General features: G+C 39.2%; 3 protein-coding genes across 4 annotated transcripts; 2 read left to right on the top strand and 1 right to left on the bottom strand.

Annotated features, from left to right (window-relative positions):
• Positions 1–18,488: 18,488 nt before the first annotated feature.
• LOC105034082 (metal tolerance protein 1) lies at positions 18,489–22,529 on the top strand. Its single transcript, XM_010909105.4, has 2 exons — positions 18,489–18,684; positions 21,184–22,529. The coding sequence occupies exon 2, from the start codon at positions 21,184–21,186 to the stop codon at positions 22,381–22,383; it is 1,200 nt and encodes a 399-aa protein (XP_010907407.1). The 5' UTR covers positions 18,489–18,684; the 3' UTR covers positions 22,384–22,529.
• Positions 22,530–25,462: 2,933 nt separating this feature from the next.
• Positions 25,463–30,596, top strand: LOC105034083 (uncharacterized). Its single transcript, XM_010909106.4, has 3 exons — positions 25,463–26,438; positions 29,602–29,672; positions 30,206–30,596. Exons 1-3 carry the CDS (start codon positions 25,599–25,601, stop codon positions 30,321–30,323), a joined length of 1,029 nt encoding a protein of 342 aa, XP_010907408.1. The 5' UTR covers positions 25,463–25,598; the 3' UTR covers positions 30,324–30,596.
• A 5,499-nt stretch (positions 30,597–36,095) lies between these two features.
• On the bottom strand, positions 36,096–42,993 carry LOC105034084 (asparagine synthetase [glutamine-hydrolyzing]-like). Of its 2 annotated transcripts, XR_002163566.3 has the most exons (15): positions 42,970–42,993; positions 42,748–42,861; positions 41,385–41,523; positions 39,579–39,674; positions 39,187–39,328; positions 38,869–39,059; positions 38,205–38,366; positions 38,034–38,114; positions 37,699–37,920; positions 37,380–37,514; positions 37,213–37,293; positions 36,920–37,006; positions 36,714–36,821; positions 36,272–36,610; positions 36,096–36,181 (listed from the first exon to the last, which is right to left on the bottom strand). XR_002163566.3 is itself a non-coding variant. In XM_010909107.4 (14 exons), exons 2-14 carry the CDS (start codon positions 42,825–42,827, stop codon positions 36,362–36,364), a joined length of 1,773 nt encoding a protein of 590 aa, XP_010907409.1. In that variant the 5' UTR covers positions 42,828–42,861; positions 42,970–42,992; the 3' UTR covers positions 36,096–36,361. The 2 variants fall into 2 exon arrangements, 1 of the variants encoding a protein (XP_010907409.1); XM_010909107.4 differs by having other exon boundaries at positions 36,096–36,610; positions 42,970–42,992.
• Positions 42,994–72,089: the final 29,096 nt, after the last annotated feature.

Genomic DNA, 72,089 nt, shown 5'->3' on the forward strand with positions numbered 1-72,089 from the left:
GAGGAGAGGCAGATCTTGGAGGAGTCGGCGAGGAAGGCGGAGGTCAAGGTCGCCCATTTGGTCGAGCAAACTCCGGCCCTGGTCTCGGAGGCCAGGGCCCTTACGGTGGAGGAATTCAAGGCCTCCGCGGAGATGAGGGACCTGAATGTCCAGTTCGGCCAGGAGGCGTTCACCAAGGGGTTCAAGCTCTGCCAAGAGAAGGTGGCCAGCAAATTCCCCGAGCTCAACCTCGGCTTCCTTGAGGAGTCTGAAGACGAGGCCGGTCCCTCGTCTGCCGCCACTGCGGTTGCACCCCCCGCGCCGAGTTCTCCACCTCCCGCCCCTGAGGTCTGAGACCTCTGATCTTGTGCCCTTATTTTGTCGCAATATTCCCTTTCTGTTTGTCTTCAAAATTATTCAATCAATAAAGTCGAATTTCTTGTTGTGGATGGCTTCTCCTTCCCCCTCCTTCTTTCTGCTTTTCTCCTTGCAATGAGTCGTTCCCTGATGCTTTTGCCTTCCGATGACAGTGCCCTGCAGAAGCACTCCCCTTGCCCCTGGGGGTCCCGCTGAAATCGACAATCCAGCGGTTGAAAAAGGAGGTCTTTCACCTGACGAAGAAGTTGAAGAAGACGGAAGGCGAGCTCCGCAAATCGAGAGAAGGCCATTCTGAAGCCGTCGCTGAGGCCGCCCACTTTCGGAGTCTCCATGTGAAGGCGATCATGGATTACAGCCGGAGGAAGGCGAACTTCGCAAAGGAACTCGAGGAGTGCAAGAAGAGCACCAGCGACCGTATTTGGGCTCAAGAAGCCAGGATCAGCGCCCTCAAGGTGGAACTGTCAGCTGCGAAGAGGAAGATCGGCCAGCTGGAAGGAAATTCATCCCGGCTCTTGGCCCGGGTCGATGATGAACAGAAGTGGTCGTAGAAGGTCTCTGACCTTCAGAAGCAGCTTCAAGACGCCGAGATGAGCCACGACGTGCAGCGGACTAGCTGGCGCCGGCAGGTGGAAGAGTATAAAGGGAGATTCCGGACGGCAGCCGACGAAGTCGTTCGTCTCCAGAGGCAGCTGGCTAACAGGACGCAGCTTACTTCCGCCCAAGATTCTGAAGAGCTCCAAGCCCTGAGAGGCACTGTTGAAGGGATTTCTGTCTCCCTCGGGGAGAAGACAGCCGAGCTGCAACAAGTGAAGATCCAACTGGCACTTGAGCGGTGAGCCATCGCAGACGCGGAGGCGGAGTCCGAAGTTTTGAGGAAGAGGCATCGAGAAGCGGAGGCTGAGAGCCAGCAACTTCGTCGGGCGCTCCAGGACGCGCTGCGGAAGAGGGAAGGGCTAGAAGGAGAAATAGAGAATCTGAGGCAATCCTGGTTGAGGGACGGAATAGATAACTCTAGGTCGGAGGGAGCAGGACCTCCTTAGAGCTCTTTTTGTCTTTCTGTCTTATCATGTAGTTACTTCCTTTTTGTCGTTTTGCCCTTCTTTCCTTGGCCTTCCTGGCTTTGTAGTGTGTATATCAGAAATGGAATAAAAAGAGCATTTTGCGATACCTCGTCCGCGCGCTGCACTAATATCGCTGTCTGCCGAACCTTTCTTGCCATCTGACTTGCCTGATGTTGACATCGTTGGGAGGGGGCTTTTTCCTTTCATCTGATCTTGTTAGCCGGCCAGGTTTCGCCACCATTAACCCTTGCTGCAGAAGTCGTGGATGGAGCCCGACTTGAAGGAACCAGGTCTAGGGTTTCAGAGTTAGATCTTGAAACTTTTTCAAGATCACACAGCGGAAGACTAAAATAAATCAAAATTTATTTTTTAAGATCAGAAAATCCCTAGATCTAAGATCCTATTACATGATTATTACATAGCATTAAATCAAAAATTAAAATATATATAAATATAGTATGAACTACATGTTGATCATATCAACATGTTTCTATACTAGCTACATCTAATGTATGTATTAAATAATAGATCAGATCTATTACCTTGCAAGTTAGACACTCTAACCTCGCTGATCCGGGCTTAAGGATGATGTTGCAAGCCGCACACGTGTCCGGCCTCTAGGAGTCATCCACACGAGCCCACGAATCTCGATCAGAAGTCCTGCTTCAGAAAATCAGCACAGTATGCTAGTATTGCGCTGATCCTTCTTTGATGGTTGATCAGGTGCCTTCTTCTTCTTGATTTAGACTCTTCCAAAGATGGAAAGTAGAAGGAGGAGTTTTAGATCTGAGACACTCTCAGGAAACTCAAGATGGAAGGAAGAAAGATATGAAAATAAAAACCCTAGAAGAAGACCCTCTTCTTCTTCACGTTTTTCTCTCTAGACACCCAAACTTGCATCTTTTATATCTCCACGACCTAAAAGTATTTCTCTCTGATTTTTGGATAGCAGAAAGGGCTCTCAAATATCTATCTCTACTTAAAATTTCACGAAGAAACTCGTCTTATATAGAGAGATATGATAGAGTCCTTGTCTAGGTCAAACACCTAGTCAAGGCTTATCCAAACATGGCAAGTTAAGGGACGCCCAACTCTTGAGCACCTCCTCCATATTTTCGTATATGGATCACCAAAAAAGGGTGTACAATGTAAACCCTAAAAGCCACAAAAATTCCAAAAAAAATTTGAATAAATTCGGTGCAAAATTGAAAGAGTTTTGGATTTCTAAAACTCTATCTCATAGAATTCGAAATCCAAACTTATTCCTTTTAGATTTGATCCAAATCACCTTCCATGTAAGAAAGAAGAGAGGAGACCTTTTGTGAACGTGGGAGAGATCTGGGAGAGAGCTTTTGTCGCACAAAATAAGTGGAGATTGGCGTTGAATAAGAGAGAGGGCGTGGAGAAGGTTTATGTGGCGCAAGGTGGAATCCTAGTCCTACTAGGATTCTGTCTCATAACTTGTTTTAATTTGGTTTCCCAAATCAAATCAAATCAAAATTAGATCAACCCAATTAAAATAGGTCTTAACCTAATTAAGAACCTAATTTAATCAGATTAAATTAGATTTAAATCTGATTTAATTTTCTAATCAAATTAGAAATTAGATTGATCCAAGTCCTAGTTGAACTAGGACTAGTCTTTCCTTGCACTTGGCTTATCCAATAAACCAATTGGACTTGATCCAATCAAGCCCAAACCAAATCTAATTAAATCATATTTAATTAGACTTAATCTCAGCCCATTGGCTTAATCAAATTAAACCAATTAGCAATCAAATTGCTAATCGATCCTCCTGCAACACTTGCACTGGGTTAAATGTCAATCGTATTGATTATTTAACCCTATAATGATTCTTAATCGTTGATCAACCATCCGATCGGATCATGAACTCTAATGTGTGTGACCTCATAGGTCCGAACCTAAGCCGGTAGCATAGAAATAAATTCCTATACCAATCGAAGTGACCATCTAGCAATGGTACCCGACGTCCGGATAGGTCGAATGTGTAGAACAACATCCTTAGAACCCATGCGGATATAGTTTTCATATAATTCATCCCCTTGACCAAAATGATCATAGGACACCCCAGAGCTCAACTGTCAACTCTGATCAGGTTGTCCACATTGTATTTCAAAATATCAAATCCATCTGATGGATTACCCTGGCCAAGGTTTTGTTAAATTGAAATACAGCGACTCATTCTTCTCCAACTCTTGGAGTGGTCAATCCCATCTTGATCACACTCTGACTTCGCAAGTACTTGACTGTGCCCAGAAGCCTTCCGTCCCTGAATTAGAAATTCAGTTAGTCCAGTACCAAAGCACAGTGAGTTGCTTGCAAGTCAATGAGGCGATCTCAAGTCTAAGGGACATTTATACCTATATCCCATCAGAGACATTCTCGACAGCAGAATGCTCTGGAGTTGGTCACGGTCAATGACGATGTACCCTTACATCTCACCTGTCCTAAAGCCACTCGGTTGCTCAACCGTCAACAGCTTGACGATTGGCTTTTTGGGACACATTTTCCAACAACACCCACTTGTCCTAAAGCCACTCGGCACAGTATCTAATACCCATCTTCGACTTGTGGTTGTCGAACTCCTTTATTGCCAGGGCTTTAGTGAAGGGGTCGGCTAGGTTCTCCTTTCCATCAATCTTCTGAAGGTCGACGTCACCTCGATCCACGATCTCCCAGACCAGGTGGAAGCGGCGCAAGATGTGCTTCGTCCGCTGATGTGCTTTGGGTTCCTTCGCCTGAGCTATGGCACCAGTGCTGTCGCAGTAGAGCAGGACCGGACCATCGAGGGAGGGTGCTACTCTGAGCTCGTTGATGAATTTTCTCAGTCACACAGCTTCCTTCGCGGCATCTGATGCTGCGATATACTCTGCTTCACAAACAGAGTCTGCCATAGTGTGCTGCTTGGAACTCTTCCAGCAGATGGCTCCACCATTCAGAGTAAAGATATAACCCGACACACTCCTGCTGTCATCATGGTCAGATTGGAAGCTAGAGTCTGTGAACCCCACAAGTTTCAGATCTGACTCGCCATAAATCAACCATTGGTCCTTAGTATTTCTCAAATACTTAAGGATGGCTTTAACCACTTTCCAGTGGTTTTCTCCAGGATCAGATTGGTATCTACTCACTACTCCTAGTGAGTATGCCACATCTGGTCTTGTACATGTCATGGCGTACATGATAGATCCCACGACTGAAGCATATGGGACTCTACTCATATGCTCTCTCTCTTCAGGAGTTGTCGGACAATCCTTCATAGAGAGAGAAATTCTTTGGCCTATCGGTAGATAGCCCTTCTTGGAATTCTCCATGCTGAACCTCTTCAGCACAGTATCTATATACATGGACTGGGATAACCCAAGCATCCTTTTAGATCTATCCCTATAGATCTTCATCCCTAGGATGTAGGATGCTTCACCCAAGTCCTTCATGGAGAACTGTGATGACAACCAAACTTTTATTCCCTGTAGTGTGGGGATGTCATTCCCGATTAAGAGAATGTCATCCACGTACAAGATAAGAAATACCACAACTGGACTATTTGCCCATTTATAGATGCAGGGCTCTTCTCCATTCTTAATGAAGCCATACGTTTTGATCACCTTATCAAAATGCATGTTTCAACTCCGAGAAGCTTGCTTCAATCCATAAATGGATCTCTGAAGCTTGCACACCTTGGACTCATCTGTGGATGTAAACCCCTCAGGTTGTATCATATACACCTCTTCGGTCAGCTCTCCATTCAGAAAAACTGTCTTTACATCCATCTGCCAGATCTCATAATCTAGATGGCCAGCTATTGCAAGCATTATACGAATAGATTTGAGCATTGCCACAGGAGAAAATGTCTCGTCATAGTCAATACCATAACGTTGACGATACTCCTTGACAACCAGACGGGCTTTATAGGTCTCCACCTTTTCGTCTGCGCCCCTCTTCCTTTTGAAGACCCATTTACACCCAATGGGTTTAACCCCTTTAGGTGGGTCAACCAATGTCCATACATCGTTGACCTTCATGGACTCCATTTCGGATTTCATGGCTTCAAGCCATTTCTCGAAATCAGGTCTCTGCATAGCATCCATATAGGTGATCGGATCCTCATTATTCTCATCAAGTTCGATGGGATCACCGTCCCGGACCAAGAAACCGTAGTATCTGTCCGACTGACGCGGTACTCTACCGGATCGCCTTAATGGTACAGGTATATTGGGCTCCGGATCTGATCTAATCATATCCGAATCAGGTTCAGCTATTGGTGTCGGTCCTTCTACCTGTTGAACTTCATCAAGTTCAACCTTAGAGGCAACGGTTCCTTCACCAAGGAACTCCTTTTCTAAAAAGATTGCCTTAAGGCTGACGAACACCTTTTGTTCATCAGCATGGTAGAAAAAATATCCTTTTGTCTCTTTGGGGTACCCTATGAATGAGCATTTGTCAGATCTAGGTCCAAGTTTGTCTGTGACTAATCGTTTGACATAGGCCGGGCACCCCCAGACCCTAAGGTGTGAAAGTGCTGGCTTACGTCCCGTCCATATCTCATATGGAGTCTTAATTACAGACTTACTTGGAACCCTATTTAATAGATAACAAGCCGATTCGAGTGCATATCCCCAGAAGGATATCGGCAAGCTAGCAAAACCCATCATGGATCGGACCATGTCTAACAGAGTCCGATTCCTCCTTTCAGACACACCATTATGCTGTGGTGTTCCTGGAGGAGTCCATTGGGAGAGAATCCCATTCTCTCCTAGATATGTGAGAAATTCACTAGAAAGGTATTCTCCTCTTCGATCAGATCGAAGAGTTTTAATACTCTTCCCAGTTTGTTTTTCTACTTCACTTCGGAATCGTTTGAACATTTCAAATGAATCCGACTTATGTTTTATCAGATAGACATATCCATATCGGGATAGGTCATCCGTGAAAGTTATGAAGTAGAAATATCCATCTCTAGCACTGGTGCTCATGGGTCCGCATACATCTGTATGTACTAGGCCAAGAGCTCAGTAGCTCTCTCACCTTTTCCAGTAAAAGGTGACTTGGTCATTTTACCAAGAAGACAGGACTCACAGGTTGGAAGTGATTCACAATCACTAACTTCGAGGATTCCCTCTTGAGTCAACCTGTTTATTCTGTTCTTGTTTATATGACCTAGCCTACAGTGCCATAAGTAGATATCTGACACACTATCTAATCTAAGGTGCTTGCCAGTTGAATAGACTACATTAACAGGTTGTGATAACATATACACACCATTGTTCAAATGTCCACAAAAAATAGTAACACCATTCTCAATGATATTACAAATTTATTTCTTTATTGAAATTTCATAATTATTTTTGGCCAGAAGGCCTACAGAAATGACATTTAAAAAGAAACTGGGACAGAAATGACAATCATTAAGAACAACGATATGGGATTCAAATACAAGTTTCAAGATTCCTAATGCTAGAACTGGAACTGGTCTTCCATCTCCAACGTTCAGGAACCTCTCGCCTTGCTCGAATCTCCTACTGACCTGCAACCCCTGCAACGAATTGCAAATATGGTAAGGGCTACCGGTATCCAATACCCAGTCAGTTATATCACAAATAGAGAAATTACAAGGAGTTATCATATAAATACCTTGCCCAGCAACAACTTGCTGCTTTCTCTGCCTGTTCGGGTCTAGGGAGGCAATGTACTGGGGACAGTTCCTCTTTCAGTACCCCTGCTTCTTGCAAAAGAAGCATTCAGCTTGACTCTTATCGGGTTTGATCTTTTTGGTCTGACACTGCACAGTTGTCCTAGCCTGAACTTGCACCTTCTTTACTTTCTTCTTCTTGTTCTTCTTCCCTTTCTCAAAGGGTCGAGAACCAGAAGATGAACCTCCCACTAAGTTCACCGACTCCTTATGGAGTTGGTGATCTTTCTCAAAGTTCTGAAGTAACCCCAGTAATCCATGGTAGTTTACTTCAGGCTTTGTCATTCTATAATGAGTGAGGAATGGGAGATAAGACTTGGGCAGCGAGTTCAGTATTGCATCTTTCCCAAGCTGCTCATGCAAGGGAAAGCCGAGCTTGCTCAATCGTTCCATCAGCTCGATCATGTACAATACATGATCAGTGACAGAGGCACCATCCCGCATTTTGGCGTTGAAGATGGCACAACTAGTCTTGTGCCTCTCCACGTCATCGGGTGTGCCAAAGGCATCCTCCAACACTTGAAGCATGTCCTTTGACTGAGCCGTCTCGAATCTGCGACTGAACTCATCGCTCATAGCAGCCAGCATGATACAGCGCACCGTGGTCCGGTCACTGAGCCACTTCTGGTAAGTGTCTCTGACTGTTCCACGTGCATTGACAGCTGGCTCCTCAGGTGCAGGATCCATTATCACATATAGGATCCGTTCATGCTCCAGGACTATCTTCAACTTTCGATACCAGCTACCGAAATTGGGTCCCACCAACTTATCATTGTCCAACAATGATCGGAGCGATAGGGAAGTGGCCATATCTGCACAAAAGAAAACCATAACCTAATTAGTAATTGATTCATTAAACCTAAAGATTTAGACTTTAATCAAAAGGTTTCTCCCACTATTTTATTCGAATTGGTAGCCTCTACCTTCAATTTGAGGAATTACCCTAATTCCTTAGCGGGTACTAGAATCCACTTAGACTTCACACAAGCCCAACTTTGGTTGGCCAACCCATGTACATCTAAGGGTAGGTTCATAACCAATTGTTTCTCTAAACAATTTCTAGTAATTTTAATTTTGCCCCAGAAACCTAATCAGTAGGCTTTGGCCTCCACTGTAAGGATCCGGTTAGGTCCAACCATTAACATGATCATACTTGGTGTATCTAACCAACGAATGATTAAGCCCAACTTTGGTTGGCTCACCTAACCACCATTAGAGAGACACTTCCAAGTCATCATATGATGAGTGATAATTCCATTAGTCAACAAGCACCAGGCCTTTGGGTCTGCAATGATTATTGAGTTCATGGACTCATTATCAAACACCTTAATGGGAGGCTATGACTCAGTTATCTCCATAACTTTATCATTTTAAGGACCTAATAATTTTAGAGGATTAAATAATATAGAGGATGAGGTCAGATGAACCAGCTTATCATGATCCTCCCACTGACTTCACCAAGTCAGCTTAAGGGAGACCATTAAAAGGGCTGGTCTAGGAGCACCTAAATCAGTCACACTGATTTACCTAGCTGACATGGGTCAGCTCGAATAGTCAAGTGATCCGATCAAAACATAATTTCACCAAGAGGCCAGGTAAGTTCGATCAGTGGGAGGGTCTGCCAAAGCTTGCCTTAGACACCATCATGAATGGCCAGGTAAGCGGGCTCCCAATTAAAAACCACCGGTCTGGTTTACCTTAGACACCAACTGATTTAATTAGTTTCGATTAGATCAACCTAACAGTTCATGCTAGACCGCTTAGCCAAGAATCAAATCCATTTGGTTCTCGTTAAAGACATGGACTTGACCAACTACAACTATTGTAATTGATCTAGAGAATCCTTGACCTAATCTAAGACAACAATTGATTAGATTTAGTCAATTCTCTAATTAAGTCCATCTTTAATCTAACCATAGGTCTAACCCAATTAATGGACCTAATTTTCACTAACCCATTAACCCAATGTGTTATGATTTGTGTCTTAGGTTCTTCAATTCACAATCCTAGAACCTAATCAAACAACTTCTTAATTCTTAATTAAGTTTTGGGCTGAGGGTTGGGTTCGACTTTTCAAAAAATAATTTTTATATTTGTAAAATAATTTTACAATATGATTCTACCAATCATATTGCATGTTTGATTCATAATCAAGATGCAAGTGAAATAAACATGAAACTACTTTAGATCTAATCTAAACAGGTTCATGTAATTGAAACAATTTCAACTTTAAATAATTTCTTTGCATAAAAATTATTAACAAAGAGATTTTATTTCAGATTTAAACATCTTTTAAATCTAATAAATCATAAATTTAATCTAGATCATATCTAATAAATTTATGATTAAAGATAGATCTACATAAACTAGGACAACCTTTGCACTGTAAGGGGTAAACCTTACAGCAGGACAACCTTGCAGTTTGTGATTGATCTAAAATTTTAATTTCAGATTTAATAATCAGATTATAAATTAGATCTAATCTAAAAAATAATCTAAGCATGTATAAATAATCATGTAATAAAGAACCTGACTCTGATACCAATTGAAGGAACCAGATCTAGGGTTTCAGGGTTAGATCTTGAAACTTTTTCAAGATCACACAGCGGAAGACTAAAATAAATCAAAATTTATTTTTTAAGATCAGAAAATCCTTAGATCTAAGATCCTATTACATGATTATTACATAGCATTAAATCAAAAATTAAAATATATATAAATATAGTATGAACTACATGTTGATCATATCAACATGTTTCTATACTAGCTACATCTAATGTATGTATTAAATAATAGATCAGATCTATTACCTTGCAAGTTAGATGCTCTAACCTCGCTGATCCGGGCTTAAGGATGATGTTGCAAGCCGCACATGCATCCGGCCTCTAGGAGTCATCCACACGAGCCCACGAATCTCAATCAGAAGTCCTGCTTCAGGAAATCAGCACAGTATGCTAGTACTGCGCTGATCCTTCTTTGATGGTTGATCAGGTGCCTCCTTCTTCTTGATTTGGACTCTTCTAAAGATGGAAAGTAGAAGGAGGAGTTTCAGATCTGAGACGCTCTCAGGAAACTCAAGATGGAAGGAGGAAAGATATGAAAATAAAAATCCTAGAAGAAGACCCTCTTCTTCTTCACGTTTTTCTCTCTAGACACCCAAACTTGCATCTTTTATATCTCCACGACCCAAAGGTATTTCTCTCTTATTTTTGGATGGCAGAAAGGGCTCTCAAATATCTATCTCTACTTAAAATTTCATGAAGAAACTCATCTTATATAGGAGATATGATAGAGTCCTTGTCTAGGTCAAACACCTAGTCAAGGCTTATCCAAACATGGCAAGTTAAGGGACGCCCAACTCTTGAGCACCTCCTCCATATTTTCATGCATGGATCACCAGAAAAGGGTGTACAATGTAAACCCTAAAAGCCATAAAAATTCCAAAAAAAATTTGGATAAATTCGGTGCAAAATTGAAAGAGTTTTGGATTTCTAAAACTCTATCTCATAGAATTCGAAATCCAAACTTATTCCTTTTAGATTTGATCCAAATCACCTTCCATGTAAGAAAGAAGAGAGGAGACCTTTTGTGAACGTGGGAGAGATCTGGGAGAGAGCTTTTGTCGCACAAAATAAGTGGAGATTGGCGTTGAATAAGAGAGAGGGCGTGGAGAAGGTTTATGTGGCGCAAGGTGGAATCCTAGTCCTACTAGGATTCTGTCTCATAACTTGTTTTAATTTGGTTTCCCAAACCAAATCAAATCAAAATTAGATCAACCCAATTAAAATAGGTCTTAACCTAATTAAGAACCTAATTTAATCAGATTAAATTAGATTTAAATCTGATTTAATTTTCTAATCAAATTAGAAATTAGATTGACCCAAGTCCTAGTTGAACTAGGACTAGTCTTTCCTTGCACTTGGCTTATCCAATAAACCAATTGGACTTGATCCAATCAAGCTCAAACTAAATCTAATTAAATCATATTTAATTAGACTTAATCTCAACCCATTGGCTTAATCAAATTAAGCCAATTAGCAATCAAATTGCTAATCGATCCTCCTGCAACACTTGCACTGGGTTAAATGTCAATCGTATTGATTATTTAACCCTATAATGATTCTTAATCGTTGATCAACCATCCGATCGGATCATGAACTCTAATGTGTGTGACCTCATAGGTCCGAACCTAAGCCGGTAGCATAGAAACAAATTCTTATACCAATCGAAGTGACCATCTAGCAATGGTACCCGACGTCCGGATAGGTCGAATGTGTAGAACAACATCCTTAGAACCCATGCGGATATAGTTTTCATATAATTCATCCCCTTGACCAAAATGATCATAGGACACTCCAGAGCTCAACTGTCAACTCTGATCAGGTTGTCCACATTGTATTTCAAAATATCAAATCCATCTGATGGATTACCCTGGCCAAGGTTTTGCTAAATTGAAATACAGCGACTCATTCTTCTCCAACTCTTGGAGTGGTCAATCCCATCTCGATCACACTCTGACTTCGCAAGTACTTGACTGTGCCCAGAAGCCTTCCGTCCCTGAATTAGAAATTCAGTTAGTCCAGTACCAAAGCACAGTGAGTTGCTTGCAAGTCAATGAGGCGATCTCAAGTCTAAGGGACATTTATACCTATATCCCATCAGAGACATTCTCGACAGCAGAATGCTCTGGAGTTGGTCACGTTCAATGATGATGTACCCTTACATCTCACTTGTATGCCATACCAGTGTCTCCACACTCCTTGGTTAAGAGGACAACCAACCCATATGGCCTACAGCGATCTATGCTTGATAGAAGCTGTCGTCCTTATTAACAGCCTATCATTTGGTCGTGAACAGTTTTAAGGACTAATCGATAAATCCTCTCTTTATCGAACTTAAATAGTCCTAAGGACTTCATCATAACAACGGAGTTCATTAGAAGATGAAAGCTTATGATGAAAATGCCAAATATATTTTATTTATTAACAAATCAATTACAATACTTGGTTGCTCAACCGTCAACAGCTTGACGATTGGCTTTTTGGGACACATTTCCCAACACGACTCTCGTAGGAGTCCGGTTGAAGTCTTCCTTGTAGGCAGAACCCGGCTCCCGTAGGAGTCCGGGTGAAGTCTTCCTTGTAGGCGGAACCCGGCTCCCGTAGGAGTCCGAGTGAAATCTTCCTTGCGGGCGGAACCCGGCTCCCGTAGGAGTCCGGGCGAAGTCTTCCTTGCGGGCGGAACCCGGCTCCCGTAGGAGTCTGGGCAAAGTCTTCCTTGCGGGCGGAACCCGACTCCCGTAGGAGTCCGGGTGAAGTCTTCCTCGCGGGCGGAACCCGGCTCCCGTAGGAGTCCGGGTGAAGTCTTTCTTGCGGGCGGAACCCGGCTTCCGTAGGAGTCCGGGTGAAGTCTTCCTCGCGGGCGGAACCCGGCTCCCGTAGGAGTCCGGGTGAAGTCTTCCTTTGCGTCGTGAACGGAACCCGGCTCCCGTAGGAGTCCGGGTGAAGTCTTCCTTGCGGGCGGAACCCGACTCCCGTAGGAGTCCGGGTGAAGTCTTCCTCGCGGGCGGAACCCGACTCCCGTAGGAGTCCGGGTGAAGTCTTCCTTTGCGTCGTGAACGGAACCCGGCTCCCGTAGGAGTCCGGGCCTTCCATTTTGCTCGAGCCGGTGTGAGGTTCTCCCCTCGTTACCAGCCTGGCTGTGGGGGCGCATTAGGACACTGTAAGGCCTCTCCCCCCATCCGGTCTAAAAGAACCGGGCCTTCGACTTTGCTCATGTCAGGACGAGGTTCTCCTCCTGTTCCTGACATGGCCGTGGGGGCACATTAGGGCGTTGTAAGGCCTCTCCCCCCATCCGATCTAAAAGAACCGGGCCTTTGACTTTGCTCATGTCAAAACGAGGTTCTCCTCCTGTTCCTGACATGGCTGTGGGGGCACATTAGGGCGTTGTAAGGCCTCTCCCCCCATCCGATCTAAAAGAATCGGGCCTTTGACTTTGCTCATGTCAGGACGAGGTTCTCCTCCTGTTCCTGACATGACTGTGGGGGTACATTAGGGCGTTGTAAGGCCTCTCCCCCCATCCGATCTAAGAGAACCGGGCCTTTGACTTTGCTCATGTCAGGACGAGGTTCTCCTCTTGTTCCTGACATGGCTTTATTTTTGGAGGGATCGTATCCAGTCATAATAAATCCACGCCAGGTGGGAAGGGCACGTTAGGTAGAAAGGAAAGTAGATTCAAGGTGAAATCGTAAGTGATACATTTACAGTTTTCTCGCTCCTCCTTGAGGCCCTCCGGTGATGGAGTCGATGGTCCCGATGGGAGGCCGATCCCCGGGTTGCTCCTCCCTTCTCTGCGGTTCAGGCTGTGGAAGGGCTCTTGGCCGGTCTCCTCTACCCTCAGGCCTGCGGTAGATGAATCTGTCGAGTCAACCTCGTCGAATGAGCTCCTCGATCTCGTCCTGGAGCTGGATGCATTCCTCTGTGTCGTGGCCGTGGTCGCGGTGGTAGAGGCAGAACTTGTTGGGGTTGCGCTTCCCGGGGTGTGTGCGCATCCTCTCCGGTCTAGGGAGCTGCTCCCTGACCTCCATTAATACCTGGGCCTTCGAGGCGTTGAGGGGGCGTAGTTGCAAAATCTCCCTGGTGGGGAGCCCCGCCGAACCCCGCGATCCGGGCTTCTCTGCCTGCGTGCCCGGGGTGGAGTATGGGCGCGCTTATGTCCAGGAGGGGATCGGGAACGCGGCCGGGCTTCCTTTGGCCTTTTCTCAACTGCGGGCTTACTCGAATCTCCCGCTTGCCGCTCCCTTGCTGTCTCTTCGTCCTTCATTTTGAAGGCTTCTTCCGCTCGGGCGTATCCTTCAGCCCAAGCCAGTAAATCGGCAAAATCCCTGGGGTACTTCTTCTTCAGGGAGAACAAAAGATCATTCTTCTGAAGGCCACCTTTCAGGGCGGCCATGGCAACTGATTGGTCCAAGTTCCGGACCTCCAATGCCGCGATGTTAAAGCGGTTGACGTAGGCCCGTATGGACTCCCCTTCCCTCTGCTTGATGTTGATGAGGGACTCCGAACCCTTCCGGAGGCGCCGGCTGCTGACAAAATGGGCCACAAATTGGTGGCTCATTTGATCGAAGGAAAAGATGGTACCCGGCTTCAAAGCCGAGTACCAGTTCCTCGCTGCTCCCTTCAAAGTAGACGGAAAAGCCCGGCATAAGATGGCGTCAGGAGTGCCGTGAAGCAGCATCATCGTCCGGAAGGCCTCCAGATGATCAACCGGGTCCGAAGTCCCGTCGTAGCTTTCGAACTGGGGAAGCTTGAAGTTTGGCGGGATCGGTTCCTGCATGATCATTTGAGAGAAGGGAGGGTCAGTACAAATATCCTCACCATGAGCGGGGGGCGCGTGGCGGAGTTCTTCAATCCGTCGGTTCATCTCCTGGAGCCTCCGGTCCAGAAAATCCTCTCGACTTCGAGTCTCGAGGGTCCTCTGGCAGAGCGGGGGCAGGGATCTTCCAGGGGTGGAGTCGTGGTCCGATTGAGGGCTCTCTACCCTCGGATTTGTTTTCCCAAGAAGGATGGGGCGGCTGGCCCAGGTGGCCCGCCCCACCGTCGGGTTCTGACATTCCGGAGATGCCCTTTCTGGGTGCGCTGACGCCTGCGGTTGCTGCTGCTGCATTGCTTGCACAGCTTCGATGAGGCCTCTGACCTGCTATGCCAGCAAGTCAAATTGCTCCGCGCTGACCGCCGCCGCCGGAGGAGGAGGAGGAGGAGGAGGTTGGGAAACAGGAGGGAGGGCCGGAGCCTGAGATCTGGCCGCGGAGGCCGTGGACCGTCGTGTGGACGCCTTGCGTGGAGGCATCGAGCGTGGATCTCGCACGAGAAAATTAGGAGTGGGTGTCGGAGAGACGATCGGAGGTGGCTCCGTTGAACACTCCTTTAAGAACAAGGGTACTGCGAGGGTTCAGCCCTTTCTCTAGCGCCAATCCTATTGGTGCAAAAATCTGCTTGCGCCGGAGAAGCTGGAGTCAGGGAAGTCGCGGTCGCCGTCGGGACCTGCAAAGGAAGTCTAAACCGGAGGTGGGGTTGCTCCGGCAAGACCCTCCGACGCTCAAGTCAGTTCTCTGCCTCAACAAGAATGAAGTACTCGAACGGAGAATTTAGCAGAGTTTTGAGATAAGAAATGAGCTTATAGGATAACGTATCTGGGTCCCCCTTTTATAGGCGGAGGAAGCAACGGATTGATGGCGACGTTTGTAACCGTCTGGCAGTGGACTGCCTAGGGTCAGGCGGAGTTTGCTGCGAAGTGTAGTGGAACAGACCCGTGGCTATCGCTGGGGCGTGCCACGTGGAGTCTGTCGCGTGAAGTGGGGCGGCGTTTGTCGTCGTGACTTGCCAGTGGATGGGAGAATCGTGCAGTATCCGTTGCAGGAGGTGGAGCAGGATCGTGGCCGTTTATCGTGGCTGGTCAGGTAGTAATAGAGCCGCATGGGATCCGTCATAGGGAGTGGAGCAGTGCTGCGATCGTTACTGCGGCCTGTGAGGGAGTGATGGAGCTGCGCGGAATCCGTCGCAGAAAATGTAGCAGAATCGTGGCCGTGATTGTGGCCTGGGAGTGCTGATCTGTCGGCTGAAGTTCGACAGTGGTCGGAGTCCGACCACCGTAGAGGTCCGGACGAAGACTGTCTGCAGCCGTTGGAACTGAGGATGGAGCCCGGCTCCCGTAGGAGTCCGGGCGAAGTCTTCCTGCAATCAAGGTTAAAGGCGAAGTCTGGCTCCCGTCGGAGTCCGGACAAGGCTTACCAGCAGTTAACGTTGAGGACGAAGCCCGGCTCCCGTGGGAGTCCGGGCGGAGTCTGCTCGCTGCTGAAGTTATCGGCGGAGTCCGGCTCCCGTAGGAGTCCGTCCGGCTCCTGTAGGAGTCCTGACGCAGTCTGTCTTGCAGCCGTTGGAGTCGAGGATGAAGCTCGGCTCTCGTAGGAGTCCGGGCGAAGTTTTCCTGCAGGTTAAAGGCGAAGTCCGGCTCCCGTAGGAGTCCGGACGGGGCTTACCAGCAGTTGACACTGAGGACGGAGCTCGGCTCCCGTAGGAGTCCGGGCGGAGCTGTCCTGTAGTCGATGTCGAGGGCGGAGCCCAGCTCCCATAGGAGTCCGGGCGGAGTCTGCTTGCGGCTGAAGTTGTTGGCGTCGAGGATGAAGCCCGGCTCCCATAAGAGTCCGGGCGGAGTCTCCCTGCAATTAAAGTCAGAGGGGAGGTCCGGCTCCCGTAGGAGTCCGGACGAGGCCTACCGGCGGTTGATGCTGAGGACGGAGCCCGGCTCCCGTAGGAGTCCGGGCGGAGCTGTCCTGTAGTCGATGTCGGCGGCGGAGCCCGGCTCCCGTAGGAGTCCGGACGAAGTCTGCTCGTAGTTGTTGGAGTTGTCGGTGACGGAGCCCGGCTCCCGTAGGAGTCCGGGCGGAGTTGTCATGTAGTCGATTCCACTGAGGACTTCGGCTGTGGGTATTTTATACCCAACAGTGTCTAAGGCAAGGGATAGAATAGTAGTTGTTTAATTAGGATCGTTGCTCATACATGGAGAGTCTCCCACCAATCTTGAACTTACCTAGTCAATTTGATCAATTATGTTTCTTATTGGGTGCCTAAATTTGAGTTCACCGTGCATATTGCAACTACACCTTGATTCGATCTTGGTGAACCAAATAAGAATCTCTTTAGTGGATCCATGATTGTGGATTTGCATCGGATGTAAATAAACAACTAAAATTAAAGAGACTTAAATTAAATCTTCTCGCACAATATTAAGTCTTGTGATTTTTCACTATTGTAGATGTGCAGGCGTGTTACTGGTGTTGATTATTCTCAACTGATTATAGTGGTTCGGTTGCACCGAGAACAAGCAACGATTCTATTAGCAAAGAGTTGTTGCAGGGTGTTGATGGAATTGGGTCCAATATCTGTCAAGTGAGGGACCCAATGACAACTTCACTCTTGCATTTGAATGGTAGGTCTGACTTAACTAAGGAGTGTGATCAATATCTATCAAATGAGTCCACATAACTTAGAGACCAAACACTGCAATATACTTAGAAAAGTATGGGACAAAAGTTGTCCACTCATTGATGTGCGTGTTACCAATATCTGTCAGGTGAGATGTACGTACATTGGTGGGACTGCAATACCCACTAGAATCCTTATCGTGAGGAGTTTCTATTTCTCTATCTGAGGAGTGTAAGGGATTCGAAAAAATAATGGAAGCACATTTATTTTAAAAGTTCTTAGAATAAATTTAAAATCAAGTACAAATATTTAACTAAAATCTCTACTCTCTGATAGAATTAAAAATCGACTTTTTATCCTCACAAATTTAGAATCAATTGACTAATCGATTAAGTTATAAAGACCGGCTTAGAAATTTAAAATGATTTTAAGTTTCAAAAAGTTAAGCTAACCAAAATATCCCTATGTTATTAATCCATCCGACATTGACGACATTGATCAAAGGACAATCAGTTTATGATCATTGTTTGACAATGATTAAAGATTTGGATGAGTTTGAGAAACTGGATAGACCATGCACAAGGAATTGAGAATGGATATGATTCTATAATTTCTTATAAGCTTATATGAAAGTTTATAGTAAACTACCACATGAATATAATTGATTGCACCTTGACTGGATTGTTAGACATATTGGTGACTTCTAATAGAATCTTAAAGAGTTCAAGGGACAAAGTTCCTGTATATCTAGAGAACCTAAAGAAAAAAGAATAGGAGACATGTCTTTAGAAGATATATTGGATCTGTTTGATATTGATATTTAAGTAGATTGTGAGTGCTGTAAGATCTGGAATATCCATAGATGAGATAAATCAAATATACGTGACATCTCAATCATATTGGAGAAGATAGAATAAATGAATTAAAAAGATATGAGTTCCTAGGTTCATCAACTCTCAAGTTATTTCTGATTTATGAGTTTTGTCTTCAAAGATAAATAAATAGTTACTAGTAGTTATTTAATAATTATTATGATACTAATCCTTATTAGTGGATCCGAGAGCACCGAAGACCAAAGGGGGCATGAAACATCCATAACGAGATTGACATCCTAATAGATCCCAATTAGATGGTTATTATTCTTCTTGGGTAACCTTATCACAATTTTCAATCGGAAGCCATAAGAAGGAAAAAAAAAAATCCCCCGAAAAGTAGAACACTCCTCCATCACATCCACCGTAAACTTAAATAATTAGAAATTATGAGCGAAGAGACAAAACCCAGAGTTGACCAGACTCCAAGTCGCCTCTACTGGACTCCTAAAAAAAATTGAAAAAGACAGTTTTACCAAAAAAAAAGGAAAAAAAACAGAGCAGCCGAATTGGACCAGAGATGGTTCTTAAATCTTAATGAACCGCCTCCGATCAACTCGCCAGTAGCTGTTGCCGCATACACGTGGGTCGCCGGAGTTGGTTCTTCTTCGTCCCGATTTCAATAATTCCGATCCCCATCTACTCCTCCCTTTCTGGTTTCTCATCATCTTTATTTGCCGGAAAATTTTCTCCGATCCAAGGTGCCCTAGCATGCCTTAATTTCCTTTTTTTCCCCTTACTTTTTATGTTTTAATTTCTCGATTCTTAGTCTAAATGGTTTGTTATATGGTGTTATGATTGTTATTTAAGGGAACAAGTTTGAATCTTGGGAGGTTGGTTGAGAGGAAGTTTTTCGGCAAACAGTTTATAGACTTATGTGGAGGCTCTTCTGGACTTTGAGGAGTAGATTAGATTTCTCTGTTTTCTTTTTTGGTTCTAATTTTTGGTTGCCGTTCGGTTGATTGAGAACGATTAGGGTTTGCTAACTTGTAAATTTCTTTTGGTGGGCGAACGAGGTTAATTTAGTATTTGTGAGCTTTAGTTTATGCTCTTACCAAAAATTGGACGTAGAACCATATGTCGATCTCTATTAAGGTCTCCTAATCTAGGCTAGGTTTTCCTCCTGTTTCTTTTGATGTAAGAATATGCAACAGGTTGATGCTAGATCGAGTGATGAATGGCTGTTCATTGGATGCTTCTTGCTTTTGTTAGTATCTTGTCTCCTTAGCTTTTTGTACTTCAATTTTGATTTTGTCTCCGTTATGAGGTATCTAATATAGGCACTTTTTTGTAATTTATATTATTTTGAGCAGATGCTATTGATCATCATTCTGCTTAAGTTTGAAACTGCAGCAGAGGACGTGTAACTAGGGCTTTTTCTGGCCTCATCCTCTGTTTGCATCTATTTCGATGTTATTTCAAATTTCCCTTTAACAACCCAGAACATGTGATTGTTTGTTGTTTTTTTTTTGGCCGGCTGTTTGTGGGGGGTGACAACTTTTATATCCTAATCCTTGTTACATTTCATCTTGCACTTGGTTTGCATTTTAACGACAAAATCATAAATGCTAGTATAAATTTCGTTTCAATTCCAGTGGCCTGTGATGATCATACTCCAGAGTCCAGAAGTTCATTTCTAGTTTATCTACATTGGCTTTATCTTGTTCAGATATCATGTCTCCCCATCTTTTTGTATGAAGCAAGCACTGTAGCAAAATATGCCTTCAAAACTATGAAAATTTATTCAACTCCACACAGATTTTAAGCTTGCAATATATTTAATTAGTTTTGCTCCAATCAACTTTCGTCCTTTATTATCCCAGGCTTTCTAATGTCTTGTCTTCCTCATTTTTAAGGAAGCCCCCCCACCCCCCCCCCCCCTACTTCTTGGGAACCTTGACATATATGTTTTGATTTTGTGTCATTCTTTTATTATATTTACATTTTCATTCAATAAAACTGGTGTTACTCGTTTGGATCCGTTAATTAGTTAGTATATATATATTCCTTTTTTTTTTGTTGGCTAATGGGAATGATTTTTACTTTCTTTTGAGCATGGAAGATAGAAGAATATATTTGAGAATACAAGTATCATGTGAGAGAAGCTATGTCTTGCAAGATATAGATTGTGAGCAATAGAATTACTAAACTCAAGGTCTCAGGTCTTCTTTCCTTTCGCACGCATGCTTGCACGGGGAGAGAGAGAGAGAGAGAGGTGACACCTTCTATAGAGGATACTCATTGAAAAGCAAAGTAGGTCTGGAACGAGGGAGAAAAATGAAGTTTCCATACAATGTCTAGATGGGGTGATGTAGGATTAATTTTGCAGCTTTGTCACAAGGATCCTTGCCCACTAGCTGATTATGATTTACCTCTACAATCAGATTCTTTGCATAACACAAAAGTATAGTCGTCTAGGAGGTTGACTTTGTCCTAGAGCTTGCCATTGCTACGAGTTGTATAGATGTTACCAAATATATATCATCTTATGATTTGTCTAAAAATTTGACTATGGACTGATACATTAAACATGTTTCTTATATTTGATGAGGTTGGTTGATCATGCAGACTTTGGCAGCTGAAGTATTCTACTTTAGCATAGATTAACAGCTTTCGCATCCTGAAAGAGCAAGCATAACCCACATGCACGCACACACGCACACACACAGCACCTATTTACATGAGTCTACATTACTGACAAGGCCCGGCACAAAAACCTCCTCTTCAGGTGGCTTTATGGAAACTACATGATTTCTGTCATAGGTCTGGTAATTGGGGAAGTTGTTGCCTGTTCAGATGGCTGCAAATCAACTTATCTACTTTAGTTTGTATGCCCATCATTTATCTGATAGAAAGAACTTTGCATTCAGATATATGGGGAAGGCTGTTGTTGCAAATGTATCTTGCAGAATTTTGGAGATGTGAAATTTAGTAGCCATAACGCCCTTACTTTCTTTTCTTTGCTTGACATTGGTTTTAAATGTTAATTGTGAGTTAGTTTTAAATTCTTATTCTGCTGATATATAGTTTCTGGATGGGGCATGGTGCTGGATTTGTTATTCTTCCCTTGCTTACTGTTTTGCACATCTGATTGCAACTTTATTCCACATATTAGGATAGTTGAACATAGTATGTCACATATTTCATCAAATTATTTCTGCAATGCTCAATTTTGTAGATTGTTTTGTTTGACATCACAGATGGAATCACCAAATTCTCGATCATCTCAGATCATTGATGTAAGTGTAGATGTGCCTGGAGGAGTTTCAGGTTTGGATGGTAACAAGATATGTGGTGGCACCACTTGTCGCTTGTCTGATTCTAGAACAAGCTCCAAAGATGCCAAAGAGAGATCTGCTTCAATGCGGAAGCTACTAATAGCTGTTTTTCTTTGTGTCATATTCATGAGTATCGAAGTGGTTGGTGGCATTAAAGCAAACAGTCTTGCAATCTTAACTGATGCAGCCCATCTCCTTTCAGATGTTGCAGCATTTGCCATCTCCTTATTCTCCCTTTGGGCTTCAGGATGGGAAGCCACCCCACGCCAGTCGTATGGGTTTTTCCGAATAGAGATACTTGGAGCACTTGTTTCCATCCAGCTTATCTGGCTCTTAGCTGGGATATTAGTTTATGAAGCCATTGCAAGACTCATCCATAAAACTGGTGACGTGCAAGGTGTCTTGATGTTTGCTGTCGCGGCATTTGGTTTGGTGGTTAACATTATCATGGCTGTCTTGCTGGGTCACGATCATGGTCATGGTGGACATGACCATGGTCATCACCATGATGACCACAGCCATGACCATGAACATAATGTGGAACATGGTCACAGTCATGGCATTAGTGTTACAAAGCATCATTCAGGGAATTCCAAACATAAGGAAGAATGTGAACCTCTGCTAGAGCATGCTGAAAGTACCTCGAGCCAAAGTGCCTGCTTGAAAGAAACAAAAAAGAAGCAAAGGAACGTCAACGTCCATAGTGCCTATCTGCATGTGCTTGGAGACTCCATTCAGAGCATAGGGGTGATGATTGGAGGTGCCATCATATGGTACAAGCCTGCATGGAAGGTAATCGATCTGGTTTGCACACTTGTTTTCTCTGTCATCGTGTTAATAACCACGATCAAGATGCTGAGGAACATACTTGAGGTCCTCATGGAGAGCACCCCAAGGGAGATTGATGCAACCAGGCTCGAGAAGGGCTTATGTGAGTTGGATAGTGTTGTCGCCATCCATGAGCTGCATGTATGGGCCATCACAGTAGGGAAGGTTCTCCTGGCATGCCATGTGACAATCACTCGAGAAGCAGATGCTGATACTGTGCTTGATAAGGTGATAGGATATATCAAAAGGGAGTTCAATATTAGTCATGTAACCATTCAGATAGAACGGCAGTAAGTTTTTTTTTTTCTGGTGATAACTATGAGTAAGTTTTTTTTTCTGGTGATAACTATGAGTAGGTTCTTGCAGCAGTAAGCTGTGTTTCTAGTTCATTATCTTCTGAAACAAAGTAAGTTATGGAAGACAGGCCATTTCCTCCTTTAGTGTACATGGTTTCTTGTGTTCTCTTCCCTCGATCCATCATTCTTGCTGCTGTTAGATACGTAATGATGTGAAAAATTCGTGCCGCTGCAACTTTTACCAGTTTTCATAATGCTAGTGAACTTTGAAGGTTTATCTGCTGCAGTGGCTGCTCTGCAAGGTTTACAGTGAACTTGCAGGGTGCTGGTGAAAAATCCATTTTGGCATGAACACCAAAACGCTTGCAGTAATTTAGAACTTATCACTAGGAGATGCACTGTGTAGGTCATGTATACATATGTATCGGTTGATTGGTTTCTTAATCTTGGATGGCAAGTGATGGATATGTTTTGAAAGGGTTATAGAAGCTGCTAAGCTTCCATGCTTTTCCAATAGTATAAATGAAAGCTGATGAATGAATTCATTTTACCAATAGAAGAATAGCTTGTGATTAGAAGATTAAACAGCGCAACTTAGTATTTGGTTTCAATTTATGTTCTGTAAACCAAATTGAAGCTGAATATCTGCAGGACACAATATTTCACGATGCTGTGGCATCTTTTGCTCTTTGTGGATGTTATTGAAAGTTGGAGATGGAAAGATATGAAAGAATCACTATAATGAACGATTGCAAAGTGATTAGAGATGCTAAACTCGGGGAAGTCAATTTTATGTCGGCTTTGGACCTAGATTAATCAAGTTTGGGGCTGAAATATAAACGACAGTTGCAGGCAGTAACCCAGCTCTCTCTAACCAATTTGTGTACCGTTGTTGCTGAAACGCTGTTTCATCTTCTGCAAATTTCATGTTGTTACAGTATGTCGATATTATTTTGTTGCAAGTATTTCAGCTGGTGCAAGGATCTCCTACAAGATTTGCGATTTTGGTATGGATTTTTATATCAATCATTCTATTATAATATTAATATTATGGTATATTATGAGTTGGTGAAATATATTGAATATCGGTATGGTATGAGCTTGTATATTACTTCAATATTAATATGGCACGATAGATAAATCTTGAAGGTTCTCCTATATATATATATATATATATATGGTATGAGTTTGTATATTACTTTAATATTAATATGGCACGATAGACAAATCTTAGAGATTCTCTTCTATATATATATATATGGTACGAGCTTGTATATTACTTCAATATTAATATGGCACGATAGACAAATCTTGTAGGTTCTTCTATATATATATATATATATATATATATATATATATATATATATATATATATATATATATATATATATATATACTCTCTCTAAAAAGTTGCCCAACTCGATACCGTGTACGAGTTTATCATGGTACGTCAATTCCTTGTGCCATCAACAATCTGTTCATGTGCCCCATTTCCATCTGTTCATGTGCCCCATTTCCGTAGATAACGAAAATACTTTGAGGCATCTGTTAGTGCATGTTGGGCTCATGTGGTACATCAATTCCTAGTGCTATTAACGATCTGATCATGTGACACATATCCGTGGATAACGAAAACACTTTGAGGCTCATGTATCTAAATCTTCTGTGAGACTACACTACTTGAACTTTTTATGTTTTTTTATATGCTGCTGCTCATTTACGTCCGTCAAATGGATTTTTTGTTTTTGCTATTTCTATCTATTTCTAGTGTGGATAATAATTTATGATTTGATCCATAAATTATATATTTTAAAAAAATTTAGATTTGATATAAATGGATCTGAATTATAAATAGATCAATTGATCTAAATTTATTTAATAGTTTAAATTTAGATATTTGATCTTTTAATCTATTTTGATCCATTTAAGAATTGGATAAGATTATAATTCGGCTCATTTAATTTTTTTAACATGTTTCTATCATGTTTAACACAATCTATTAAATATATTTAATCTATTTAAATTCATTTGATCTATTAAAAACTCGATTAACCTATTTAATCTAATCTGATCTGTTTAATAAATAGATTATCGATTGAGTCAGATTATTTATTTAATAAATCTATCAATTCAAATCTAAATTTTTGATATTATTTAATAAATAGATCGGATTTAGAATTATGAATTTTTGATCCAACTTGTGTCCAATCCAACTCACATCCAATATATTTCAGAGAAATTATTGGTTAAAATCTATGTATGTTGAGCCATCCAATAAATAATCATCATATTATTTAACTTTTTTTTTTTCATTCAAAACAACAAAAATTGTCAGCTGCTCGGACAATGAAATTTTTTTTATACAAAATTTTTAATTAAACTTGAATAATAGTATATTTTTCTTCAAAATTGTTGATATGAAGATTTTTTGTTGGATAATCTAGGATATACATAGGATAGTTCTAACTAGCAATTTCTTCTGACCATATCACCACCTCTACTTTCCAGCTTGGCAATTTAATATTAACCATCTTCCATATGTTATAAGAAATATTAATCCTTTGCGGTTCTTCCGCTAGATGAACTTTTGCTGCGCAAGATACCCATGCAGTAAAAGCACTGTTCCACAATTATTGCAAGGTTGGCTGCCTTTTGATCTGCTTTAGGGTGAATTGTTGTGAACATGTGGCCTAATTAAGCCAGCTTTATTAGCCCAATGGGTCAGCACGAGGCATCCGAAGCGGTAGCATAGCTTATTAGACGGATTGGGAAATAGTAACAGGTGGTCGCAATTTCAAGTCAGGGTAGTCCGTTAATACTCACTATCTTCTGTCACCTCACGCTACCCTTCCATTCCTCGCAGAAAACGTGGTACATTTGGAGAAGAAAAAAAGTAACAAAGGTTACCACACGTAGCGTTGTTGATTATTATTATAAGGAGCGGAAGGGGGGAAAGTCGCTATGTACGAATTTTTTTGAAAACAATAAAAAAGAAAAAGAGCTAAAATACAGAACGGGCCCCACCTTAATCACCAGAAGCTTAACACCTTCTATTCCGCACATATCCCTTTTCCCTCTTTTTCCCTGCCAGTTCTCTCCTCCCCCTTCTCCTGTCTCCATGCCGATCGCCACTCCAATCTCCGGCGTTTCTTCTCTTCCTGCAATATCTCATTCGGTTTGAAAAAAAAAAAAAAAAAAATTGTCGACGAGAAAATGCTGTGCTCGAGATCGAGCTCCAACTGGCTGGATCGCCTCCACACATCCAAAGGCTTATCCATCCCCGCCGACCTCGATCTCGACCAATTCCTCTCCTCCATCCCTAACCCTAACCCTAATTCTAATCCCAAATCTTGCTCTCCTCGTCCTCCCGAGGCTCGGCCATCCGATGCGCCCCTCTCGCAGCCCACGGGCGATAAACCCGCCGCCTCTCGCCGGCGGTGGAAGCAGCAGCCCCCGCCACCGGAGGAAGTCGCCGCGGGGAACAAGATCTTTGTTGGAGAGAAAGAGCAGCTATTCGATCTGATGAGCTCCGCCCTGGCGGAGCTCTTCATCATGAGGGACCACTCAGCCACCGGCATCCTAGGGCCCAGCAAAAAGAGCGCCCGGAAGCAGCCCAACCCTAAGGCCTGCGTCCCCTCCGCCTCGGCGAGCATCGACGGCAGCTTCTTGGCTGGAGCAGCGGCCGCTTGCCACGTTCCGCCAGCCACATCCCCGTCCAGCGCTGACAACAGCGTGGCGGAGGCCAAGAAGAGCCGGACGAAGGCGAGGAGGAAGCGGGGGACGACGGGGAGCCCTGTGGAGTCGGATTTGTCGACGTACTCGAAGACTGAGGTGACGGTGATCGACACGAGCTCCCCGGGTTGGAAGTCGGAGAAGCTAATCTTTAGGAAGGGGATGGTGTGGAAAGTCCGCGACAAGAAGCTATGGAATGTGTGCCGGAAGAAAAGGAAGGTGGGTCTGGTGGAGAGATTGATCGGCGAAAAGGAGAAGGAGCAGCCGTTGATTGACATGAAAGAGCCCTCACCGAAAGAGCATTCAGGATCAGTGGATGAAGTAAGAATATTTAGTGATCAGTTATTCTATTTTTCCATTTGCATATTAAATACTGAAGTAGCTTCTGTAGTATACTGATTCGTGCCAGCTATTCTATTATTGTGTTATCTTTGGGTAGTGATGTCAAATATGTTAGTCTTTAGGGGCTTATCTACTTATGCTAGAGAATGTATATTTAGTCATCATTTCATTGCATTCTACGTTTTGATTTCAATGTTCGTATGACCCGATAAAGGGTAGTCTTAAGAGGAGAGAATGTATACATAGTTTAACACGTAACAATTTCTTGGTGGTGATTGTAACAATATACATAAATAAATGCACGAATAATCTTTGTTCGGAAAGATATGTTGTGGCATAAAATAATATTCATAGAACCTGAACATATCGGAGAAGCTATCAATAATTTCAGCCTCTACCTCTGAAGGTCATATGAGCTAGTTGCAATATATAATTAGTATAATCTTATCATTTGAATATATCAGCATGCACCTGTTTTTGTAACATATGTTTCAGCTATTTGCTTTCGACTTCATAATTCTCATCATCGAATCAGTCATGAAAGGTTATTTCTAGTGTTATCGCAAGTTTTTCAAGTCTTTTCCTAATATAATCCATTAGCTCTTACCCTCTTTTTTGAATGTTCAGTACAGATTTAAATACCTCTCCTTGTTGAAGCCTTCTTAGTTATCCCACATGCCATTGCATGTCAATTGGTTCTCCATCACTTTGTATTAAATTGGCATTACTTCCACACCTCTATCCATTCTATTTCCTTTCTAGCATTAGAACTTTTCGTTTGTACTACATTTTGAGCCATACAATATTGCAAGCCTTATTTTGTTTCTTAAGTTGCTAGGAATGCACTGTTATATGACAACCTAGAAACACCTCTTCATACTAAGGGTGTGGTTCGCATGTGATCCTTGTGTCGCAAATCTTTGCTAACCCAGTCCTCTTAAACTCTGCTTGTTCCATCATTATCTCTTTGGAATGAAATGATTAATATATATAAGGTTTCCTTTCAATTAAACAGACTCAGACTCGAACTCCTTTGATGTATTTGATGAAGGCAGTATTCCCGAATATGCAGTTTGGTAATCTTTGTTTAGTCTTTGTTTATTGCTTTGGTGCATCTAGGTTGATGGGAATATGGTGGTTTTCTGTTTTCAGTGGACCATGTTATCAAAGATTTCAAAATATACAACATAAGCTTCATGGAAATTGATGCAAGTACTGTTAAAGAGAGATCGAAGAACAAGATTTTGGCACAATAAAAGAAAATGGATTTTTCTACTGCTATTAGAAATACATAATAAATGAGCTTGTGTATAGCAATATGGAGAGAAGTGAAATCCAACTAACTTATTGAAGGCCTTGAAAATTTCTAATCAAAATTGACTGCTGGAATTTATGTGCTGGGACTGAAGGAAGCCAGGAATAGATGGCACAACTATGTAAATTGAAAAGTCTGTCTGTCTTACTTATATATTAGGTTCACTTGGTAATTATAATGGATATTAGCAAGCTCGCATGGAGCATGTAAAGAATGGTATGTTCACATTGCATGAAATTGTTATATGAATTACATAGTACAAATGATCCAGCAGATTTGCTTGCATGGATGGTGATGCATGAATATATTTTGGTTATATCAACTACAATGGCCATACCAGCCTTTCTTCACCAAAATTTTACTACCTATACTTATTTTTCTGATCGTACAATCAGAAGCTGATACAAGGGGCCTGAGGGGGCCCAGTTCATAACAGCTTTTTATAAGTTCCTAAGTGCGGCCCCCTTGGGCTCCAGATTCTTCTAGGTGTGCCATTCCCCACTTTTCCCCCGAACATATGGTTCCCAATTCTTGTAAGATTTTGTATCTCTACAACTCTAATAGATAAAATTTTTGTTCTTTTATATATAAACAATTAGTTCCAATTTTATTAGATCTTTGACTCCTCTTTTCCAGTTCAGTCATAGGTGTCCTAAATAGATGGATCTTATAGATTCAACATAGGTTGTTTAGGAATTTGAAAAATATCCAAGTTTTTAGTAACTTCTATATGATTTGCTATTTTTGTGTTTTATTTTGGAAACCATGGTTTTATTATGAAGGGGGGAGAGGCGGGGGGGATAATAGTTTCAAAGTCGTGACAAGGGACAGAAAGGGAAAAAGGAAAAAAAAATTGTAGAGCTGTAGCATGAAACCGATAATAAGGTATGTTCCTTATGTTTCATTCTTTCAAGATTTTTCATTTTTCCCTTCTCTTCTAGGGCTTTTATTTCATTTCCTTTTTGTTAGGTTCAAAAACTTCAGTATACATGCATTTGTTATTCTCTTAGTTTTGAAATGTATCTCTTCAAAATTTCAGTAATGATGCACATCCATAAGATCTTAAGAACAATGCATGTTTTATTGTTTGTTTTTTATAGTATTTGTAACTCATTTCCATTTTTTTTTGTTTGTTTTTATAGTATTTGTAACTCTTTGTCTTTCACCAATTTTATTGTTAGTTAATAGAGTTACTTTTTTTTTTTTAAGGGAAATAGGAAGAGCAAATTCCCTACCAAACTTTTAGTAAAGAATAATAGAGTTAGTCATGTGTTGGTCATGTTCCCTTTGGTGGAGATCTTGACTGATCTTTGCATTTGAAATCTTAATTTGCCCCCCAAATATATTAAATGAAATCAGGGGGGAAGTTCCGCCATTTAGCTTCAAAAGCTAAGACACATCAAAAAAATAAAATCTTGCCAATAAGGTCTGTGATGAAAAAACTCCAGGATTGGTCACCCTCTCTCTCTCTCTCTCTCTCTCTCTCTCTCTCTGTGATTCTTTTAGAAAAAATCTCAGATTATAATTTGTAATACATTTGACTAACCAGTATATATATTCTATAAACATTGTCAAGCACAATTTCAGTATATATTTTTTTATTAGTGAATTTTTGTACTGGTCCTTCCAAGAAAAAAATTCTGGGCCCAGCCCTGCATATAATTTTTATAGCATTTTCTCATAAAACACTGGATATGTTATGGTATAATTTACTCAAGTTTACTGCTTTCATTGTGACGCTGTCACATATTCTGACAATAGTTACTATGTAGCTATTTCAGTGCTTTCTTCTGCAATGACTGTCTAAAATCTTTCTATACCCTGCAGGGTGGAGCTCATGCTGAAAATAGAGATGCTTCCAGAGAAATGGATGATCAAATTCAAATCCCTAAAAGAAGGCAAGTCTGCTTTGAAAAAAAAAACTTGTCTAACATATGTTATTCTATGAAGATTTGCTATGCCTATTGATCATGAAGTAACGTTCTCGCACACCCATGGTTTTCATCTCAGTTGAGATTAGGGTGAGATATGGGTATCCACCAGTATCAGGCACTTACTGATACAGAGTACTGAAACATTTTTGTTGGCTTACAAACTTATCTATCCCAGATATTGGCCCATTTGATATTCATATATAGCTGAGATTGCTGGTCTTCTTTATTATTTTTTAGTGGATTTTTTTCAAATTGCTACATATTAGAACCAATGTACAAGAGACAATTACTATCGCTTTTACTATATTGGCCAATAAATTCTTATCAATTGAGATATCCTGATATCTCGATCCAGTTTAAAGATTGTTAATGATTATTCAGCCTTTGACTATATATAGTACATCAGCATCTCAACTAGCATTGTTATTGGCCGGATACAAAAATTACGGCATATTGCAGTCAAAAACCTTGCTCACATCCTATTTCATACATGGCAGACCAAGATTTTCAAGATCACCGCGTGTTCGAGCAGCCAAAGATTCTTCTGCTTTCCATCTTATTACAAGCAGGAAAAATGACCCAGCATTTCCCAGACGTACTCCAAAAGGAGGATGACACTGTGGAAGTATTTTTGGAAGATCACCATGGGGAGGATTTTGGAGACCAATTTCTTTGTTTTCTGCATCTTGAAGAAATGCAGACTGCTCTCAGCAGGATAAGATCTGTGGTTGCATTAGGTGGACTTAAAGCAGTAGGGTTTTGAGTAAATTCATTCAAAAAAAAAAAAAATGACGGGAGCCTCAAAGCTGAGACATATGCCTCTTCTGGATCAAATTCATCTATTTAAGACCCATTTTCTTTATCAAGTTATTTTCAGTTTTCACTTAACCTGACTTGATCATTGTTGTGCTTCATGCCTATTTGTTGTTTATCCTTTTTCTCCTGTTCCAAATTAAGGGGTTGCATTGATTTTCGTCTGCTGAGCACGGTTCTAGACCTAGTATGAGCAACTCCATAAGAATTCAGTGTGCTTTAGAACATTGCTTTCTTATCCTAAAGAATTTTCAAGGCAGTATGATGTCATGATTCTGTGAATGTGCTCTGGCCTGAAAATCAAAGCCTATCCTGTTTAACTTTTAATATTATGAGAAAACTTGGAAAATCATGAAGCTTAAACGGATAAAATGAACTTGGCAACGTGAGCAGTGAGTTGTAGCTTACAACCAATTTCTGAGGAATAAATGTGATTTTGTTCATTCTGACTTTATCAGTGAGTTTGCGAATTAAAAGGGGCAGAAGAAGTGTGAACTACTGAAAAATATCATTAGTTACTCCAAATTTAATTCTTAGTCGTCTAGGTTGCTTGAAGTTGAAATAGTTCTCAGACTGTTTTTTTTTTTTTTGGCTAAGCCCATTTGTTTTCTCTTCTAAAGTCGGGATTGTAGTTATCAGCATGCTACTGCTTTCTATTTTTGGGGGGAGTGACAGCCTGTCCCTCTGAGAGCCAGAATATATTTTTCTAATCCCTGTTAAATGGGACTCTACTTTCCGGTCGGTAGAATTTTACTCTACACATATGCTGAGTCTAATGTGATAAATTTAGCCTCCACAGATTTTTTTTCGTATCTTTCTTCGACTTTCAAACAAAAATAACAGTACAATTTTTTCTAGAATGCTTGTAAAATATCAAGATTTTTTTATCTATTTATGATTAATTTAAAAAAAATTATCAAAATAATATCGAGCTCAAATTATTTACGAAAATACTGCTACAAAAAAATCATCTTTTGAAAGGATGATTTTCATTACCAACTCACCAATCTAACCACCAGCCGGGGGTTTAATAAAGCTGCTTTATAAGTCATCCTTAGGATGACTCTCTTCTTTTTTTATCTCTTCCTATATAAGTCGTCTTTTGATAGGGCGACTATCGACTCTCTCTTTTCTATCTCTGACAACTCTCTCCTTTTCTATGTCTTTCTTTTTGTGTGGCGATTCTCTTTTTCTATGTCTTTGTGTAGCGACTCTCCCATTTTCTATGTCTTTCTTTCTGACTCTCCTCTTTTTTATGTATTTCTTTCTGCGTGGCGACTCTCTCCTTAATTTTCTCTATCTTTGTGTGGTGACTCTCTCCTTTTCTATGTCTTTCTTTCTGCGTGGCGACTCTCCTCTTTTCTGTCTTTCTTTCTGTGTCTTATTTATATTTTTTTATTTTAAATTAATATCCTCATTTATTGTACACTTCATTAACATTAAAACACAAATGTAAATAAACAAATATTTCCTATTTAGAATCAATAAAAATATCAAAAAAATTAAAATCTTTAAGAATAAAAAATCAAAACTTGAATTTTAGTTCAAAATTTTTTTAAATTCGAAACTTTTAAAACTTTCGAACAAATAGGTTAAAGGGTCTCAAAATTTATTAAAAATTATTTTGTGACTCACGAACATCCAAAGATCAATTATCGTCAATTTTGATTTCAAAAAAATATATATTTTATATAATCTTCTATATAGGTGCTAGTTTTCTGACTTAAAATATTTTCAGAATTCGTAACGACAGATAGTTACAAATTGTGTCCAACTGGCTTCAACAAATTTCGATAAGATAAGTTTAATTCAAAATAGTTTATAATTCAATCAAAGTAGTTTGAATTAAACTTACCTTGTCAAAATTTATAGAAGCCAGTTGGGCATAATTTGTGACTATCTGCCATTACGGATCCTGAAAATTTTTTAAGTCAAGAAACTAGCACCTGGAGGGCTATATAAAATATATATTTTTTTGAAATCAAAATTAATGGTAATTAATTCTTGAATGTTAGTGAGTCACAAAATAATTTTTAATGAATTTTGAGATCCTTTAACCTATTCATTCTGAAGAAAGAAAGTTTTAAAAATTTCGAATTTGAAAAAAATTTGAATTAAAATTCAAGTTTTGACTTCTTATTCTTAAGAATTTTAATTGTTCTGATATTTTTATTGATTTCAAATAGAGAGATATTTGCTTATTTATATTTATGTTTTAAAGTTAATAGAGAGTAAAATAAATGATGATATTAACTTAAAATAAAGAAATATAAATAAGACACAGAAAAAAGTGACATAGAAAGAAAGGGACACAGAGACACAAATGTAGGCACCTACATCCTAGATGTAGGTGCCTACATTCACTACATTGGATCTAATTTTAGGTGCCTTCCTTCTACTGCTTTTATATTCATTCGATCCGACCCAAATCACCAAACTAGTTCGGAATATCGACTTCCTGCTCTTTCCCTCAAAATTTCTAGCTTTCCGTCTCCACAACCATCATACCATCTCCACTCATATTTTAAATCTCAAACCAAAAACCTCCTTTCCATCTCCTTTTCAAACCAAAAATTTTCTTCCCATCTCCTTCTCGGCCAACCTTCAACTTGATGGCTCCGAAAATACATCTTCCCCAATGCCAAAGAGTAACCAAAAGTGAAAAAAGTAGGAGAAGAGGAGCAAGCGAAGCACCAGTTTCATCACCTCCTTCCTTCAAGATCATCTCCTCCAAGAACTTCAGTAAGTGACAAAAATTGATACGAATTTTTTAGACTCAGAGGGATTCGAGATTGCAAACTTAATTAGAGGTATAGGATGGAAATTCATCTGCACAGCTGAAGCCTCAATACTTATGAAGTTAGTTAGAGAGTTTTATGAGAATATATCATTTGAAAAAGAAACCGTATCATCTTCAGTGAAAGGAAAAGAAATTTATTTTGATGATGAAATATTGAGACATATTTTGAAACTTTCAACTGTAAGTGACATGCGGGACAGTAGAAGAGATAGAAGTGCGAGAACTATTCTGGGGGTAGACGATCATGGTCAATTCCGTAAAATTTATGGGCGATATTTAAATATTGAAATGAGACTCTTCCATATCATTATTTGCTGGATTATACAACCTAGAGCAGGAGGATTTGATACTGTAACAGAGAGGGACTTAGCAATTATGTATCATGTAGTTCAATGCATCCCACTCAATCTTCTAAAAATGATCATCAAGGCTATACAAGAAGCGGTGGGTAAAGCACAAATATCCCTACCTTATGCCATGATTTTAACCCATATCTTTAAACATTATAGAGTAAGAATTCAGAGTGAATAATCAACAAAATTATGCAGAGGTAGCAAAATCAACGAAGGAGCCCTCCACAGAATGCATTGGTTTAAAACTGATGGTGAGTGGATTAAAAGGGATGGAAGCAGAGAACATATGGAGGAGGATATTTCAGTTGAGGAAGAAAGATTTCAATATAAGAGTGAACCAGGACCTTCCAGGTCTATGGAGGACTACTAGTCACGGATGCTACTGGTCCACCAATGGTACATATAGGGGTACCTTCATACTGATATCCAGTTTCATCGACTATTGGAGCTGCATCAGATAGAGAACCATCCATCTCTGATTATACAAGTGAGGCAGATACAGTCTGAGACACTAACATGCTGTTCATCACCACCCGAAACTCCTATTGCTATCGGCTCAATAAAAATTTCAACAGCTCGAAAAATCTCCTTAGTGTTCTGATCATCTTCAATAGGTACAGCCAAATACTGTCTAATGGTATGCATCAAAAATCTACATAATAGGAAAACTTCACAATGATTGGGGTTCCATCCGGTGATAGCATAGTAGACTCGCACAAGTTCTAGATATATTGCATTTCGATCTACTATTGTTATCTGGATCCTTCCACCATTATAATATGCATCGTTAGCATTATGACTGATCCTCCCATCCAAATGGAAGATAACAGTGACTAGATTTGGATCTATTTTGTTAGAAATTTTGTTGAAAATTATTGTGAAAAGTAACTGCATGAACATATAAACAGATGTTCGTTCACTAGGAAGGAAGTACTTAATATACTTAATATTTCAAATGACTTTAATAAATGCATCTTATTACTGTCTACTAGGTAAAGTTAGGTCCTATCCCATTCAGAAATTACATTAATTCTATAGGTAATTATGATAATCAATCGATGCACAATAGGGATCAAAAAAAATTTCGACAGCATTTCTCCTTAGTTCTCCCTATACAGCTAAAAATATGTGAGGAGAACTAAAGAAAAATACTGTCCGAAATTTTTTTCGGTCCCTATTGTGCATCGGTTGATTACTGTAATTATCTATAGAATTAATTGTAATTCCTAAACTGTCCAAACTGGATAATCAATTGACCAATATATATAATTCTTCCATCCATATAAAAAAAATATAATTATATTGATATTTTAAAATATATACATTAATCAAAAGACGGATCTATGGTTCCATATAATGCAAAATTTTTAAAAAATATAAACTTAATGGTTGGGCCATGGATTTTGGGCCCAACCATCCAACCATTGTAAAAACAAATTTATAATTCAAATAAAATAATAAATTATAAAAATTTAAAAAATATAAAAAAATTATCTTTGAGGAATATCGACGGCAGTATGGAGAGGTACATCAGGGAGGAGGGGACCGAGGTTCTCGCACCGAGAGGAGGGAGGGCCACCATAGAGGAGGAGGGGAATGGCCGCAGGGGACTAAGGTGAGGCGTTTGCGTCGGGGACTGAGAGGAGTGGCGGGGTTCGCACGGGGAGGAGGGGGACCAAGAGGGAGAGATCGTGTGGTGAGGAGGGGGCATCGAGTGGCGGGAATCGTGTGAGGAGGGGGGGGGGACTGAGAGGGAGAGATCGCGTGGGGAGGAGAGGACTGAGAGGGAGAGATCGTGCGGGGAGGAGGGGGGACCGAGTATCGCAAGGAGGATGGGGGACCGAGTGTCATTGGAGGAGGAACTGAGTGTCACCGAGAGGAGGGTGGACCGATTAGTTTATCGCGGGGAAGAGGGGACCGACTGTGGTTTTTATTTTTATTTTTATTTTTTTGGATAAGTCCCTTAAGGGTCGGCAGTTAGAACGGCAACTTTTACAGACACCGTTCAGTCGTCCTTTCATTAGGCAACTATAAAAGTCATCTTCTCAAATACCGATATTATCGGCTGACTCACCACCCCACACTATCCCACATGGCGTGGAGGGGGTCCAGATGGCACCTCAAGTCGTCCTAAGACGACTTTCTTGTGGACAGTAGTTTGATAAATATTTTTTAAAAAATATTATTTCGATAAATAATTTTAAAAATAATAAAAAATAGATAAAAAATCTAAAATACTGTGAGTTTGTATCGTATTCACGTAAACGTTGCACCATAAGGTTCAATATCAAGGAGCATTAGTATCCACTGGGTACTTCAAGTACATGACAAGTGATCATCTAAAGATGATCTTAAGGAGAGATTCCAGTCCTCAGCCTATGCTTTAAACTGGATCCCATTAAAGATCTTAGCAGTCGTACATAAGTTAAATCCACCACTTTCCGTTGGTTATATTCATCAACGCTTGCCTCCAGCACTCGTAAAATCAACTTCTTTATACGTTCATTCTACATGGAAAAAAAAGGAAATCACCCAACGAGTTATATGGAGCTCTAGAGGGTTTACTTTCGATCACAATGCAAGCGTCAAATACTCACATTACGTGAACTTGAGAAAAGGACAATAACATGACTAGAATCCATGCAAACAAGACTGGTACGCAGGGATATTGATAACTCAAAAAGACATCAGGTCTTGATGGTGAGACTTGGAGCTGTTGCTACCACCACCCTTGCCTTCTTGTTGGTGATCTTGGCAGGTCCTTTTCCTGCAGAAAGAGAAGTGGGCAATTGTGGATCATAGGCAGAAACATGGACACCAACAGCAGCCCTCCCTGAGGGATCGAGGTTATTCGACCACTGGGAGTCCCACTCAATGGCCTTGGATGTGCTGCAAGCCACACTTGGACCTCCGGGGACAGTCAGCCTTGCAGAATTCTGCCACACCAAATCAAGATCAAATAAACACTCCCCAGGGATATAGATTCTTTATGGAAAAACATTCTGTAGATGGATAGAAATTGTAGTCTGAGAGGATCACCTGGGGGAAGAATCTCTCAAAGATCATTCTGTAGTAGTAGGCTTCTTTTGTGGTGGGTGTGTTGTGTGGATAAATGCGATTTGCATTTAGCATCATTCTATCGGTCACCTGTGATTTTTTTTTTTCAACAAAATGTAGTTTTCACTAATTATGAAGAGAACATTTATTTTTAATAATGTTTTAGAGGAGAGAGAGGGGGATATTACATGTTTTTCTGCATGGGCCTTGAGCCCATCGATCCAACTGTAGCCAACACCATCACTGAACTGTTCTTTCTGCCTGTAGAGAATATGCTGCACAAGCAAAATTTCCAGTTTTTAGTTCTGTCAGCTATCTATGCATCTAAAGAACATATAAGTAAGGCATGTATCGTATAGTTTAAGATTCAACTCCTACTATGTTTTAAAACATGATACCATTTTCAGAAGATACTAAAAGATGTCAACCAGTTCATGTATTCAAGGGGAGACCTAGAGATACTGATAGCTTAATTACAGACCTTTGGCAGGTAGGGCTTTTCCTCATCATCAAAAGCGTTCCTCAATACCCACTTCTCCAACCGGCCAAGATCAGACTTGATCTGTTAAACAGCAGTCTGATTGTAAGATAAAAATTGGGTATGCTTGGAGAATGTTATCAGCAATCAAAGTCAGATGCTCATCACACCATTTTCCAGTCAGGATCGATGCTCATTGCGACATTTATAAATTCTTTATCCAAGAATGGCACACGAGCTTCAAGCCCCCATGCAGAGGTTGCTTTGTTTGCCCTTAAGCAATCATACTGGTGGAGTGCTTTAATCTGCAAAAGAAGTAGAGAAATTGCACCGTCATTAAAACCACAAGACACCATTATGTCAAGGCACAGTGGCATAAAGAACAACTGCCTTATATGAAAAGCAGAATCATTTGGAGTAGTCTAGATCATAGAAAAAGGCTAACAGACTCTTATTTGTGAGTCTTTTGTGAAATATTAGTCTACGTACCTTGTGACATGTCTCACAGTGGAACTCTTCCTTACTAGGTGCCTTGTGGAAATACAAATATCCTCCAAAAATCTCATCTGAACCTTCACCAGAGATGACCATCTTCACTCCTAATGCCTTTATCTTGCGGGACATGAGGAACATGGGGGTACTTGCCCTGATCGTAGTCACATCATACGTCTCGATGTGATAGATTACATCCTCAATGGCATCGATACCATCCTAGCAGTCGTAAAAATTCAATAATTACATGTATTTCCTAAGCTTTTCATTTGCGAGGTAAATCTACAGAAAAACTTAATAGGCAATTAAAGAAAAATTATTATCTTTAGTACCTGAACTGTGAAATGAAATTCATGGTGGACAGTGCCCAAATAATTGGCAACCTCCTTTGCAGCCTTCAAATCAGGTGAGCCCTGCAAAGGACATTTCATATGCTTACATTGCTTCAGTAGAAAGGAAAAAAAAATTCAATAGAATTAAAAGCATGCAAGAGCAATGCTGACCTCTAAACCAACACAGAAGGAATGGAGTTGAGTTCCCCACTGCTTTGCAGCTTTTGTTCCTGCCAAGTGACGAACTGTTACAGCAGCAACTAAAGATGAATCAAGGCCACCAGATAACAGCACTCCAAATGGAACATCCGTCATTAGTCTCTTAATGACAGCCTGGAAAAATTAAGAAAATATAATGATTATGCAGCAAAACCATCAAATTTTGGTTCAACTAAAAGATATGAAGTGGCAATGCAAATAATGACTGTTTGTTTTCTGATCTAATTGGGTGTTTATTAATTACCATTCATCAGAGAAACCTTATATTGAGATGGCAAATGGTGGAAACTCTAATGGTACTGAGAAAAGCAATATAAGATCGTTAAGGTGATCTAGAAGTAAAATATATAGCATATGGTACAGTACTAAATGGCACGGTTTAAATCAAGGTTGATACCCCATACAGGTTCCATCCTGTTACAGTGTTGGTACGGTACTAAATGGCATGGCGTACCAAGTATCAATATTCTACTAGACTACATATTGGTTCAGTATCGGTATGATACGATACATCTGATATAGTATGATACCAATGGGTAGAGCAAATCTTGGTTCAGATGCTGGATATTGCTGAAACAGATAAACAAAAGAAAAGGAAGGAAAAAGAGATGCTTACATTTTCAAATGCTTTTCTCAGAATAAGTGGATCATATGGGACTGAAGGAATAGATTCCGAGTACCATGGAGGATTGTACCATCTCTTGAAGCCACCTTCTTTGCTGGAGTACAGATGTCCAGGAGGAAACAATTCAAAATGCTCACAGTCATCATTCAGCCCCTTCATCTCAGATGATATCCAAATAGAGCCTGAAGAATAACAGATTTTTTTGACCTCTTACAATGGAGATTACTAGCCACCAAAATCTAAGTCCTACTAAGAGATGCACGTTAAGATCATAATTAAGCAAAATTTTGTGTCTGTGTGGTTAAGTACCGTCAAGTCCCCAGCCAATGTAGAGGGGTGTGACTCCAATTGCATCACGAGCAGCAAAGAAGCTATGGTCGCGAGTGTCCAGCAACACAAACGAGAAAATTCCATCCAGCATATCCACAAAATTTTCTCCATGCTCCTCGTACTTTCAAAAACAGAACAGACAGAGGACCCTAATTATTCCCTTGCATCCTAAAGTTTTTCAATCATGAAAATGAGAACAACAAGCACATCCAGAGTAAAACCCAGAGGGCTACAAGTGATGCTAAGTTCAAGGATGCACATATTCCTTGTTTTCAATAGTGCAAAAGAATGAAGTTGTGCAGTATGCCACTTGTGAATTGTGAGCCCACCCCCCTCCCTTGTTCTTAATGAAATGTATAAGAGGATCTCACCAAATGCGCAATGACCTCACAGTCACTCCCTGACCTGAATTTGTGGTCAAGTAACTGACTCCTTAACTCTTCATGGTTGTAAATCTCTCCATTTACCTGTTTCATGGACAAAATTCCCTCTGTCATTCATTACTAGGTGTAATAGGCATATCAACAAGAAGGAGAAACAGGCACAACTTCATTTTCCTTTAAAAAAAATAATTAGTGAGGAAAACATATTTATGTTGGACATGCTTTAAATAACTAGCTGTGCATGCCAAGACAACAGAATTGACCTTATGAAAGCTACGACAGATGTCAGATATACATATCCTTTTCCTCCTCTTTTTTTTTTTTTTAGCAAAAATGAGACATAGATAATCATGCATATTAACAGATAACATTTTTTTTTTTCAGATGAAATTTGTGCAGACCAAGCTTTGGTTTAAAGAACAGGAAGATCAGCGAGCATGTATGAGGTCACAAATTCCTTGCTCTCAAATGAATCATGCAAGAGACATGAATAGTCATACATAATCTCTGAGATTTGTTAAAGAGCTCCAATGTAATTTCTCTTGGAAGGCTTGGGATTGTTGGGTCATCACAATTTGCTCGGCAATATGGAAAGAAAGAAATAGAAGAATTTTTAGATTTGAAGCTCATTCTGCTCCCAAGATTCTGGAAAAAGGCCTGCTACTGCTTAAAAGTTGGACATCAGTATACATAGGAAAATGGGAGACAGCACTGAGGAAGCTTGTAAATGGCCTCGGCAAGCAATAGCGCTGGAAATATGAGCCCAAGGCGATGGCAAACACTCAGGCTCTCTCTTGTTTCCCATTTCTGACTGACTTTTGGCTTATTCCAAATGTCAGGATATCAAGGATAAATTTTGTTACGTGGTCACCTCATCTCCTCATCTCATAATTCCATCCTTTCTATGACCACACCTACTCGCCTATCATCTTGATCCTGTAAACATGTCAATTTATCTATAAATAAAATCTGGATGGGGATTAATACCCTCCCTTTACATAAATAAATAATAAAAAAAAAAGGCCTCTCAGAGAACATAACAATCTATATCCAAAATACAAAAGTACTCAGGGTTATAGTCCCACTAAACAATAATCATGCTTTCAAAGTCAACTTCTTCACCAAGTTTCGCTTTTTCCTTTTTTTTTTTTTTTTTCTTTTTGGTAAGGTGGCATGGTTAGATGGCCCTAGTATAGATATAACAATTAGCATTGGAACACAGGTCACACAACCGATAGGGAACCACAAGGGCTGACTCCTAGATCTCTAAGTTTCATTTTTGAGGAAAATTGCTTTAGTAATTTTCAAAGTTCACTTAAATTTTTGATACGGGGACTATATGACACTCTAAGATTCTCTTTTATATCCTTGAATGCATAAAATTACAGGAGGCATTATTTAATTTTCTTTTTCTTTTATGTATTTTTTTCTCTTTTTTTTTTTTTAAGGAAAGGCAATCAAAGCTTTGCCACCCAAAATTTATTAGATCAAAGTTATATAGTACAAGGTGTCTGGAATATGTTGTTCCAAACATTTCAAATAACAACACCCAAACATAAAGTCATAAATATAACATCTATGAACTACGGAAGGCTTTATGTCTCCCTTTATATTTGTTATTCTGTTAAAAGAGATTGGATAGCAGTCCTTCCATCTCATTTTTTCTCCTTTTATATTTTAATGCATGGCATATAAATTATATAACTCTAAGAATCGAAAAACAAAGGTAAGAAAGAAAACATTATCTTAGCTTTGTGACAAAGATTGTGTTAAAGACTTTTGATAATGTTGTACCGTCACAATGATGGTTTTGTCTTCATTATAAAGTGGTTGATCTCCAGAAGCCGGATCAATGATTGCTAGTCGTTGGTGTGCCAAAAAGCAATCACCGTGCTGGTGTAAGCCACTCCAGTCAGGGCCTCGATGCTTTAATCTGTCATAGATGAAACCAGCCTCTTCAGTTCATTCCATCATTTATTCATGTGGATGATAGATAAATAAACCTTGACCTTTACATCATTTAATAGAGATATATCTTTAACAAGGCCTCTTTGCACACAAAATCATATATTTTTCAGTTGGAATGTTAATGGAGAAAAAATACACTAAAAAGGTTTTAATCTTGGCTATGAAAATATTCAATGATATTAATAAAAAAAAAGAAAAAAAGAAAAAAGAGAAGTGTTCCCTGTATTCACAGTTCTTGTCTATTATATCGACTTCAGAATGTTCTGAGTCGAAAAAGTATATGACGTATTCAGAGCGATGGAAGGTTTCATTGACTTTTCTCTTCTGCTGTTTTTCTCAAAGCTAGGGAAAAAGTAGAAACATAGAAAATTACATTTAAAAAAAAAATAAATATCCATTGTTTAGTTTATGGGTTTGAGTTGTATTTTTCGTACTAAAGAATGATTGGTCTTCTTTCATGATGTGCACCACTAGATCATGCCTCGAATAGATATTAAAGCACTCCAAACTTTTTTTCATCTACCTGCATGGATCTCGAAGTCGCTATTGCACAATCCAATGGTTAATGTCATAAAAATAAGATGAATCATTCTGAAAGATACAACTCGAACCCTTAGTCTACAAGAGCATAACACATCAGCATGAGAAAGCATCTATGCAATCAATGAAAAAAAAAAAAGGTGGGAACAATATTTATACTGATCATTTTGCATAGACTTGAGCGCGCATGAGAATCATAAATTAAAGGTAAAAAAGCTAACAATATAACTTGTTAACTCATGTAGTCTTGAATCTTGACCATCCCGTTAACGATGTTTTTGTGCTAAAGTTATAGGGCCATCATATGCAATAGTACCATTGCAAGTCTCCAAACAATTTTCAAATGGAAACTTCATTTTCATTCATGCCTCTTACTTGATTAACCAAAAAAAGAAAGCAAAAAAAAAAAAAAAAGAAAAATGACAGGCGGCCAATCTTGCAAGTTATATATTTTCTCCTTTTTTTTTTTTTTTTTTTCTTTAGAAGAGACTAGATGGATGGGTTGAAGCATAATAAACCAAATGACAAATAAACACTTCGAATTATAAACCGATATCCACCACTTCAACCCACCAATAAGATGAGAAACAAACGAATGAAAGAAAGAAAGGGAGAAAGATCAATCAAGTATGGGGAGTTAGATCATTGCCTGCGAGAGAGTTCGAGCACTCGAACTCTCTTTGCCTGCGAATCATCAGAGCAGCCCAACACAGCAAGTATCCCACACATGACTGGAATGAACACGAATCAAGAAAACAAGCCCCTGAACATGAGGACAATAAGAAGAATCAGAGGACAATGAGAAGAAGAAGAAGAAGAAGAAGAAAAGGAAAACAGAGGAGGAAAACAAGAGAACAGAGGAAGCTTAAACCTTTTGAACTGGTATGATGGTCTGCTTCTGGGTACCGCGGCTGGTGCCGTATTTATAGGCCAAAACCAAGCAGCAATGAACCAACCGCAAACGTAGCGCCCCATTTGCGTGCTCTCTCTCTCTCTCTCTTTCTAATTTATTAACAATAATATATTATTGACGCCTCAACCATTACTGAGACATCGTTAATAACGTTGTTGGCCCTTCCTCTCCATGGAACGGCGCCCCTCCATCGCGTCATTAGATCCGGTAGACCCCGTCTTCGGACTGGGGACCACTTAAAAATAAAATAATAAGCCCGTTGCCACGTCAGCAGGAGAAATTATTAGATACACCAGGGCCAATGGTTACAAGAGTCTAAGTACATTGTGTAGGAAAAAAAAGGAAGAGTTTAAATGCATGGGGTGATAATGTCTGGAACATGCGGCGAGTGATAATTGGCCTGATCTACTAAATGGGATGCCCAATTCTGGTATGTGAAAGTTAGAGTAGTTCTTTATCCGCATCTCAGTAAAGAGAAAAAAACATCATTTCATCGAATTGAATCATATAATATAATTAATAATATATTGATTATTTAATATAATTTTTTTAAAATTTTTTTGATGAAATATTTTTTTTATGAAATATAAAAAATCATATATATTATTCAGGATGTTATGGAATAAAGAAATAAAATTATTATTATTTTCTAATATATTTGATGACTTCATATTAATTGCTATGGTATTTCGAATAATTTTATAATATTATGTTGCTTGATATGATATCCTGTGTCAGTAATATTATTTTAAAATAATTATTCATAAGATGTAAAAAAATATCATACTATTATTATGATGCCTTATTATTTTTTATTTATGATATTTTAATAATTATTCATAAGATGCAAAAGAATATCATATCATTATTATGACATCATGTTATTTTTTATAATATTATATTGATTGTTATGATATCTTCTACTATAACATCTTGCTAATTGTTATAATATTTTATTAAAAAAAATATTTTTGTTAGAGTTTTTTTTTAAAAAAATTGAGCTATATTAAATATATGTTCCATTATTAATCGTACTATATGGCCTAATCTAATAAAGTGATATATTTTTTCCCATAGGAGACGGTGGACAAAAAAATTTTCTTAAAAGTTATCTGTTTGGCGTCTTATGAAGAAATTATTGGTTAAAACATCCACCGTTGAGCTTATAAGCTAATCCTACCAAAAATCAATACAGCTAAACATGAACAAAGAAGGAAGAGGAGAGGAGGGAATGATGGGCCTTTTTCTCAATTCCATTTTCTACTTGGATTGGTCCACCAGCTCAACCATGGTCCTATATAATGAAGTATTTTTTTGGCTTATGAGAGTTGGCTCAATCGAGCCAGGATAAATGGGTAAAGACCGGAGCATTTCTTACTGTCGTGTTATGATGAGCGGTTGATTATGGTCGATCAAGACTAGTCCGTATCATCATATGTTCTGTTCCTCTGGTCCACAATAAGGATGAATGGAAGTGGACCCTAGGGAGCACTACACGTTGTCGGATCGCGACTGGCTGGGAAACTAAATACATAATATTTTGTAAAATATTTTTGGTTGAATGAAAGGAGGTGGACTTTGCAAAAATTAGGTTTTTTTTGCAGAATTTGCTTTCTTTTCTTTATTTCTTTGATCCCATTTTCCTTCATCTATCCATCTTTAAGGATATCACCATCTTAACAGATGTGAAGAAAAATAAATATAAAAAATTCTGATTATATTATGTATAGTTTTTAAAGAGAAAATTATTTTTTTTATTTTTTTATTTTTATTTTTGTGGTGTTGTCAAGAGTGATTCGAACCCAATTTATATTTTCTAAGCCATGATTTTGATAATTTAATTTTTTGAATATAGTTTATTAAATAAGAATTAGTTATGTAGTGTACAAGAGCTAGAAGGGTATTTTTAAGAAAAAATGATAAATAAAATCAGAATGAGATATTTTTCAAACTCAAGCAAGTTTTTGTATATTGATTTATAAATTAATGGACTGGGAAAAATAAATCCAGGGCTTATTTATTTATTTTATATGGATTTGTGCTCATGATTTCAAGCCAATAGAGGTTTTACTTGTCAATTATATAAAGCTAAAAAGATAGAATGAAGAACGAACATTCAAATAAAATAAAAACGAGAGAAGAGAGAAAATTAAAATAGGATGGAAAAAAAAGATAAGTTCTAATTTTTTTTTTCAATAATTAAAATTTTTAATTATATATATATATATATTTTCTAAATCATGAATATACAATCTTCCTAATCATCTAGAACCAAACTCTAATGGTTCCATGCATTGCCGCTACTACCATACTAAGGGTCTAGGATTAAGTTTTAAGGGTTTGTCCAATCTACGATGACATGTTGAATTGGGTCCAAATTTATAGCCAACTAATTTATGAGAAACCCAAATTCAATTCAATTATGAAAATATGATCCAAACCAATTTATTCAAGATAAATGATAAATTTATATGAGATATTTCCACTATGATACTCATGTTTTAAAATTTAGTCACCTATTTATACCTAAAAAGACACATCATGCAAGGCTACATTTGGAAAGTAGGTGCCTATCGTTGGACATAATTTCATCCTCCAACTGCAAGGTTACACCAAGCTTCTTGTTGGATTACCAAATATGCTCACAAGGGTGATGTTGGATGGTTACGAGGTGTAGGAACTAAAAAACAAAAAACAAACAAAGGAAAGAAGAAACAAATAGAGAGGAAACTGAACCTTTTTTAGGTATGCGAGCACCGAAAATAACGTCCTAAATGGAAAGACTCCTCAAATTTGTTTGTTCGTTTGTATTCTATTTAATCACTGTTTTAGTTTTGCTTAATTGATTAATGTTAGTGCCGCAATATCCATCTTTGGATACCCTTTGCTATAACCATGTCTTAAATGAAAAAGCATGTTATTAGCACGCTCTTGGCAGCATGCATGCAATATGGAGCACTCCATGCATGCACACTGCCAGAGTTACATGTTGCCAAATTAGCATGCAGAATGCAATTATATGTCTCTTTTTTGTTTCATTAAAAAAAAAAATAAAAAAAAAAAGGAAAGAAAGAAGAAGAAGAAGAAGTCCACACCTCCTAGCTGTATTTTGAGGTGACATTCGAAGGGGACAGACCATCCTATCGTTAAGTTTGATATATTTAACTTCACGCCATAGTCTCATCCCCCTATCACCCACCTCATTTTTTTTTCCTTTTTTTGGTAAAGGAACTGATCGATATTATTATATGAAAAGAGCATTTACATATACTACTGTGAACCATTTACATGAAGAAATAAGAGAAAGAAGTGGCCACAGCGAACAGAAAAATAAACCATGGAAACTGAGGTATAAATACCAACTGGACGTCGCAAAGAAAGCAGTAATATCACCACCTCGTTTGAAATAATCTATGTGCATGGAGATTTTTTCTCGTACTAGAAACTCTGCCATCAAATGAAAAGAAGGCAACTTGTTTCGGCTTGGAAGCTGATTCTTTCATTAAACTTTACCTTGAACAACATGGGGAGGGGGAAAAATGGCAAAATAGTCTAATTCCACCTAAAGTATACATTTTTAATCGGCGTTTGGCATAATATCATGGGATCGTGCATTCAACTATTCAGTTTAGCTAATCTTCCCTGGTCTATTGTTATGTCATCATCATCAACTTGAATATAAATAAGCCCGTCTGCTTAATTTGCTAGTTGTTGTTATGTCACTGCTTGGAGGTCCTGCACCAAATCTGTATATTAGAAAAAGAAAGAAAATGGTATGGCCTATCCTAGGAACATAGAACTTTGTATTAGTTTGAGTTTTAGAATGAAATGGGCTTCCAATTTTGCTATATGCTTGGGTCCTTTGTTGTTGATTTGATTATTAAAGGTCTTTTTTTTCATGCATCAATAATGTGATGAAATGGATTCTTTTTCTAAAAGAAAAAGCAAAGAAGACTACTTACTATATCAATATGGTTCCGATAAGAAGAGACCCAATAACATGAACCTAGACAAACCAAATGCATGTACTACTACAGTACTTATAATCACACTAACAATGAATCGTTAGTGTCATTGTTGGCGACAGCATCTCTGCCTGCCTCTTCCTTGAATCAGCCAATTATTACACTTAATTTACTCAGTTGAATAACCAGCCACCATGCTTAGCTTTCAGAGAATAGAAGGCCATTAATGTTCCGATTTCATAATGAGAATGATTTTTTGATGTTTGATTTTGTGCATCAGCCACTTGCAATGAAATCTAACTATCATGATTATTAGTGTCATCATTTATACATCTAATCATTAGCAGATTCTTTGTTTTATGGATTTCGCCGAAGGCTGGATGTAAGAGTGGCTTAGAATTTTTAAATCTAGATGCAACAAGCATGCTTGTTAATCTAGGAATCATATAAGCATTGAATGGATTTCATATGACCTTCTAGGAGCGAGAATCTATCATCCAAGATCTTATGATCTCACGGTTAGAACATCGTGTTAAACAATCGATCGAGTAGTTGCACAAATGAGGCTCTAAATATTAAGCCCTTAAAATTGACTATTTAGCGAGTGGCCGATCCACCCATGTTCACACACAAACCATGACAAGAATTTGACGACATCAAACATAAAATTTGATCCATGCGTGCAATCATGTTTCATGTGATGCCTCTAAGGTGACAGTTCATGTTTTTTTTTGGGCCAACAGGTCAACAATGACAATGGTGGAAATGTTAATAGGATTTTGCATCGTGTTACCCGCAATAGCCTATGCAAACCCTTCTTGCATCGTGTTGTCCGCCATAGCCTAAGCAAACTCCAACAAGATACACGAGTTGTCCGCATCGACTATATCTAATTGATGGCCATGCCCGACAAGGATGTGGCAAATCTTCCACGTGAGGGCAAGCGGCACATCCAATCTAGTAGCCGTTCCACTTGTCTGGCACCATAGTAATAATTGTTCTTGGCATATTGACGACCCCACAAGTAGCAGGTTGGAAGGTATTATTTAATTTTTTTGATGCATTATGAATGTTTAAGATCCATATGATGTATAGCTAATGTGGGATAAAACATACGTCTATATAGATTCTCACGTACTTTCTCCATTTAAGCTCTTGCAATCTCATCAAGTAAAAAATCTGTCCTGCAGCATCCCCTACTCTACACAGGGAAAGAGTCAAATCTGCTATAATATCATTTATTATAACCCCAAAGCTTACCAAAAAGATTAGCCAATAAGATATTATTTGAATTTTTTAATTATATATAACTATCAAAAATTTATCTAGTACATAACCAATATAGAACTAAATACATACTTACATGAGTCCTCATGTAATCTATGTTTTTTTCTGGTAGAAGTCCTCGCATAATCTATTCTTAACTATATCTTTTCGAAGAAGTTGTACCGTTAATTTGCCTAACTGAGTTTCAAACTCATAATTGATTGAATAAATATAATGTATATATTAACAAGGATGAATATTGTGGTCAGATATTTTTGTTTAGTATTATAACTGGTCTTTATGAAATGGTGATATATGAAAATAATATGTACTCTCTTCTAACATTTTTAAGGAAAAAATTGCAGTCAAGTCATGAGAAATGGAAATACTTTGATAAACGTGAAAGAATATGTTTTTCCCTAAAGATAAATGATGAAGACGCATATAAGTAGCTGAGCAAAGGAAAACATTGGAGGATAAATGGGAAGGAAAAACTAAACTTATTCATTGCACTTTTTACTTTTTATTATGATGAATAATAACATACTTGTTATTATTCCTTAGATGATCCACTACTTTCTCTTTTTTTTTTCTTAAGCATTATAATTATTTTCATTGTAAGAAAAGAATACATTGTAAAATTTGTTGCCGTCAAAAAATCTTTGACGAGACAAAGACCCTTTTTTAAATTTTTTTATTTTTTATATTTCTCTTATTCCGGTTTGTGTTATGCCCCAATCTTTTTCTGCTACTCCAATCTACTCACTTCTCAATCTAACTTTCTGTCCTTTTCGTTTATGTCTTCTGAGCCAGATTTAAAAACCTAGTTTTGGTTTTATTTTGATTTAAGTTGCAAAGTTTCAAGCTCTAGCTCCAAGATCGGTTATTTTCATTAAAAAAAATTAAAACAATCCAAAAATTTTAAAAATAGAGAAAATAAAAGAACCCCAAAGAGGCATATTTTTAAGTATTTCCTGTTATTTGTATAGTTTCAGCAATATTATGTTCATATTAATATTGCAAATGAGTGAAAATATATTGCTATTTTTTGTTGTGAACATATTATGTATAATATAATATATTTCATTCTTGAAATTCGCACATAAGAAAGTTTATTATATTTACAACAGTATTGAGTGCATTCATTTTTCCTCAATTCTAATAGGTGTATTTTGAATTTAAGTGGTTGTTTAATCATTTACATGTGGTCAAAGAATGTCAGTTATTTCATTGAAAAAAAAGTAGTATCTCTAAAACATCTTGTATCAAAGAACTTCACCGCAATTTCCTTTTCTTATAGATATTAAAAAGCTCTTAGGTTTCATTTAATTTCTATAAGATATTGATGTCCAGACCACACAAGAATAACTCATGTCGAAAGGATACATCCGTAGTGCTGGAGAGAGTCATCTGCTTGGCTTCGGAGTATTATCGTTTCAACGCTGCTGGCCGATCCCTTGATGCCCCGATCTCTGGAACTCCCATGCTGCTATTGCATCAATCCGGAAAGTCATTTTCATTTTCTGAGACCCCATCCGTCGGAGCTCGTCAAAATAAATTTCGATGGTAGTGTCAGGGATGATAAGGACAGTGAGATTTGTCATTCGGGGCCTTGATGCTAGGTTGCTAGCGGTCGGAGTCTCTCATCTCTTTGAGTTTTCAGTTTCGAAAGCCGAGCTTCATATTATCTGGACAAGTATCGCTTATGCTAGACAGGAGCTACGGACAAAGAAGATCTTCATTGAGAGAGATTCTGCTATTGTCATTGGTTGGATTCGAGGCAGTATGGAGCAGTTGGAGTTACATCCTCTCCTTTACGATATCTGGACGTCTCCATGTCATTCCACTGTGGTATCGATCTAGTATGTTTATCGAGAGATAAACAGCGTGGTTGATTTAATTACTTTTTGCATGGCGAAGCATTTTGAGGACCAAATCTCCAATACTTGCCTACTGAGATTGCAGGATCTTTTGTACTTTGATTTCATGGGCTGCTTACATATCAGAATGATACGATCGTTCATTTATACCCAAAAAAATAAATAAAGGATACAAAACATTCCAGACTAGTCTACTAACTGATCGGCTCCTCTAAATACAAAGAAAACCACTGCAACAAAGGACCGGTATTAGCTGTATAAGCTCAGGATTAATTGGTTGCCATGGTTTTATTCTGACATTGTTGTGATCCAGCTCAACTAAATATGGATAAGCTCGGCATCTTCATCTCTATCACCTTTATCAGGCCCCTTTAATAGCCTATTTGAATAATCAGGACTGAAAATCCTTTAGAATTCTTATATTGGATGATCCATTTAAGCATGGCCTTGTATCAACTAATACCACAAATCCGAATCATGTGAGAATAAAAAAAGAACCTCTATAGATTTTCTTTTCCTTCATGTAACTTATAGGTCAAGATCTTGGTTGAGTTCGGATAGGATCTTAGAAAAATATATGCTAGACAAATATTTTTGATTTCTATAAGATTTTTATAAAAATATAGAAATATAGAAATAAACTCTTAGGACCCGCATGGATGGATGGGTTTAAAATTCTATAAGATTTGTAAGTTAGACCAGTATAATCAGCAAAATCAAGTGAGACTGATCCTATATTCTCAAATATTAGATGTATCTTTGGATTGGGTCAATCTGAATCCCACATGGAGAAAAAAAAATTTTTGGAGATGTCATTTTTTTTCTCTAGGATTTAGGCCGCTCCACTCAAAAAATACTCTAGATATTTATCAATATAGACTTAGGCTAACTTAATTTTACTGATTGTACTAATTTAATCCACAAATCTCATAAAATTTTGGATCCAATCATGCGAATACTTTTTTACTAGTATTTTCTTCTCATCCTCTCATTGTTCCAACCTTGTCAACATAGGAAGCTTGTTTTAATTTGGGTTCTTTGTCATGGGCTATGATTTGAGTTCCTGTCCCAGGATTCCCAACTGACCATCGTACTCAATCATACCTTAAGGGGCGTTTGGTGACCTAATTGGAATCACCACGATAATTTAAAATAACTGATGATCCAAATTCTGGGATGATCTGATCTCTAATGATCTAAGATCATGATGTTTGGTTAGCCAAAGTGTAGTGATTAAAGATCCACAGGTATGTACAAGTAACTTATTTTGTATGCTATGGAAATCCAAAATTACCAACCATATAATATCAAAAATACCCTCGATGTATCTCTGATAGAAAGGAAAAAATGACAGAGGAGAGATAGAAGAAGAAAATCTTAGATTATCGTGATTGGGTTGAGAAAACGAAATCATCACTTTGAGTCACCCTCTCAATAAAGTTTTGAGAGTTGAGGTTGAGGATTGAGGTAGAAAAAATTTTAAAAAAGAATCTAATAGATTTTTCTTCTTTCTAATCACCACCACAATGAGAAAAAAGAAAAAAATTTTCTTCTTTCATAAAGATGACACCCCAATTATCCACCTCAGCATGCATAAGTAATATTACATATGTGCGCAAAAAAATATCTCAACAAAAAAAAAAAAGATAGATTTTCTCTTTTAGCAATCTCTCGATTACGAGAGTATTTTGATTAGTGCAACCAAACATGATGATTTTATCACCTCTGCGTACATCATTTTTGATCTTGGTTGAATCACTCCATATCAAATGCCCCAAAATCCGAATCCAAAAGCCATCGGAGGTAGGAAGTTTAGATTGGACATCACGGACCGGAGGACTCCAAACACGTGTACCCACTGAGACGAGCCAAACCCAATACTATTTCCGAGGAAGAGTGTAGTGCAAATGGGTCAGATCAAAATCCCCACCTGGGAGTTTGTTCGCATCTTGAAGAATCCACGATTAAATTAGAGAGTTAAAAAGTTTAAATAGGTATGCAATTTGATTCCTAGTCAGCTTTGATTTTTAGGATGCTGGACCAATAGAATAAGGATCTAACAATGCACTTACAATTCAGGTTTATTAGGCCTTTAATTGTTGCTTCAAATTACAAACATTCATTATTATATTAGTTTAGGAAAATCATATGCAAACTAGCCAGTTACGTGATGAACCAAGTTGGTAAAAATATCAAAATTCTATTACTCTGTCTTCTCTTTCTTGTTTTGAGACATGCAATGGGCACCTCACCATGCCAAGTTGAACTAAAGATCTTGGTTAGCGCATGCATTAGGGAGGGAGAGGAGTGGTGCCAACCTAGGTGCAATAAATCAAGGAGGCGGTTGAGCATGTTATAAAGTTTAAATGCATAAACTAGCAGGCTGCCATTATTATATCTCTTTGACCATGAAATGGACTTGCATCATCCTACTTATAAACCACCATATATATATATATATATATATATATATATATATATATATATATATATATATATCCACATTCAGTAATGTCAAGCAACGGAATCGAACTAACAGCATGGAGACGTAGGTAGGAAGATAGAAAGTAGGAAAGAGAAGAGCCTCTACAAGCCAAAATTAATTTTTGATACTTGAGCTAGAATATCATGGGAAATTGGATAGCATCCATGACAAGCTTTTTCATGCAAAACGTCGAAAATGCCGGTAAGAAGTGGGATGATAGAAAGGTAAATTCTATGTATATGGAAATTGAGACGCATAATCTGCGTTAAACCACTGCATCAATGTTTGACAATGTCAAATAAGCTGCTTAAGGTTTCTATCATGGAGTTACCAGACAATGTAATCATTTGGTCTGCATTCCTGAAGTGGCAAATAGCTATTGTTGGTTTAATCCTTCATTATAAATTAATCTTATTGTTAAGAAATAATTGTGGGGATTCCTTTCTGCTTTGGCTCGTATGTCGCATCTTTACTTGTATAATTCCACTATTAAATCCACAAAACCTTTTATGCTCTTCTTTCTATCACTTCTCCTAGCTATCTTCTTTGTTGCTAGGATCAGGATCTTCCCTTATTGGCCTTTCATTGCCATCTCCACCCATGAATAATTCTCTAGTCATGGCCATTGGGCTCATTAACTGCTACATCATCATGTCCATTTTTTATTTGTACTCCTCGTAATGCCTAACTCATTTGCAGCATGTCACATTATCCGACATGCAACATCCATGTTCTTTAAATTTTTTACAACATAGCAAGAATAACTGTTTGCTGCTTTTTTTTTTTTTTTGACATAATATATGGAAGAGAAATAAACAAATAAAAGTAAGAAATAACAAAACATAAAATAGCACAGCATCTAAAAACCACCAACGTAGCCTAAGCTCATTGCATCTATTTGCAGCAGAAGATTAAACTCTGGAGGAAAAACAAATTCTGCATGAAACTCTTTTTTGATTGAGATTCTGCATGAAACTCATTAGTAATATCACTACTCGCCAAGCAATCCACCACAAATTTGACCTCCCTTAATATATGTTCAGCTCTAAAATAATGTAGTGAAGAAATAATATAGTGAATGTTATGAAGTGAAGGAATGGAAGCCGTAGAATGCATTAGAGCATTAAGCCATATAATAACAATGACTGAATCACCTTTCAAAATTAATTTCTTGCTCTAAAAATATTTAATGGCATTGATGAGGCCTTCCCAAGCTGTCTTTAGCTTTGTCATAGGAATCGATATAATATGAAATTTTCTTGAAACAACTATAAGCATACGGCCATTGTAGTCTCCAACAATGAAGCCAACTCCATCTTGATTACCTTGCAAAAAGCCTATCAAAGTTAATTTTGAATAGTCGATAGAGAGGAGGCACCCAACAAACCTACAAAAGACAGGATGAAGAGGAGCTATCGAAGTTGCAGATGTCCTAGTGCTATGAGTTGTTTGTTGATGGGCCATCACGATTGAGATTAAAAAATTTTGAATCCAATCTTATTGCATGTTTGGCAATTGAGAAAGAATTAGAAGCATTATTTTAAAACATATGGATATTTTGCATTGACCAGATCATCCAGGCAGTATAAGCAATATTCGGCTGCATCACTGAGTTGCTAATAGAAATGATAGAATCTGATAGAACTTGCAATGAATTGTAATAACCATAGTATTCAAATCCAAGAGATCGTCCCCCATGTATTTTTTGCAATATGGGAACCACTCAATACATGCTTAACATCTTTAGGTGGGACACATACATCACAACTAGCTGAGCGTTCATCAATGAGTCTTTTTTCGTATAATAGAGATAGGGAAGTTATGCCACCTAACTTTCCACAAAAAAAAACTTAACTGTGGAATAATTATCATTCATTGAACTAGACAGAATTTTATTTCTTTAATCCATGCACTCGCTCCATCAAAAAGTGAGAGTTTTCTTCTTTGCGAGCATGTAAACTCTTCAAATGCCATCAGTAATTAATGCATGGTTTTAGTTCTTTAAACTCATTCTTATCATCTCCCTTTGTCAGCTCCTTTGAGGTACTAGGGTGGTGCTAATCAGACCCTCACGCATTTCACTCATGATATTACAATACCGTGGCTACCCCTCCTCCCTTTGGAGTTCTAAAGATGAATTTGATGCTTCCATATATTTTGATAGAGTCGCTGCAGGTTTTGTAATCCGAGACTATTCCAAGGAAGATTGATAAGAGTGGGCCGCAATGATTTGCTGCCCTCTTCAGTTCCATATGTAGAGTTGATTGTAGCATGGTTGGAAATTTCTATTGTAGTGAGTAACCTGAAAGCTCATTGCATGTGGTTGGAGGGTGACTCCTCCATGATGATCAGGTTGATCTCATCTTTTGATCTTTGCAAGCATATACACTCACCCATACTTAAAGATATGATGCAACCGAAGGCTTTTAGCTCTTTGTTTCTTGTGTACTCATGTTTTTCGAGAAGCTAATTAAGTAGTAGACTATATGGCTAATCTAGCTCTTACGGGTGACATCAATTACAAGCAGGTGATATGCTTGATTTATACTTTGTAGGAATCTTGCAGGCTAATTGCTGCTCCGCTCCTTACACAGGGAAGTGTACAGGGTGTATTTTCTCCATATATATTTAATTTCTCTACTTCTCAAGTGGTGCAGGCTATGTTATGGTCTTCGTTTTGTTCCCTCTACACCACAGTCAGGGCTGTTTTTTATGTATTATGACCAGCATTCCATTCTTTGCATTCTCAGTCAGCTGGTCTCAACTCCAGGTTATTTCTACTACAACCTCAGTTCGATCTTAGTGCTTACTTGCTTCAGGTCTTTAGTTACTGGGCATTTAAACGTGGCTTATACTTCATCACTCAGCAGCCTCTAATGTTCAGATGCCACATTCATTATATACTCAACGGTTGCAGACGTTTCTCTAATTTTGCCTTCTATCAAGCAAGCCTCGAGTTTCAATAATTATACTCTCTCTTCATACCAAATATATATATATATACTTTTTCAACTCTTGTGGATATATGTTTGGTGTGAACTTCCCACCTTTATTTTATACTACTAGTATGTAACCCACACTTCACGATGGGATTTACCCTAAATCAAAGCAAAAATTTAAGATATTTTATCAATATATAAATTTTTCATACAATATAACATATAATATTTTTATTAGTTGATAAATTTATGTTCATGCTAGTCGTCGTCTACCATAAATTTTTCATCTAAATTAAAAATATAAATATCAAAATATTTTATTAGAGTATTACTGAATTGAGTTCCATAACAAAATATGAATCAAAATGATTGAAGAAATAATCCATAATTTTAAATATATAATACTTGATATTTAATATTTAAATATCAAATATTAAATTTTAAAATCAATCAACAAATATGTTGGTACAAGATTCCACACTGCATCGGGACGCTGGAGCGGATGGCGAGACGGGTCTCCTAGGGGTGTGACCTGCACAAAAGTTCGAATCGGATGTTGCTTTAGTGGGGACCCTCCGACGCTCAAGTTAAAATTCTTGTTCAACAGATGGAGGAGCGTAAGAGACAGAGTAATGACATACCTTTTTTATAGTCCCCTTTGGATCTCTTTTTATGGATGGAGGTGGAAGCTTTGGTTGGTAAGTCGATTGATATGATCCCATCCGATCGGGATACAATTTACGCATAGGGGCGGAACTATCATTCGGAACTCTTGGGATATGGTGGTTGTGATTGCCTTATCTGTTTTGTGACAGCTGTCGCCTAGTAGGAGTTGAATTTTGAGCTGGTGTGCCAAACTGATACCGATGAGTTGAAGACTGGTTGGTCACAATTAGAAGTCAGATGCTCAGTACCGTTCTCAAATAGAAAAGTCAAGAGCTGAGGCCTGTTCGGTAACAGAAGGCCAATTGGCCGGATATGATCGGTTGAAGACCATTATCTGATCAAACTGAGCTAATCATTCAAGTGTGTCGATGATTCTTCAGCCTAGCCTATAGGGATCAGCCATTGAGAAAATATCAACGATCTTAGATAAGGATTATCGAGCGCCAGTCGGTGGATTTTCATCTACTCAAGCTATGCAGCACCAACGGGGTAGAAGTCGAGGACTAGTCGGTGATGAAGCAATGAAGGTTATGGCTGACGATAGGTCGGTGAGGGCTTAGCAGGCAGGCTTACTAGGCTTGGACATTTGGGCCTTGGGCTTCTTCATATCATCAGTTTGTGCAAAATTTTTTCCAACACATGTCTCCTACTCTCGAGTCCGAGCTTTGATTGATGAAGGGAGTATGTCTACCTCCCTAAACCGAGAATATGAAGAGATTTTTCAATTGATGCGATGTGTGCGACTTTTGGGATGGATGTAAAATGATACGACTAAATCATCATGTTGGTGCAGAATTTCGTCGATGCCGGATGAAGCTGGAGTCGAGGGGATCACGGCCGCCATCGGGACCTGCAAGGAAAGTCTAAACCGGAGTTGGGGGTGCTCCGGTAAGACCATCCGACGCTCAAGTCAGTACTCTGCTTCAACAGAAATGGAGCACTCGAATAGAATTTTAGCAGAGTTTAGAGATAGTGCTTAGAGCTTAGAGGAGAACGTATCTGGGGGGTCTCTTTTATAGATGAGAGAACGTAACCGATTGACAGCGACATCCGTAACTGCCTGGTAGTGGACCGTTCGGGGCCACGTGGAGTTTGTTACGGAGAGTAGTGGTGTCCGTTGTCGCGACTTGCCGGAGAGTGGTGGGGCCACGTGAAGTTTGTTATAGAGAGTGGAGTAGTGTCCGTTGTCGCGACTTGCCAGAGAGTTCGGGCCGGACGGTTGAAGCTCGGTTGGGACGTCTGGTGGAGTGGAATGGCTCTCTGTCTCAACAATTTAAGAGAAGCTCGGATGTTTTCGAGGTTGCTGACGGGTTAACTGTTGTTGGGTGTCTTAGGCGTTGATGCTGCAGACGGAAGTCATCTGCTGTAGAAGTCCGGACGAAAATTTTTTGTTGAAGAAATTCGATTGGAGTCCGATTGCTAGAGAAGTCCGTCTATAATTTATCTGATGTAGAAGCTTGTCTGAAAACTGTCCGCTGGAGAGATCCGGTTGCATGAGAAATCCGGTAGAAGGTCAACCAATAGCGAAATTCGGAAGGCGCTATAGAAGGTTGACCGATAGAAGAGTCCGGAAGGTGTTGTGAAATTTTGTCCGCTGGAGGAGTCTGGAGGATGCTGTGGAAGGTCGACTGCTGGAGGGGTCTGGAGGAAATTTGTCCATTGGAGGGGTCTGGTTGGCACTGTTGAAGGTTGATGGCTGGAGAGGTACGGAAGATATCAGAGACAGTCGGTCATTGTAGAAATTCAGCTGCTGGAGCCTGTCCATTGTAGAAGTTCATCTGGAATCCATCTGCTGTAGAAGTTCGGATGGAGTCCGGTCCTTGTAGGAGTCCGAAAGAAGTCCGCTTGCTATAGAAGCTCGGATGGAGATCGATTGTCATGGAAGCCCGAATGGAGACCGCTTATTGTAGAAGCTCGGACGAAGTCCACTTACCGTAGAAACTCGGATGAAGTCCGCTGGCAATAGAAGTTCATACGAAATTCGCTTACTGTAGAAGTTCGAATGAAATTTGGAAGGCGATCGACCACTGTAGAAACTTGGATGAAATCTGGTTACTGTAGAAGTCCTGCTGTTGGAGAAGTCCGGACATTGACGAAGTCTGAAAGAAGCTCGAAGTAAAGTCAATCGTGACAGGAGGAAGTCTAGAAGAGATTCGGAGAGTAGTCGATCACTGTAGAAAATCGATCGATAGTAAAGCCCAGAGAGTATTTGGAGCAGTCCGATAGATGACTGAAGAAGCTCATTATCAGAGAAGTTTGAAGGGTACGATAGGAGTTCGTCCGTTGGAGGAATCTGGAGGACACTGTGGAAGGTCGACTGTTGGAGGAGTCTGGATGGTACTGGGGAAGCTCGGATGGCCAGGGGAGTTCAGAAAGATGCCGCACAAGGTCGGAAGCCGGAAAAGTCCTGGGAGGGTTGGCCTCTTACAAACTTCAGCTGGAGTTATTTTATACCCAATATTAGTCTCTCTACTTTCGAGTTTGGGTTTCGAATGAAGGAAGTACAGAGAAATTTTCACAACTGAAGTTGCCCTCTTTGATTTTCGTACTCGATTATTTTCAGATATTTTGGCGTTTGGCACGTCGGTGCTGGAGTCTTTTCAAATTGAGGCGATCCGAAAAGATTTTTTTGAAATTTTTGCTGAAGTGTCGCCCCATGTACGGCGCAATAATGATTCTGTCAGTCGTCAGCCGTCTGTCACGATGAGTGGGACATGCGGCGGTTGTAGGTCGGCCAAAGGAGATCTGCAATCATTATTACGTCGGATCCTGAGGTCTATTTAAACCCGTCCCCCTCCTTCAGGGGTTTCACCTTGCCTGAGATTTTTCTTCGGTCCCTTCTTCTTCCCTGAGAGCTTCGTCCTCCTCCGACGTCCCTCTCGGTCTTAGGCGCCCTTCAGGTTGACCTCCATCGCCTTTGCTGCCCTCCTGCACCTCTTGGATCAGCCTAGGTTAGTTCTGGAATCCTTCTTTTTCTTACTGTTCTTCCATTTTTCCTCCTCTGCATTCCGTCCATTCAGTTTCTCCGCGAGTGCCTTGTTTCCTATTTTTTTAATTTTTTTGGGATTTTTTGGGGTTTTTATTTGATTCAAAATGTCCTCCAACACTTCCTCCTCTAGCAGTTCTAGAAGTTCGTCAGCTCCAGCCCTCCAAAATCTTAGTACTGCAGATGAACCCGTACTTAGGATCGAACCTCATCCGATCTTTGACCTCGGACGAACTCTCGTTGATTAGGATTCAGTACAGGGTTCCTCCGGAGTATGAGCTTGAGCTTTCCGGGCCAACTGACAGGACTAGCGCCCCTCCCCCTGGCCACTTTTGTTTATACCAGGAAGCCTTCCGCATCGGGCTTCGACTTCCACTCCCACCTTTTATTGTTGCTTTTTTTCGCTTTTTAAATATTTCTCTAGTTTCTGTAGCACCGAACTCCTTTAGGTTTCTGATAGGATTTCTTTTCCTCTGTCATTTAGCTGAAGTCCAACCAACTCTTCCCTTGTTTAGAAACTTTTATACCTTTAAGCGTCATCCTTCGGCAAAGGACTGGTGGTATTTCTCCTCCCAGTTCGGTAGAAAGAGGTTGCTGAAAGATGCCCCATCTTCTATCCACAACTGGAAGGAGAGGTACTTCTACGTCCGATGCCCGACCCTGATGCTGTGGTTGCCCCCCTGGGGCTCCCTGAGGGACTCCGTCCGTCAGGCTTCTAGCCTGGGAAAGGACGATCTTGAAGCCTCCAATAAACTTGAAACTTATCCAGCTCCTCTCCTCCCCAAACTTCTGAAGGAGCAACTTTTATTCAATGTCGACCTGAGCCCTCTCAACCCTATCGGTATTTTTTCTTTCTCAAGTCATTCGCTACTTCCTTTTTCTCTTATTCTGTTTCTAAGCCGTGCCGATCTTTTTTCATTGCAGACATAAACGCGATGCAGCTCAGATACTAGCCAAGGGTCTCAAGGCCCACAAGAGGAAAGGCGCCGCAACTTCTGGGTCGGCGAAGAAGGCGAGGGTAGAGGAGACAAGCTCGACCGTGCTTGCCCAGACGGCCATTGTCGTTGATGCCCCCTCTGATGCCGAGCCCGCAGTCCCCAGAGCTTCTTCAAGAAGCCCTCTGGCCGAGGTTTTCGCTCCAGAGTCTCGTCCCAAGGAGGAAGAAGACGGTGGCCCGCAAGATCAGCAGCAGCAGGGCTGCCATCTGTTGCCCAGCTATGCAACCCAAGAGGGGGGGGGTGAATTGGGTTTCTAAAAATTTTAAGCTTAACTTATGACTTATGAGAAGTGTTTGACAAAGCTAAATAAACAGGGAGAGTAGAATTAATTCAAGGCTAATAGCAAGAGCAAGAATGTAAGAGAATAATGAAGAGATAAAGAAGAGCAATTAGACACACACCAAACAAAAAGATTTATAGTGGTTCGGTGCCAATCTTGCACCTACATCCACTCCCCAAGCTCCTACTTGGAAATTTCAATCCACTAATCTTGTATTCAACCCGAATACAAACATCGGAAACTCCGACTCTAGCTATCCCAAGCTAGTCCACTTATTTTTCGGATACAAGCCAACCCAATATACTCCGATTTTAGGTTCGGATCAACCTTCCCTTATTTTGGAACCCTTCCAAAACAAAAACAATAACTCAAAATGAGAATAACAATCAATAGCATAAATAAGTACAAAAAAAGCTCCTTTAATGAGCGAATATGACTTTAAATATACTTTACTCAAGAGAAGAAGACCCTTTTTGGATTTCCTCAAAGTGGTTGGAGACTTGAATGTGCACTTGAGGAGTTGGTGAGCTTGGATTAAAGGCTTCTTGAATGCTTTGAATGAGCTCTTGCTTAGGACTGAAAAGTTAGCTTGAAATTTCTTTTTCAAAATCTCTCTACTTGAATGCTCTTCTTGATTCCCACCTTTTTGTTCCTTTTATAGCTTTAAGAAATAGTGAAAATCATTCTAGACTGAAAAAGAGCCGTTAGACTGCATTAAATGAGCATTAAAAGTATTTAAAATGGATTAAAAACTAGCCGTTGCGGAAAAATTCCGTCACAGGGGTCGACTCATGAGTTGACTCATGCCTGGGGGTCGACTCATGGGTCGACCTCTGTGGAAAAATATCACAGAATCGAACGGGATCCGAGGTTCTGTAAAACTGGCAAAAAGACCCGTAGAGGTCGACTCATGAGTCGACTCATGCCTTGGGGGTCGACTCATGGGTCGACTCACAGGGTGTGCCAAGTCTGTGCCGGCCAGGAATTTCAGCGTGCCAGTCATCTCATGTGCCATGAGTCGACTCATGGGTCGACTCATGATTTTCAATCATGCATATCTTTCAAAATACAAGTCCAAAATAAATAAAATTTTCACCATTGGATCACAAATTTTTTGTTCTATCATTTGATACTATCAAATCAGGATTTTGATAAAATTATAATTTTGCCCCTGAAGAGCAATAAGACTTTTTCAAGTGAGAAATATTAGTACCCCTTCAACTGCTTTGTAATCATCAAAATCAATCTAAGGAGCAACAATCTCCTCCTTTTTGATGATGACAAAATATTTGAACAAAAGCATTTATATGAATCAATGATCATGAATTTCAAAGGGATGAAATGCATTACAGGTAGTTTGAAGATAAATAGAAAATTTACTACCAACTTATAAGTGCATTTGCATGAAAAAAAGATTGATTCTTTTGGCATGTGATACATGTGCCCATTTGCATAAATAATTTGCCTATTGCTTAATGATTTGAAAATTTGCTCATTTGATTATGTGATTTTGGTATCAGAGTAGAAAATTTATTTTTGTTATCAGAGCAAAGCAGAATTTACATTAGGATTTGAAAATTACGTGTTTCAAAATATCTCATTTGCTCATTTGCTTGTTTTTCAAATTTCTTAGCATCTTGAAAATTCGCTCATTCTCATTTGATTATTTAGTTTTAGTATCAGAGCATGTTTAACAATTAAGTGTATCAATGCATGTCTAAGAATTAATTTTAAAGCATGTCAGAGCATGTCAAATTTTAAGATGTATCAGAGCATGTCTAATTTTAAAGCATATCAGAGCATGTCTTAGAAGTAATTTTAAAGGTTGCTCAATTGCTTTGTGCTTAGCAATTCACTCATTTTGTTATCAATTGCATTTTTGATATTTTAATTTCTCCCAATTCACTCATTTTATTTTTAAGTCTTTTATTTATCTTTCTTTTGATACTTTTGCTTAGCAATTCACTCATTGTATTTTTAAGTCATTTAATAATCTTGCTTTTGATATTTTTCTTTAATTTCTCTCCCTTTTTGACATCATCAAACATTGTTAACTCCCCATCTTTTTTGAATACATTTTCTCTTTAGTGTTTCTTCAAACTTCTTGTGCTAATCATTAATGTTTACTCTCCCTGAATACAGCAATCATAAAATAAAATATGCCATTGAGTACCATAGATATGAATTACAACAAAGAGAAGATATATAATCAAAAGATGATTGATACCATTACAAAGAGTAGATATATAATTAAAAGATGATTGATACCATAGTTGTTTCAATACATATTCCATAATATAAAAGTCAACTAGTTAATATCATTACATGACCCAAAAGATAGATCCTAGAAAGAACAACAGACAAGACTAGCTACAAGGATCTAGTAGAGCTCATGACTAGATGGATCAGAATCAGATGTATCAGAGATGGGGTGGGGAGATGATGGATCACGACCAAGGACTCGTCCTCTACCCCGTCTGCCTCTGCCACGAGTGGAGTTGCTGGCACGAGTAGGTGGGCGAGATGATCCTGAAGGCTGAGAGGCTATAGACTGGACTGCAAGAGAGAGCCTGATGGAATCAAGAACGTTCAGAGCTCTCGAAACAGACTGAAGCAGTGCAGTGAACTGTGTAGATGCATGCTCACTAGAGCCTCTGATCTCTCTCCTCAAGAAATCAAATCCACCCTCCAAAACACCTCTGAGTCTGCCAGCCTCCGCAGTTAGGTCTGTGACCTCAATAGTGCACTCCTGTGGCTGAGGATGGGCCAAAGCTAAGACTTGCCCCGCAAGTCAAGTACTCTCCCAGTCAGTCTCAAAATGTAATCCTCAGCTGCTGAATCCGAACTGACTGATCTATGATCATCTGAAATACAGTGGAGATATGGAGGATCAAGGTTTGATTAGATGCATCTAATGATGTGGATCCCGGTGCAAACACAGAAGTGCTCCACTGACGAGAAAGCAAGGAAGCCACACGTTGAGAAATCTGCTCAATCTGATCATCACCCAATCTGAACTCTGAGGGAGGTGCTCTACTGTCTGGCTGCTGAACTGGTGTGTGCCTCCTGGTGGACTCTGAAGGGCCAGCCTCCGGATCTGAAACAAACTGGATATCTGGAGATGCTGCCCTGAAGTCATGGAGAGGTGATGAGGGACCTTCTTCCTCAGCTCTGTCCTCAATTCTGTCCTCAGCTCTCTCCTCAGCTCTTTCTTCTGTACCCTTGATCCAACCACCATCAATCCTAGTGAATCCCATGTGGTGCAGAGTGTGTTGGTTGATGGTATCAGCGTGAGAAAGCCTAGCAAATGCCTCCCCCTCAAAACTGACTCCAAACCTCCTGAAAACAGTATGAGGGCCATACCAAAAGGCAGATGTGCCTTGGATCTATTCAGTGTTTCTCTCATGGCCTCAATCATTAAAGCAGGGAGGTTTAAGGGGGTTTGGGTGATCACATGAAATATTATACATATGTCTCGGCCAGAAAGGAGGTCATGTCTACCACTTCTCGGGAAGAAAAGCTTTGTCACTAATTGATGTAGAATTCTCATTTCAATTGACAAGATTTTGGCTTCTAATTTATTTAGACTTCCCGAGTAAGTTCCTCCTAAAATTACATTGATCCCTTCTTCCTTCATGGGAGTTCCATGTTAGAATATCCCTCACAGGGCAAATGTAGAATCTCTCCCAAAATAATAAGATCTAAGCAGATATCAATTCCTTAACAGTAGAAGTTACTGTTCCATTGCCATAGTGCAGATTTAATAAAACTCTCTAACCAAGTCTACATATGTAACTTCCTTGAGAGAACAGTAAAATCCCCAACCTTGATTTTTGATCTTTGACCCAAAGGAGAAACCTTCTTTTTCAAAGAATCTAAAGTCCACATTCTTGCCGGTTTCTACCTTTCTGTCAGAGAGAGGAATTTTGCTAGGGCTAAGAGGAGACTGAGAGGGACCTGGTGCAGACGCTGAAGCCGGAATGGGAGCAGAGGAGGTCTGAGAAGCTTGCCTTTTCCTGCGGACGCCTTCTTCCAGCTCACGGACTGATTTCTTCTTTGAGGGAGTTTCATCTTTGGGGCCATTCTCACCACAAGAGCAAGCAAGGAGACTCGGAAGATCAAATGGGTGAGGAGAAGGAGGGTTATAGAAGATGGAAAGGGATTTTGGTGGAGAGAAATCATGATTTTGAGAAGAACGGTGGAAGCTAGGGCACGCTCCAACCGCTTCAATCAAGGGAGAAAGATGCGAAAAGCTCCTTTCCCAAGGGGTGATTTGAGGTGGAGAGTGAAGGGAGAATGATCTTGGGCTAAATCCTTGGTTTTGGAGAGAACGAAGATGAGGACGACGAGTCTTGGAGGGAGGAAGACGAAGAAGAAGAGGGGTCGGCTCATGAACGGCTTTAAGTTAAAAAGGAATGAACCCGTGGGAAGTTGGCCAAGAATTTCAAGTATGCCATTGGGTCGACCCTAGGGGGTCGACTCATGATTCACAAAATTTCAGAAAAAATATGAATAAATTCTGAAAAAATTCAAAATTTTGGGAGAAAAATTTTGCTCAATGACAAGTTGTGAGAATGATAATCTTGAGCTTTTAGGTCCAAGAGAGATGATGAAAATTGAGCTCAAAGAAATTTTGACATCGATTCCTTGGAATTGGAGAAAAATTTAGGCAAATGGATCAAGAATTCCTAGATTTCTCCTAATTTCACAGAATCTATCCTCACTAAGGGCCTTTGTAAAGATATCAGCTAATTGATTTTCAGTGCAAACATATTAAGAATTATATCTTTGTTTTGAACATGTTCTCTTATAAAATGATGTCTTATTTCAATATGTTTAGACCTTGAATGTTGAATTGGATTTTTAGTAAGGTTTATGGCACTAGTGTTGTCACATCTTATGGGTGTTTCATTAAGTTTGATACCAAAGTCTTCGAGTTGTTGCTTAATCCACAAGATTTGAGCACAACAACTTCCGGCTGCAATGTATTCGGCCTCAGCCGTAGACAGTGCTACCGAATTTTGTTTCTTGCTAAACCAGGAGATTAGGTTAACTCCAAAAATTGGCAAGTTCCACTAGTGCTTTTTCTGTCTAATCTACATCCAGCAAAATCAGCATCTGAATATCCTAATAAGTCAATTAGTGAGTCCTTAGAGTACCATAATCCTAGAGTTTGAGTACCATTTAAATATCTAAGGATTCTTTTAACAGCATTCAAGTGAGACTCTTTAGGATTAGATTGAAATCTAGCACACAAACAAACACTAAACATGATATCAGGCCTACTTGCAGTTAAATATAATAGAGAGCCAATCATACCTCTATATATTTTAAGTCTACACATTTACCTTCTTCATCCTTGTCAAGCTTACATGAGGGGCTCATGGGTGTGCCAATTGGTTTGGAGTTCTCCATTCCAAATCTTTTGAGTAATTCCTTGGTGTACTTGCTTTGGGTGATGGAGATTCCTTCTTTGTTTGTTTGATTTGGAGTCCGAGGAAGAAAGTAAGTTCTCCCATCATGCTCATCTCGAACTCCCCCTGCATGAGCTTAGCAAAGTCTTGACAAAGAGATTCATTAGTAGACCCAAAAATAATGTCATCAACATAAATTTGTATAACTAACATATCATTTTGATTTCTTTTAATAAAGAGGGTTGTGTCTACATTACCTCTTGAAAAATATTATTTAGTAAAAATTTGCTTAGCCTATCATACCAAGCCCTAGGTGCTTGTTTTAATCCATATAGAGCTTTATTTAATTTAAAAACATGATTAGGAAAAGCATGATTTTCAAAACCTGGGGGTTGTTCTACATAGACTTCTTCAGTAATATATCCATTCAAAAATGCACTTTTGACATCCATTTGAAATAATTTAAATTTCATAAAGCAAGCATATGCAAGTAGAAGTCTAATGGCCTCTAATCTAGCAACAGGTGCAAAGGTCTCATCAAAATCAATTCCTTCTTCTTGATTATAACCTTTAGCAACAATCTTGCTTTATTTCTTATTACATTTTCATGTTCATCTAATTTGTTCCTAAAGACCCATTTTGTGTCAATTATTGAATAATTTTTAGGTCTTGATACTAAAGTCCATACATTATTTCTTTCAAATTGATTAAGTTCCTCTTGCATTGCATTAATCCAATTATAATCATTTTCAGCTTCTTCAATAGTTTTTGGTTCAAGATGAGATACAAAAGCACAATGATTAAATACATCTCTAAGTGAAGAACGAGTTTTTACCCCATGCATAGGATCACCAATAATTAGCTCCTTAGGGTGATTGTGAACATACCTCCATTCTTTGGGTAGGTCATTTGTACCTTGAGGTTGTTCTTGATGTTCTTCACCTCCCTCATCCTGTTTGTCTTCATGTTCCTTATCCTCTTGAATTGTTGAATCTTTCAGAGTGATCTCCTTCATTCCTTCTATAAGAGGATCTGCATCATCAACACCTTCATTCTTCCTTGAAGGAAGATCGTTAGATTCATCAAAGACAACATGTATGGACTCCTCTACTACTAAAGTTCTTTTGTTAAAAACTCTAAAAGCTTTACTAGTGGAGGAGTAACCAAGAAAGATTGCTTCATCTGATTTTGCATCAAATTTTCAAGTCTTTCTTTACCATTATTTAACACAAAACATCGGCAACCAAAAATATGAAAATAAGCAATATTAGTTTTCTTTCTTTCCAAAGCTCATAGGGGGTTTTCTTTAAAATTTGTCTAATCAAAGCACGATTTAAAATGTAACATGCTGTGTTGATTGCTTCCGCCCAAAAATATCTTGGAAGGTTGCTTTCACAAAGCATGGTACGGGCCATTTCTTCTAAGATTCTGTTTTTCCTTTCTACTACCCCATTTTGTTGGGGTGTCCTAGGAGCAGAGAAGTTATGGCCAATTCCTTTTCATCACAAAAGTTTTCAAAGTCTTGATTTTAAATTCAGTTCCATGATCGCTTCGAATATTTTGAATTGAAAATCCTTTCTCATTAGTGACTTTTCGATAAAATTTAGTGAAAACATGAAAAGTTTCATCTTTGTGTGCTAAAAAGAAAATCCAAGTAAAACGAGAGTAATCATCTATAATTACAAAACCATATCATTTTCCTCCTAGACTAGTGGTTCTAGTAGGTCCAAATAAGTCCATATGCAAAAGCTCTAAAGGTCTAGAGGTTGAAACAATATTTTTGGATTTAAATGAAACTCTTGTTTGTTTACCAGTTGGCATGCATCACAAATTCTATCCTTTTCAAAATTCAATTTTGGCAAACCAAGAACTAATTCTTTCTTAATTAATTTTGAAAGAGAATGCATGCTAATGTGTGCAAGTCTGCGATGCCAAAGCCAACTAGTCTCATTAATTTTAGCATTCAAGGATACTAGGCATTGCATGTTTATTTTGGCTAAATCATTTAAATCTACCATATAAACATTACCATGTCTATGTCCAATAAATTTAATGCCATCATTAATAGGACTAGTTACAATGCAAACAGATGATTCAAAAACAACCTTATATCCTTTATCACAAAATTGACTAATGCTTAGTAAGTTATGCTTTAAACCATCTACTAACAAAATATTTTCAATGTATTTGGAGGGAGTGATACCAATGTTACCTATACCGATGATCTTTCCTTTGCCATTGTCTCCAAAGGTGACCATCCCTCCATCCTTAGCATCAAGAGTGATGAATTGGGATTCATCACCAGTCATGTGTCTCGAGCATCCACTGTCAAGATACCATTTCCTGTTTCCTCCTTGGGATGCTAGACACACCTGCAAGCAAAAGTCAAGTTTTTGTTTTAGGTACCCAAGCTTTCTTGGGTCCTTTTTGGTTAGTCATAATGGTTCCTTTTGGAACCCATATTTTCTTTACAGTTGAGTTTGCAGACTTGTTAGAGAAGCAAGTGTATGACTTATGTCCTACTCTACCACATTTGAAGCAAGTAATATTAGAAGACTTGTTACTTAAAGAGTTTACATAAATATTTTTCAGATATTTTTGTTTCTTCAAGGGGTTATAGCCAAGTCCAGCCTTATCATACACGGCTTTTTGATTATCAAGAATCATATTGAGTTTATTTGAACTCAAGGTGAACTTTTCTACTATTGGTTTTAGCTTGACAATTTCATTCTTTAAGCTTTGATTTTCTTGAAGCAGGGTGGATTTTTAATTGAAATATTTTCAGTTTGTTTCAATAAAGATTGATTTTTCAATTTTAGATCTTTGTTCTTCATCCCTAGTTTCTTTAATTCATCAACTAAATCATAGAATGCTTCATGTAATTCTTCAAATGTAAAGTCACTCGGAGTTTCAAAATTACCTCATTTTCGTGTGCCATAAGGCACAGGTTGGCTTGTTCGGTTGAGTTTTTCTCGTCGGAGCTTGAGTCATCACTCGCACTCCAAGTGGCCATCATGGCCTTCTTCTTGTACTTCTTGGGACCTTTCTTCAGTTGAGGGCATTCGGATTTGAAGTGTCTCGGCTTCTTGCATTCGTAGCAGATAAGGGGTTGGTCTTTCTCTTTTTCTTTGCTCTGTTCCCTTTTGTGAATGGCCTCTTCCTCATCCCTTTTTTTTTTCTCAAAATTTCTTGAATCTTCGGGTAATGAGTGCCATCTCTTCATCCTGTTCTTCATCTTCAGTGTCATCAGTTTCTTCATCTGGTGGAGCTGTGGATTTGAGGACAATTGTTCTTTTCTTTTTGACTTCTTCCTCTTGATGTTGCTTCATGCTCAGCTCATGAGTCATCAATGATCCAAGAAGCTCTTCCAAGGGTAGAATGTTCAAGTCCTTAGCTTCTTGGATGGCAGTCACTTTGGCTTCCAAGTTCTTGGTAAGGACCTGAGAATCTTTCTTACAAGCTCACTGTTAGTATAGGACTTGCCAAGACTCTTTAAACCATTAATAATATCAGTAAAGCGAGTAAACATTCCAGTTATGGACTCATCATACTCCATTTTAAACAATTCATATTTATGCACAAGCATGTTGATTTTAGACTCCTTTACTTGATTGGTTCCCTCATGGGTTACTTCTAACCTATCCCATATTTCTTTAGCAGATGAGCAAGTAGAAATGCGATTAAATTCGTTAGCATCAAGAGCACAATAAAGAACATTCATTGCTTTAGCATTTAATTGGCCATCTTCTTATCAACCTCATCCCATTCTTTCTCGGTTTGGCTGATTCCTCACCATCTATAATTTTAGTGGGTGTGTGAGGACGTTCACTATGATACTCCACATATCATAGTCGAGTGCTTGAATGAATATTTTCATCCGAGCTTTCCAATAGGTGTAATTAGACCCATTGAAAAGTGGAGGTCGGTTGGTGGATTGCCCCTCGGCTAGAGAAGTGCCGACATGAGTTGCCATAGATCTTTGGCTCTTTGATTGTTTAGATCAAAGAAGGGCTAGAGCACCGGGCTCTGATACCACTTGTTGCCCAGCTATGCAACCCAAGAGGGGGGGTGAATTGGGTTTCTAAAAATTTTAAGCTTAACTTATGACTTATGAAAATATTTGACAAAGCTAAATAAATAGGGAGAGTAAATTAATTCAAGCTAATAGCTAAGAGCAAGAATGCAAGAGAATAATGAAGAGTTAAAGAAGAGCAATTAGACACACCACAAACAAAAGGATTTATAGTGGTTCGGTGCCAACCTTGCACCTACATCCACTCCCCAAGCTCCTACTTGGAATTTCAATCCACTAATCTTGTATTCAACCCGAATACAAATGTCGGAAACTCCGACTCTAGCTATCCCAAGCTAGTCCACTTATTTTTCGGTACAAGCCAACCCAATACACTCCGATTCAAGGTTCGGATCAACCTTTCCTTGTTTTGGAACCCTTCCAAAACAAAAACAATAACTCAAACAAGTATAACAATGAATAGCACAATAAGCACAAAGAAAGCTCCTTTAATGAGCGTATGAACTTTAAATACACTTTACTCAAGAGAAGAAGACCCTTTTTGATTTCCTCAAGGTGGATGGAGACTTGAATGTGCACTTGAGGAGTTGGTGAGCTTGGATAAAGGCTTCTTGAATGCTTTGATGAGCTTTGCTTAGGGCTGAAAAGTTTGCTTGAAATCTCTTTTTCAAAATCTCTCTTCTTGATTCTTCTTTTTTTCTTCTTCTATTCTTCTTGTTGATTTCCACCTTTTTGTCCCTTTTATAGCTTCAAGAAATAGTGAAAATATTCTATGCTGAAAAAGAGTCGTTAGACCATATAAATGAGCATTAAAAGTACTTAAAATGGATTAAAAACTAGCCGTTGTGGAAAAATTCTATCACAGGGGTCGACTCATGGGTCGACTCATGCCTAGGGGTCGACTCATGGGTCGACCTCTGTGGAAGAACATCAGAGAATCATCAGAAAAAAAGTTCTGTGATTTTTGGCCTAAAAACTGCAGGGGTCGACTCATGGTCGACTCATGTCTTGGGGTCGACTCATGGGTCGACTCACAGGTTGTGCCAAGCCAAAAAATCTGCGTGCCAAACAGCTCATGTGCCATGAGTTGACTCATGGGTCGACTCATGATTTTCAAACATGCATATCTTTCAAAATACAAGTCCAAAAATAATAAAATTTTTGCCAATAGATCACAAATCTTTTGTTCTATCATTTGATGCTTTCAAATCAAAGTTTTGGTAAAATTATGATTTTGCCCCTGAAGAGGAAAAAATCTTTTTCAAGTGAAAAATATTAGTACTCCTTCAACTGCTTTGTAATCATCAAAATCAATCTAAGGAGCAACAATGCTACTGGCTTAGGTTTGGACCTATGAGATCATACACATTAGAGTTCATGATCTGATTGGATGGTTGATCAACGATTAAGAATCATTCTAGGGTTAAACAATCAATACGATTGACATTTAACCTAGTACAAATGTTGCAGTGGATCGATTAGCAATTTGATTGCTAATTGACTTAATTTGATTAGGCCAATGGGCTGAGATTAAGTCTAATTAAATATAATTTAATTAGATTTAGTTTGAGCTTGATTGGATCAAGTCCAATTGGTTTATTGGATAAGCCAAGTGCAAAGAAAAACTAATCCTAGTTCAATTAGGATTTGGGTCAACCTAATTTCTAATTTGATTAAAAAATTAAAATAGATTTAAATCTAATTTAATCTGATTAAATTAGGTTCTTAATTGGGTTAAAATTTATTTTAATTGAGTTGATCTAATTTTGTTTGATTTGATGTGAGAAACCAAATTAAAACAAGTCATAAGATAGAATCCTAGTAAGACTAGGATTCTACCTTGCGCCACATAAGCCCCCCATGCCCTCTCTCTTATTCCATGCCAATTTCCTCCTATTTTGTGTGATAAAAATCCTTTCCTAGGTCTTCACCATGCCCAAAAGGTTTCCTCTCTTCTTTCTTACGTGGAAGATGGTTATGGATCAAATCAAAGTAGGAATAAGTTTGGATTTCAAATTCTATGAGATAGAGTTTTAGAAGTCCAAAACTCTTTCCTTTTTGCACCGATTTTATCCAGATTTTTTTTTAAGATTTTTGTGGCTTTTATGGAACTTGATAGGCACCCTTTGCTTTTGGTCTATGCATAAAAAGAAAGAGGGGGTGCCC

The sequence above is a fragment of the Elaeis guineensis genome, chromosome 10 (genome assembly GCF_000442705.2).
Source record: "Elaeis guineensis isolate ETL-2024a chromosome 10, EG11, whole genome shotgun sequence".
In the NCBI taxonomy this organism is placed as follows: domain Eukaryota; kingdom Viridiplantae; phylum Streptophyta; class Magnoliopsida; order Arecales; family Arecaceae; genus Elaeis; species Elaeis guineensis.

Coding starts and splice junctions, on each gene's coding strand:
- LOC105034082 (XM_010909105.4), top strand. CDS start 21,184: ATGGAATCACCAAATTCTCGATCATCTCAGATCATTGATGTAAGTGTA.
- LOC105034083 (XM_010909106.4), top strand. CDS start 25,599: ATGCTGTGCTCGAGATCGAGCTCCAACTGGCTGGATCGCCTCCACACA. Junction 26,439..29,601: donor ATTCAGGATCAGTGGATGAA/GTAAGAATATTT, acceptor TATACCCTGCAG/GGTGGAGCTCATGCTGAAAA. Junction 29,673..30,205: donor ATTCAAATCCCTAAAAGAAG/GCAAGTCTGCTT, acceptor CATACATGGCAG/ACCAAGATTTTCAAGATCAC.
- LOC105034084 (XM_010909107.4), bottom strand. CDS start 42,827: ATGTGTGGGATACTTGCTGTGTTGGGCTGCTCTGATGATTCGCAGGCA. Junction 39,675..41,384: donor ACAAAACCATCATTGTGACG/GTACAACATTAT, acceptor TCCATGAAACAG/GTAAATGGAGAGATTTACAA. Junction 38,115..38,204: donor CCTTCTGTGTTGGTTTAGAG/GTCAGCATTGCT, acceptor TGTCCTTTGCAG/GGCTCACCTGATTTGAAGGC.